General features: G+C 40.2%; 2 protein-coding genes across 2 annotated transcripts; one reads left to right on the forward strand and one right to left on the reverse strand.

Annotated features, from left to right (window-relative positions):
• The first annotated feature begins 6,331 nt into the window (after positions 1-6,331).
• USP7 (ubiquitin specific peptidase 7) lies at positions 6,332-45,986 on the forward strand. Its single transcript, XM_029957758.1, has 30 exons — positions 6,332-6,432; positions 12,027-12,225; positions 13,649-13,787; positions 14,486-14,574; positions 15,284-15,392; positions 20,247-20,377; positions 23,094-23,148; positions 23,679-23,759; positions 23,851-23,941; positions 24,716-24,798; positions 25,769-25,878; positions 26,574-26,730; positions 27,610-27,754; positions 28,284-28,414; positions 29,510-29,644; positions 29,836-29,937; positions 30,637-30,742; positions 31,103-31,195; positions 32,008-32,075; positions 33,226-33,326; positions 34,710-34,863; positions 36,252-36,319; positions 37,401-37,509; positions 37,605-37,682; positions 38,014-38,114; positions 38,741-38,840; positions 39,523-39,642; positions 41,006-41,077; positions 41,640-41,730; positions 44,588-45,986. Exons 1-30 carry the CDS (start codon positions 6,390-6,392, stop codon positions 44,692-44,694), a joined length of 3,168 nt encoding a protein of 1,055 aa, XP_029813618.1. The 5' UTR covers positions 6,332-6,389; the 3' UTR covers positions 44,695-45,986.
• A 4,939-nt stretch (positions 45,987-50,925) lies between these two features.
• On the reverse strand, positions 50,926-54,886 carry LITAFD (LITAF domain containing). Its single transcript, XM_018067662.1, has 4 exons — positions 54,781-54,886; positions 52,920-52,985; positions 51,646-51,805; positions 50,926-51,183 (listed from the first exon to the last, which is right to left on the reverse strand). The coding sequence occupies exons 1-4, from the start codon at positions 54,884-54,886 to the stop codon at positions 51,075-51,077; spliced, it is 441 nt and encodes a 146-aa protein (XP_017923151.1). The 3' UTR covers positions 50,926-51,074.
• Positions 54,887-71,085: the final 16,199 nt, after the last annotated feature.

Raw genomic sequence — 71,085 nt, forward strand, 5'->3', positions numbered from 1 at the left:
CCACACTACAGAAATTGCTTGATACCTCTTCAGATTTTTCATTACAGCAACTTAGGACTGTCTTAGAAAAATGAAACTGTGTAGAACACTTTTCATTAAATTCCTTTTCTCTTGAGTCCCTTTGTGCAATAAGTGGTGTTTCTATTTTAACTTCAGGTAGGGATTAGAGGCCAAATAGTTTCTCTTACTTTGGAAATGCTGAGTTCTTTCAGAGCAAATGTGGGAAAGTTTTTCCTTTGAACACTTCTAGTAGTTCAGAGATTGACTACTGTGACTTAATTACATTCAGATTGTGGAGTTGGGAGGTTGGCTAACTTTGGCGTGTGTGGTTGTTTTGGTTTCATTTTTTTGGTTTGTGTGTCCGTTTTTTTGTTTGTTTGGGTTTTGTTTGGATTTTTTTTAAAACCCTGCCTCCTGGGAGCACTGCCTATTCATCTGGCTTTCCTAGCAGTGGTTTCCAGACTTTGGTGGGAGAAGCAAGTTGCTGGAGCCCACAAGTTTTCCTGTGAGCTGTTACAGTCTCACTGTTTCACTTGAGTGCCTGCAGCACTTACAGACGTGGTCTGGGGAGTCCTTGCTACACAGTTCTGAATTAACTTGTTGCCATCATTTTTTCCAGCTGAAGACAGGTATTTGTTCTTCACATTATTATAACTTTCCCGTTTCCTTTCAAGAATATTCTTGCTTTAAGGTTTTTCTGAATGAGTCCCATCAGTGTCTTCTCTGCACCACCACGGTTGGGTGAGTGCTCCAGAGAGCACAGCATTTACTGCTTGCTTTGGGAATTTCTCAGTTATGTATTTTGATGTGCTACCTAATAGTTACAACAGCAAAGGCCGATTTGGTGGTAAAAGAGATGGTATTTATAATAGCACTTGAAGTCACAGAATGTTTATTCTTTAAGATTTCTAACGATGGTGACTTTTTAATTTTATTTTTTTTTTACTCGTGTGCTGCTTATCCGTGACAGACTGGAATTCTGAATTATGCACTGAAGTTTTGGAGGCTTATTTGATTTATTTAAACTACTGAAGCATTGAAAAATACTTGATTATTAAAAACTTTTGAAGAGATTATAGTTTGTTCCACAATTGAAGAGATGTTTGGGGGGAGTGCTGAGGAGCAGCAGCTCTGCTGGGCTGCCCCAGGGGAGTGTTACAGGTTGGAGTTCTGACACTGAGGTGCAAAGCTGGACCTGGACTGTGTGTTCAGCATACAGTGCATACGATGCTCATGTAATTTGGCTGCTACAGGATGGACTTTTCTCATTTTTCTGAGAGTTTTACGTTCTCTGACTTTATTCTTCCTGCCACCCTATATTTTTGCTCAGTAAGTCCCTTTTCTTAGTGTTTACTGCAAGTTCACTCATCCACTGGAATTCACACACACAGACCCTCATTTGTCATATCTGTACACACTGTACTATTTATCTATTTTTTTTAAGTATTAAAAGACCCTTTAAAACTTCTATGACGGCTTTGATACTGGAATGTCTATTTAGTCCAGCAGCAGAGGAGAAAGTTGTGTGTTTTCAGCTTTCCCCCACTAAAGCAGCACTCTGGATATGAAGTTTGGTTCATATTTTTCAAGCTTCTGCCAGCAGTGAATGACTGACATCCCTTGGGGCTGCTGATGCTGCCCTTGGTGCAGCTCCCCCCTCCTTTTTGGGATTGCTGGGGCACTTCTGGAGGTCTGTGCAAACCGTAGGGACTGTGAAAGCCCTCGGCGCTGGTGATTTCCAGTGTGAGGCGGATGTGTGTGATAACTGTAACCAAGCTTTTAGTACCACTATTACTCCTCTGCTGTGGTCTCTTTAACCTCAAAAGGAAACAAATGTTTCATAACCTGCTCGAGAGAGTGCTTCAGTTTCTCCTCTGTGGCTACCAGCTCCAAAAGTTAATGACAGACATCACAGATAATCTTTCAGACTTTGACTACTTGGTGTGATATGACTCATGACTGAAAGCTAGTAAAGTTCCTTGTCATCGTTGTTAAAATAGTGATAGTTTGTGTCGTAATTAAGTTGCTGCAGAGTCATTCTGTAGCTTTTGCCCACATGTGACTGCAAGCACGTGTTTACTGCTGAGCAACTGTGTCCTGCACCTCAGAGAGATCACATTCTAAGGTGCTCCTGTCTTAAAACAGGATTTAAGTTGTGCTGAAAGGCACACGAACTTGACAAAATCTTTTCTGCTTTCTCATTAATAGGAAAAAAATTATTGCAAACTTTGAGGTTCCTTCCTTGTAGATTTGAATTACTGTGAACAGTAGAAAAACAGAGCAACATATCTTACAGTGACACTGAGTTCATCTTGTAAATAGGCCAAATCCATCTGAACAGGCTTTTTTGAATACAGTCTTTTTAAATAATTGGTATTTTTCTTCTTATTGCCTCATAGTGTGACTATTTGAATATGATAATGTTGAGGTCATAGTCCATAACAAGAAGATTTTTTTTTTTTAAATAGTTTCTGTCAGGTCTGTCACTGCATGACAAATTGAAGTTTCAGAGAATTTAGCAATTTTTTTCCTTCTCTCCTGCCCTGCAGCAATTGCAAGAACCGTTTTGTTTTCAGGCTTTCATCTCAACCCTTCAGTGCCAGGCTGGGTTACTGAGCGATGAGGAGCGTGCACCTGCAGAGTCACTTCCATAGGAGCCAGTCACTGGTCTGTGGAAGGTGACTGACACTTCTTCCCAGCCTCCCAGTCAGTGTTGGGGTGCTCCAGCTCCATTCTGGTTCCATACCTCACTGTTTAGACTTGATTTCATTTCAGCATTCATGATCTTGCAGTAAATAAAGCTTTTTTTTTTTTTTTTTACGAACTCACTAGTGTCTGAAATGTCTCTTCTTGGAAGTTGTCTTAACCTCCAAACTCAGAGGCCCCCTTTAAACTCTTCAAGATGTATTTTTTGTTTATAATGCAGTGGCATGGGCAGAGAGAAAATCATATATGATGTTAAATGTTTCAGAAGAAATTGTAATCACTATTTTTCATTGTAATCACTATTTTTCATGTTGCCTTGCATTCCTTTTTGTAGTGAAAGAATATCTACAATGGGTTAGGTGTTGCATTTTTGAGGAGGTAGAAAACAACTTGAATGCTTTTCACCAAACAGTCTGACAGTGTCTAAAATTTTACTATTGAAAGCTTTATTTATTTCATATTTTGCAGTACTGTATTTAAAGAGTTAAAAACATTCCCTATTCACAAGGTCACTTCATGCTTTGTTGTAATACTTCTTTAATTGATGTGGTTTATGTTAACTTTCAGTTGATTAATAGGCTGCACCTCTAATTTTTTCTAAGGATATGATTAAAACTGGGTATTCTGGTCTGGGAATGGGCAGATGACATGACTGGGGTGATGTTGACACACTGTGGTTTAAGCTGCATTAAAGACAGCAGTGTATTAAGTAGTATGTTTGGTAGGAAGGTTTTCCTGGCCAGTGTGGACAGGTATTTTTTTCTCTTTCTTAACCCTGTAGTGTATCATTTGAATAATTCTGTGGCATTGCCTCTGCTTGAGGCAAAGGAAAACATGTTTCTTAATTAAATCCTAGTATGATTTTACAGTTCTTTCCTATGAGCTCTTAAGGACAGCAGAGGAAAACATAAATTACTGGTTTTAAATGCTGTAGTAGAAAATATATTTTGTCATACTGCTTGCTAGTACATCTGTTGAAAAGGGATTGTGTTTTGTTTGTGTAAAGGATTTGCTGTAGTAGTTGAATTTTATTAGCAGTTAAAAAACTTCCTTTGTTCACAGAAGCCAAAAGCATTGACTGGTGTTATCTGGGTTCCATCTCTGAAAGCTGTATAACAAACTCTATGTCAATATTTGTCAAAAAAAGCAGCAGAGGCATTCATCATGGTTCATTTGTCTTATCACTAAACAGTATCTCTCAGAACCTGCCTGTGCTCAAGTTGATTGCTTTTGCTATGATCTCTTCTGCATTTTCTCTTTCCTCTGCTAACCATTGCCACTTTTGCCACTGTTGCATTGCTGAGGACTGGTCCTGCTTAGACCAGCACCATCCTGTTAAAAGATTAAAAAGTGGCAAAAAAAGAGAGCAGAGTATGGAAATGAACTTGGGCACCTTTCCTTCTTACTCTTCTTTTTGTCACTTTTCCTGCCCTTGAGTTGCAGCAGTTCAGACCTGTTCCCCCAATAATTTTATTGTAGTTAATCTCTCTTTTAACTTGCTGTCCTCCCGTGCTGCAGCGTTGTCAGTGCCAGTCGCTCTGGGTAGGGACTCCTGCAGCCCTATCACACAGGAGGCAATCTCCTGCAAACCTTTCTCTAACCAAATCAAAAGTTTTAAGTCATTCTTGATTTTGCTTTTGTCCTAATTCTGAGAAATAAGAGAGGTGGTGCACATGTTATCCTGGGTGCTGCAGATTGGACACTTCCAAACATCCCTTTGGCTCGTGCCTCGGTGGGATCTGCTGCACCCCAGTAAGCCCCGAAAGCCGTGATGGAGCAGGGAGTTGGTGATCTGCAGAGCTCTAATCCAGGAGTAAGTCTCTAACCTGATCCGTTTCTGATGAGGTGAGGGCAGAGGTTACTGGTTCTGCGGATTTACTACAGGAGTAAACAATCAGAATAGGAGTGCTGGGTGTGAAAGTATCTTCTTGTGTGCTGTGAATTGGAATGAGGCTGCAAAAGCACCTTGTGCTGTAAGGAGAGGAAAGACTGTGAAGCAACTGGTGACTGATCCTACTGCACTTCTCTCATGGCTTATCCAACCCTTGGCACGAACTCCCTGGCTTTTAAAGGTCCTCAGTGGTGATCTCACAGCAATTCCTGCTGTTGTTGGTGTTTGTCCCTTCTGTACAGGAGAAATTCAGTTGCAATCCAGTAGAAGACAAGCGTCCAGGCTGGTTGCCTCCATGCTTCTGGGCAGTTCTTGCAAATAGCCAGGTGTCGTCCCAGTCTCTGGGCATCCCAATCCTAGGCACCCTGGTCCCTGGGCATCCCAATCCTAGGCATCCTGGTCCCTGGGCATCCCAGTCCTAGGCATCCTGGTCCCTGGGCATCCCAATCCTAGGCATCCCGGTCCCTGGGCATCCCAATCCTAGGCACCCTGGTCCCCAGGCAGTCCAATCCTAGGCACCCTGGTCCCTGGGCATCCCAATCCTAGGCATCCTGGTCCCCGGGCGTCCCCTCGAGCGCTGGGGAGCAGAGAGGCCGTGGGAGCTCGGCGGGGCCGGCGGCAGGAGCGGCTCTGTCCAGGGTGCTGACGGGCGAGGAGCACCAGCCCGGCCGTGCCCAGGACTGGGATCGTGCTGTGCCCCTTGGGAACTGTTATCCCTGGTGCACACACAGTCAATAACTTGTGTGTAGTTTTGGGTATAAAACTGTTCTTGGTTACAGCCTTGGGGCTTTTGAGAGGTAGCAGAATATACAAGTTAATAGCAGGACTAGCACGGCAATAAGAAACCCCTCAGACCCTTTAAATTAGAGTGTCTTTTGAGCAGTGCTTTGTCCTTGAGGTGGTTGCAAGGGGTTATATGTTTTACAGTTTGATGATAAAAGCCACTTTATCCAAGAATATATCCACTTCCCTGTAATCATGCTGAAACTATCCATTGGCTTTTGGTGCACAAGTGATGAAAGGAGGTGTTGTTCGGTTGTTGGATGAATCAGGAAGATGTGTGTTCATCAAAGCAATGCATCTTTAAAATAGTGGTGTTTAGTTCATCAAGTTGTCTCATATCTCTTGGTTTAATGGCATTTACATATGTTTTAAATGGTCTTTGTAGCAAAACTTAATAGCAATGATGACTAAAAGCTGGAAAATGTTGTATCTAAAATGTTCCTTAATCTTAAAGGATTTCCTTTCCAATTTTCCCCAAGATATAAATCTTACCATTACATTTGATTAAAGGTTTAGGTTTTTTCTTAAAAAAAACAGTAACACTGAAGAAGTCTTAAAGTAAATTGTTAATTTAGAAAGTCTGCTATTAGAAACTTGTATCTGTGTAAAAATGCAGAATGCCAGAAAAAGTGATTTAAAAAGTTTTTAGTTAATGAGACTTGATTATGAGATGCTGACTGTGAGACTGTTTGAAAACTTAGAAATCAGTTAATGATATTTGTATTCCACATTAATGTGGACTTTCTTCTTCATCCATAAATATTCATCTATCTGAAGAATTGTAGTTAGACACATACCAGTACAATTGCTGTGCTATAATTAAGGTAGATACTGTTCTGTGCAAGTGTGCACCATCGGCATGTCTTGTAAGTGCTACCTGAGACAAAAATGTTAATTTCTGATTATTAATCAGCTGGTTAATTTTTACATATTTTTTCTTGTCTTAGCTGGAGATACAGATGATCCTCCAAGAATTACTCAAAATCCTGTCATTAATGGGAATGTAGCGATGGCTGATGGACATAACAACACTGAAGAAGACATGGAAGATGGTAAGTAAATACTTGATAAAAGCATGGTTTGTTTGGCTTCTTTATTGTTATGATTTTGAGAAGAAAATGATCCATATCTTACCTGTGTTCTCTGAACTGCAGCTCATTAAAAAATGAAACCCTCTGTAGTTGTGGCTGCTGGTTTTCTGTACAGGCATCCTTTTAACACACTGTACAATAGGATTAGACTTCTGAGGGCTTGGGATTTTTTCCTCATACTCATTTTAAAATTGCCCAAAGTGATACTGTCCATTGTTATGTTTTGTGATCCATCCCTTTAAACGTGCTGCAGCTGGGGCTTTGCTGAATAGTGACAGTTACACAATTCCTTCAGGATGTTTGGAATCCTTATCTGTCCTGCTCTCTTGTCAGGTGGCAGCTGTGCTCTGCTTTTGTCTTTGTATGGTAAGTCAGTGGTAACTGTTCCATTGATGAACATATTTTCCCCTCAATTCTGATGCTCTTTTACTTGCAGATGTAAAGGAAGAAATAAGTATTGATGTCCTGTTAATAAAAGGGGAGGTGTGTTTTGGGGGTCTTTTTGTTGGTCCATTAAATGGAAAAAAGGGTGTACAGTCTTTTTCTGTTGCAGAAGATCAGAAAATTATAAGTAGATGTGTCTGGGTTTATTTAAAGAAAGGTAAAAAATTTTTAATTCACTGAAGTCTATTAAGTTTAGTGAGGAAAATGTGCAGTGATACTTCTTTTCTTAGGAGAGGATATGGGCAGGGACTGCTCATTTTGAGGAACTAAATAAAATGGAGTTGGGAGAAGGGGGACAGCATATGAGTGGGATTCGTTCCACTCTGATTTCATGTTCCATGCTGTCTCGTGAGATACATTCAGGAGTGGGCATAAACATTTAGTTAGATTTGTGCAAAAATGTTGAGTGATCTTTTGAGAAAAACCAGTGTTTAAGGTTGAAGGTCAAAAAAGTGCTTACTTTCTTGTATTGAAGACACATAGAATACTGATAGAAAATAGTAATGTTCATGAAGAGAATAGGGTTTAAATTCAGGACAAAAGCATCTCATGGTTGGATTGCCTCTGTATCATTGGCAAAGATAAAGTTTCCTATAATCAGAGTCTCATAATAAAATAAAAATGAGGTCTGCTTTTAACCTATGCATTTTATTTGTGTGATTACCTAATCTCATTCAGAGGGCTTTGATTTATTGCTCAGAGCAACTAGCTGAGAGTGAAACAGGGAATTCTGTTCTTATCAAAAGCTTTTGTAAAAGATGTTAAATGTCTTTGTCAGGCCATGGTATTTGGAGGGTGAATAGAGAAGATCATGTGAGTTAACACTGACTGGCAAGAACAGCTCTGTTTAGTTTATGTTCTTAGTAGTGGTGTTTATAGATAGAAAGCCTGACAGTGTTTGCTCTTGATATAGCCAGTACATAACACACTGGTCAGGTAGTAAAAGAATTTGTCCACTAGTTGGTCTGTGTACACATTAGGCAAAGGGAACTTAGGCTGCACAAACAGCTGATGAAACCCAGGCTATATCAAGGCTGACAGGTAATCAGACACCCAGCTCTTCATTCAGAATAGTGTGGACTTTTTAACCAAAAAACTGCCGTCAAGCAGTTTCTGTCAGCTGCCAACTGACTCCTCTCAGAACTGGGTATGAAGGTAGGGAGAAGTATCTGAAGGTAGTTGACAAAAGGCTTATCAAAGCCTCTCAAGCCTTGGTGGAATTTCAGCCTGGTGAGGAGCTTTGGCCCACTCTGCTGGTTTCTGTGATCCAGCTGGAAGCATTGACACAGATAGAAAGTAGTGCTGTTGCAAAATGTTACAGTTGCAAAAACATTCCTGAAGACTCACGTAAGTGGATGATACCTCTTTTCCAAGTCCTGTAACTCAGATTAGTTGCTTGCTGTTGCATTATTTACACACCAGTGCAGTTACTCTCTTGCTAACCTGGTTTGCAGCATGATGTGTGTGTGTAATGGACAGCTCAGAGATTCAAAAGATAAAAAAAAATGAGAGACAGGGGCTTCTCTGATAAATACGCAGTTTCCCTTTGCTGTTATTCCTAGCAAGGGGCATCAATCTGAGCTGATACAGAATGCATAAAGAGAATTTAGATACCTCTTGAGTGAAATTAGTGAATTTAATGGTTCCTGCGAAAGAGGTGAGCAGGAAGATGAAAGGTTGATGCTTCCAGCTGGATCATAGAAACCAGCTTTCTGATGATTTTCTGAGTTCAAGAAATTTGGAGGTGATTTTTGTTATTCCAGCTTAGCACATAAAGAAACGACTGATAAGACTGGGGGGAAAAAAAGTGCAGCTCTCATCCCCTTTGCTTGGGAACCAGCCACAGGCATTGTGAGGCACAGGGAATGGGGGCAGCACGGACCACCAGCAGGACTTTGAGATAAGGCTGTGTTCTCTCAAGCACTGTGACTAGTACCTGTTGTTGCTCTGTATGATGTCTTAGCAATTAAAAAGAACCAGCTGAAGGAATGTAGTGTGCTTTGTACAGAGAATGCCTTAATGAACCAGGCTTTGTGAGCTGGCATAGCGACTCCTGCAACTAATGTAAAAAATATTAAAAACAAGGTTCTGATCGAATTTTGTTTGCAAGTGCATCAGTATTCAAAACAGCACACAGAATAAATTCTCTTAGAAGTTAAAGTTCAAACAGAAGGTCCCAAACTAAACATAAACTCAGAGCTTTGCAATTACCTCCTAAAGTCTCATTTCTGTGAAGAATTGCAGAGGCTAGGAGGCTTTCAGAAGCATCAGTATTAGCCATGTGCTGGTATTGCATCCGGTATTTGGATCATTATTAAAATATTCATAGAATATTCAGCCAGTTTCCTCATTAATAATTCAGGTTCAGAATATTTTAATAACCTCAGTGCACTTTAAAGGTAGCAAAATTTACTAATAGAATAAAGAAATCTGCTTTTCTAAACGTATAAACATTTAAATAGGTGCTTCCATCTTGAAATGGATCATATTCCGTATTTGGCTCTCTGATTTGCAGGATCTTTGTTGTATCAAGGTGCTGATTGTGGCATTCATCTCATCAATGAAAAAATCTTTTCCATGTAGCAGATACAATCTGTTGCATGTAACTTCTCCAAGCATTGTCAGCTGAGTCTGTTCTGTTTACCTTGTGTTCAGCATCACGTCTTGTATTTGTAGTTCAGGGATTTATAGAAGTCTTACTTGCCAGTCACTACTAAATTATCCTCCTGCCAATTGCAGTCTTTTACTGGAAGCTGGTGGACATGTTTGTGAGGGTGAAAAAGGGTTTTATTTATTGATGTGCTCAGAATAATTGTCACATTTGCTGTGTAAACCGCAGTTTTTAATATAATTCATCTTTTAATCGATTATACTTGCTAAAAAAAATGGGATTTCTGGAAGGAAAGGAAGGTTGTTATTTTTAAAGAAACTTCTGTTTCAGGGTTGACTTGTGTTTTTTTGGAGTAGTTACTAGTGATTGCTCAAATATTTTACAGAGAAGAGTGTTCTTCTCATACACAGGCTTTCCTGAAAAGAAATCAAGAAATACAGGCAAACTTTCTCTGAAGCATCTGCAGATGCTGCGTGGGCTGTGTTTTTTAGCTGACACTGTAGCAGCACTGCTACATCCTTGTGCTGAAGTGCTCTGAAAGCTGCATCAAAGGAGGCAGAAACCAAACTTGGCTCGTTGTTTGGAGGCTTAGACTGAGCCCAGAAGCACTGATCTGACTGTGAGTAGGGAGGAGGACTTGAGCTGGTTTGAGAGACATGTGATGGAAGGCTGATTTTTAAATTGTTAAGCATGTTACAGATTTGTTTTATCCTGCCTGCAGATCAAGTTTTAGAGTGTACAGCTCCTCTGGCTGCAGCTTGCCTGGCTTTTGGTTGTAAGCATCCAGCTCTCTACTCTGTCAACAGGCAATGAGTAGTGAAAATGGGTAGAGAACAGTTTTTCAGTGATAGACTAACAGTTAACTGCACTTACATGTAGGGGAAAAAGGACAAAGGAATCCTTTGAGCTCTTGTGTCACTGAGGAAGCTGACAGTGCAGGGTAACAAGGTCGTTGCAGGTGTGGAGGGGAGAGGAAGCTGGTTTGGGCTGTAGTACTGTCAAGAGACAGTTGGGAGTGCTTATGGCTGTCAGACCATACACAAATTAGATCAATGGGGTGGCTGTTCAGAAGTAGGACAACTGCTTGAAAACTGTTTAGCAAGGGAGAAGAACGAAATCTGTCAAAGTTCCCTGGCAGTTGTGGATAGAACTTGTTAATTTTCCGTGTTGAAATGTATGATCTTTACCCTGTTGCATGTTGTAATGAAGAGTGTTTCATTTTTTAAGTAAGGTATCAACGAGGACTCACCTGTTTATTTAAAAATGGTTCAACACTGTCTCTGGTGCTGAGTGAACTGCTGCTGCCCGTGCACAGAAAGAACACATTTGTTGTGTAGTGTGTGCCTTGTCACAATTTCCTGATCAGATCTCTGGCTGGTGTCATTGTACCTCGGTGCTTTTTGATTTCAGGTGTCACTGCACACGTGACATCAGTTCTGCATCCCCGTGGGTGGTGTGAGAACAGCAGTGAGCAGGGGTGCTGCCTGCTGCCCTCTGTGCTGCTGGAGCCTCCTCACACCCAGTAACAAACCAAACCATGTCACACCAGCGTCAGGCTGGAGCCATGGAAAAGGAGTGTCTAGTGCATCCTTGCACTGCAGAACTGTTGGGATAAGTTGCAGTTGTTCCTTCCCTGTGTGCAGTATGAGGCTTGTCCCAATAAGGAGAGCCCAGCCTTGCAGAGCCCAGCCTTGTGCCTTGCTGAAGCTGTCACAGCCTCCAGCACCCAGTTATAGCTGTGTACAGCAGAAGCACAACAGATCGTGGTATATGAAGAACTGGCTATATGGGAAGAAAGAGAAATTAATTGTGTGTGTCAAAATAAACTTTTTTTTTAAAAAAAGTGTCTTATTTAACTTTTAGACTGCTAAAAATCTCTAAGAGAAATCTCACAGAGAATACAGGACCCTACGCTTGAGCTGTTCTTCAGCAAACTGGTATGAGATTTGAAAAAAAAAATCCAACAGCCAACCTATGGGGGTCATCATTTTGAAAATACACTGTTGCAAGCCAAAAACAACTAAATGATGACTTGGTATCAACAGGGCATTTGAACAGATTGTGAAAGTCCTTTGTGCATGTGGATTCATGCAGGGAGCTGACTTAAACTGTGCTGTGGAGATGCTACTCAAGAAGAGTTAAGAGTGGGCTGTGATTTAGTTGTAAAGCATTTGATGTCTCTGTCTTGCTGCACCCGCTGCTTTAGAAGAAACTTGAGTGGTAACAAATTCTACTGCTGAAGAAGTATTTAAGGAAAGAGTGTACAAAAGGAATGCATCTTTCAGAGCTCTGTTTGCCTGAATTGTGTCGCAGCGTTTTTCAAAATGAAAAAATTGAAACTTAAGTAATAAAGTAGTCCAGTGTCTCTCTGGGATGGGACTGTCTTTGTTGCTTCCAATATCCCGCTACATGAAACATGCTCACATTACATGATTTTTGAAAAAGGCATTTTTAAGTGAAAACATCATTTTTTTCAAATAATTTTGTATATGTGTTACAGATACAAGTTGGCGATCGGAAGCAACATTTCAGTTTACAGTGGAACGCTTCAACAGATTGAGCGAGTCAGTTCTCAGTCCTCCCTGCTTTGTACGGAATTTGCCATGGAAAATCATGGTTATGCCACGACTCTACCCGGACAGACCACACCAAAAAAGTGTAGGATTCTTCCTTCAATGCAATGCTGAATCCGATTCCACGTAAGACCCTTTTCATTACTGCACAAGTCCTCGCTTGACGCTGGTTAATCTGTTGCAAGAAATACAGACATGCACAAAAAATATTTCACCTAGCTTTCTGCAACAGGAAAGAATTCCTGCAAGGGTGTGAGTCCCCTTTCCTCCTCACCTTTCTAAATCTCAAAGCCTAAGAGTAATCCCCTCTTTAGGATGAGCTGAAAGTACCTTGTGTAACTAGAAGTTTGTGGTAGAATTTAGATACATTTCTGTTTAACTGCTGGGGGGAAGTCCTTGACTGACAGTTTTGTTGGCATAGGAAGTGTTCTGAGTTTGTTTCAAATGGAAGTGGTACTGGAGCTCCTCTGACCTTGCCGAGCTATAAATCCTGCCCTGTGAAGTGTGTGAGCAGGTAACTGCTACCACTGGAGGCACAGCAGGGGATGAAAGTGGAGTTCATCCACTTTCATATGAACACATATGTGTTCTTGGAGTCCTGCATGCAAATCAAAATTGGTTATCTTTGAACACTTTTGTAAGTAATACAAAAATTTTAAAAGATAACTACAAATTTCTGGGGCATTCCTGCAGCTTCTCCTGCCAGAGTGCAGACCCCACAGGTGTCCCTTCCAGCAGGGTAACTCCATTCTTGCACCAAATCTCACAAAACTTGTTGTTCAATCTGAATAACAGGTTGCTCTTTTTCATCAGTTTTGTCATTTAGAAGGTGAGTGGTTAGTGCAGGACGTAAAGAAAAAAGTTGGAAGTGTATTAACAAGTCGCAGGAGAAGTGATTCATGTGCAAGCAGTCACAGAAAAAGGATAATGTGATCTCTAAAAGTACCAACCAAGGTGCAGCTGGTGGAGCTAAGCAAGCAGTAATGCCACTGCATGAGGCAGTGACAAGACCTTGTCTGAGCTGACATTCAGACTGATTGTCTTGCACAGGTAGGGTGATTTTGAACAGGAATGGTCATAAAGAAGTGCTGCTGAGACAATTGGTGTTGGGGAGTTTATCTTGTGGAAGGAGGGTAGAACAACCCCCTCCTTTCCTTAGCCAGAGGCAGAGATACCACACTCTGTAGACACCAGGAGCACTTGGAGTTGGCTCATCCATCTGTGTTAAAGCAGATCAGAAGTAGCTCGCCTCTGAGAGCACTCAGCTCTTCAGCCTCTCTTACCTGCAATTGCCTGACAGTACTTTATTAACAATGCTGTTGCCCTAAGAAAAATTTCCATTCCAAGTTCACATTCATAATGTGGCTTCAGAAAGCCCCAGAGGTTCATGCCCTCAATAGCAATTAACCAAGTCTTAACATCTAAAAAGGAAAAAAAAATTGCCGTGTGCGAAAGTGATGTACCAAAAATCCCTAACAAAAAAATTATGCTAATAACTATAATAAGCTTGGGTTTGAATGAGTTTCAAGTGTTTCTTCTGTATTTATAGGTCATGGTCCTGTCATGCACAAGCAGTTCTCAAGATAATAAACTACAAGGATGATGAAAAATCATTCAGTCGTCGTATTAGTCACTTGTTCTTTCATAAGGAGAATGACTGGGGCTTTTCCAACTTCATGGCCTGGAGTGTAAGTAATTGGACATGTACTAATCTATTGCTAGATAGGAGCAGTTTTGTACTTGTACTCCTGCATACTGAGATGCCAATTAAAAAAGGGGTTTTTTTCTAAGGCTGATATTTTTTCTATCACTGCTGTGGATTACTTTTCAATTTTTTAAAAATTCCTGTACTAAATTTTTGTAGAGTGCTTTTACTTATGTTGTAATTTAAATACTCCCTCACTGTTTTCTGCATATCTGTGTTTGTTTCCACTATGTGATAGTCAGTGGCATTCTGAAGCAACATAAATTTGTTTGCATTTCCACATGTTCTCTGTATACGTGTATGGATATTTAATGCCCTAGTCATACCACTAAGGTTTATCTTGAATTGTGACAGCTTTTTAAGCATTTGCAAAGGTTCTGGAGTATTATCCAGAAGAAGCAGAACATTTGATTACCAACTCTTGTACCACTGAAAACTGAAAATTACTGCAAAATCTTAAAAGGTGGGAACAAGTTTCCTGTATTGAGACACTAAAAAAGGATTAAAATATATTAAGCTGAAAAACAGCTACTTTGATGTTTTCTTCAGTTTTTCTTCTTTAATTTATTATTACTGATAGCTCAGTCTTGGAAACTAGAAAGTGATCTCTAACTGGATGCTTCACTACAGTCATGTTGCAAGCTGCACTTTTCATGTTCCTGTGTCATTCCTGTTTTACAGGAAGTTACTGATCCTGAAAAAGGCTTTATAGAAGAGGACAAAGTTACTTTTGAAGTCTATGTTCAAGCAGATGCTCCACATGGAGTGGCGTAAGTATCTTTAATTAAAAACAAATAAGTAAAATTCTTAATTCTAGTATTTTTATGTTACTTGAGATTGTTCAAGTATTTTGTGTTACTGCCATTTGCAGCTCTCATCAGCCATTCTCACTTTGTCACTTCTAATTGATGAATTCACACAGCAATATTTTTATAGTCACATGGAGATTTTTGTATAGCTTAAATTTGTTTGTGTGAGTCAGCATAATGTTATGGAACCTCAACTTCCATCCAGAGTCGATCTCTGGTTTAACACCTCTGCAGTTCTGGCCTCAGCATTTGTGATCTTGGAGCTGATACAGTGGAGTGGCTTTGCTGTCCAACTTGCCTTGGTTTACAGTTGCTGTAAAACTTCTCCATCTGAGTTGTTCTACTTCATGGCACTTGTGATCAAAGTGGTTGTACTGAAGTGGAGACTTGCCCTTAAAAGTACAGCTCTGGGTTCCAGTACACTTGCATAGTACATAGTTTTTCTTCCATATAGGACATATAGCTTTAAAAAGAAAAGCTAACAAAATCACAAAGCATTTAATTGCAAAGACTGTTGTTACTGGCAGTCAGTAGTGAAGTGTAGTTTATTTGAACCTTCAGTAACAGTGAAGAGTAGCTGAGATCTGCCAGCAGCACTAGCTTAGAACAAATGCCCTTTATTATAGTTAATATAGAACTGTCTTGTTTTTAACCACCAACTGTTTCCCAGGTGGGATTCAAAGAAGCACACAGGATATGTTGGCTTAAAGAACCAGGGAGCAACTTGTTACATGAACAGTTTGTTACAGACTTTATTTTTCACAAATCAGCTACGAAAGGTAAGTAACCTGTGAAAGAACACGAGTTTGCTAATTGAAATAGCCAATGTTATAAGTGTTTTAGAACAGAGCAGTGTGTTCCTTTATCCTCTTAGAAGAGCTGGACTTACATGGTGATGCACATCTTGCTGGAGGCTGAGTAGTTTGTGGAACATAAACTTTTGTCTTCTGCTGAAGACCTGAGCTCAGGGGGTGTTTCTTTGACTGCATTGCATGTTAATGTTGGTAGGAATTGCTGGGGGGAGGCAAAGGGGATGACTACATCTTGCAGATGAAAGTTGGAAGTAATTTCCATTTTTTGAAAGAGTTAAAATAGGGAAGTCAGTTATGGCTTCTGAGCCCATAAACAAAGTAAAAAGATGCACATGCACTGCATTTGTTCTGTCTTGTAATTTATATTATGCAGCTGAATTTTCTCTTATCATGGTTGGCTCTTTGTAGTGATGGGAAGCATTGTAGTTTCAGTAGTTTAAACAACTTAATTTTATGTTTGCTGTATTGATATTTTTTATTTACTGTAGATATCATTTCTTTGCAAGAAAGAACTTCTTTAAATATTGTTGTAATAAATATCCAAACCGAGGATAAAATATGCTACATAATATGTCACTTTAAAACAGGGCAATACCCCTAATGGGATTAAAAACAGAAGTGATGACTTGATATTGGAGATGGTTATCTAGACGAGGGGATATACTTGGTAAAAAAAGTAACTCAGCACTATTTAGTTTAGTAGAATGTCCTATTGATCCTAATTCATTGTCTGCCCATTTCTGCATTTACTGTATGTCTCTTAGTGAAAATGAACTGTTCTGCTTAGGCTTTCTCTTGTGTAGAGTAGTTGTTACCTTTGAATTAAACTTTCTTTTCCCTTTTTAATGTACTTGTTTTCCGTTGTCTTCAGTTTCCCACCATCTTATTACTTATATCACTGTGACCTGTAAGTGTCCCAGTTGGCATTTCTTTTTTTCTCTTTTGCAATGTGCTCTTTACTTTGAAAAAGCACATCAAACTCCATTAGACTGTAGCTGAGATCTTACCAATGCCATGGACAAGAAATAAATACCTGACTTGTTTTACATGATGCACCTGTTTCTTTTTGCAGGAGGTGTAATTCACTCGTTCAGCTTTTCATTCATTATAATTCCTGTTCTTTTTGCTCAGCTCATAACTCATAGTGTTTGTGCATTTTATGTTTTTGGACAACTTCACTTTGCTATTCAGAGAAAAAAGTATTTTTGTAATGACTCCATCTAATCCAATTGAGCAGTTTGTTTCAAGACTCTCTTGTAGCAGTAAATCAATATGAAGTGATCTTGTTCTGTGAAGGAGAAAGGCTTTTTGTGATAGAGATTTGTTTCAACTAACTAACCTTTTCAAGCATTGCCCTGCACTTCTCCCCCAGCCCCAAAATAAATAGCAGCTTTTAGGAAGTGTTAATATCTGGATAGTAGCCATATGAGAAAACTTGATTTACTAGCTGGTAGCTGCAGCTTCCTTTATGGAAATGGTCCTGAACATCAGCTGGAATGCCACTGGTACAGGTCAGGAAGAATCAGTAGTTGTCTTGTCTGAAAAAAGTACTTTTCACAACACTTTTGTTTTCACTTTGAGCAAACTCGTTCCTCTAAAAACCGAGTAAAATAAAACATGTAGCATCCTCAGTTTGCTTCTCACCATATCCATAATTTCTGTGAATCCTTCTTACTCAGAAGAGATAAGGACTTCTATTGCTGTTATTTAGAGCTTTGTTCCCAGAGAAGCTGCTGTCAGGAGCAGAGCTGGGGAAGCAAAGAACAATAGCAAAGGCAAACAGGTACCTATGGAAAGGCAGACCCTGGGGAAGTGTGGGGGAGGATTGATGGAGAGGTCCTTTCTTCTTTGCTCTGCCTCCAGACAACAGATGGGAGGTTCTTGGGTATTTGAAGTGAGACCTCCCTTTTAAGCTACCAAGCAGCTTCAGAGGTAGAGAATAAAGCCAAGGAACTCTCTCTTCTGAGCATATCTTTGTCTGTGACCAATAAATATGTGCTTAACTGTAGTCCAGGTAGGCAAGGAGCAGTAGCAACTTCCCAGATGGGTGCAGGTTTGATCTTGAGTTGTCCCAGAACTGTCATCAGTGCCTCCAGCCCATCAGTAATTGTGGCTGCTTCCAGTCCGTTTTGAAACTTTTTGCTGGTTGCCCTGAAAAATTCCCTACAATTCATGAGAACATTGCAGGATATTCATATAACTACACTAAAATTATAAATCTTGGTCCAGTGCATTTCTCCCTGATCTGGCTCTCCTCAGGTTCTCCAGTATATTTCACCTAACCTTGGAATTTCATGCACAGTATTTTCTTCCCTTCCTCAAGGAATTCTTGGCTTTAAGCAATGTGTTCAAGGTTATCTGTAGCATCCTTTCACTATGTAAATATCTAAAATTTTTCTCATATCTATCTGTTGCTTATAGTCCCTGCCTATGCATGTCCCTATTCCTCTTTTGTGTTCATTTCCTGAGGGAGCTTCTCAGATGTTAAATAGGAGATTCTGCTTTTTTAAGTGGATCAGAATGCCTCACTTCTTGATCTTGAGGTCAAGCTTTCAGAATTTGGGAGGATAAGGCAATAAAAATAAGAGTTTGTAGAGGATCACATTTGAAAAGTGGCTTGTTTTAGTGTGGAGAAACACTCCAAACTTAGAGAAATGAGCTTCAATACCACCTGTATGCACAACCAGGATGGAGAACCAAGGAAAGCTGAGTTAAATGCCTGGTTTGGATTGACACATGTAGAATTTCAGAAGAAATTTTTTATTCAATGGCAGCTGGAATGTAGGAATTATAAGTAAATTGTGAATGACTATTTTAATATTACTTGAGAGATATAGGAAAGGAATTAATTGTCCAGATGGCATATGAGGAAAACAAACAAGAACTAGATGTAAAGGATTTGGTTAATTATCAAGGTATTCTGAACTCCAATTTATGCATTTTTGATGGAAGAGTCAAACACAGGTTTAACTTTTAGCCTACTGTAGGTTTAGCATTTTAATATTTATTTATTTAAAACATATCACCGCTGACTGTATTTATATTTTTCATTACTCGATTTTTGTACCTTGTTTCTATTTGTTTAAACATAGCATGTAATATATATTTATTTTTTAAAAAGCATTTATAAGATGTTAAAAAAGTTAATAGGGGTTGATTATAGAGATTTGGAAGATTTAAGATGGTCATTCAAACTTCTGCTTCTACCTTTAGCCAGTGACACCCACTCATAAAAGGGTTCATAAACTGGGGGCAGGGAGGGGTTTTAAGTTAACTCTGTGAGATGCTGACTTGTTTTGATGTTCATATTTCAAAGCAAGAAATTAGTTTTACTTGTAAAATCAAAGGTGTTATTCTAACTATTCATATTTGGAGTTTGCCCAGATCACCGTGTTGAACTGTAACTCTGCATTTGGATGATAAAAATATAGCAATTGAAAATTACTTGCTTGTTTAACTTCTTAGAGTTGTTCTGAAATTCAGTGTTCTGACCTTAGGAAGGAAATTTTCATAATCAGCATGGTCCAGCCTTCCAGTAGGATGTGTGGAGAGGTTGTGGGATCTCCATTGCTGGAGGTGCTCAGAATTCAACTGGATCTGATCCTGAGCAACTCAACCCAGCTTTGAACTTGGCACCTCTGTGGGCAGGAGCAGAGTTCAGAACCCACAGAGTTCTCCTCCAGGGTGGATCACTATAAAGTCTTAAAGCAGTCTTAACTCATTAGAAAAGTTTAAGGATTGTTGAGTTTTGAGAGTTAAAACCCATTGCTGGTTATAAAATTGAAGATGCAGTTTTCTTCAATTTATAAAATTTATAAAAACATAATATGTTGGAGTTGCTGCACCCCTCTGGCATCCAGGCTAAGGCACAAACATAGGGAGAGCCACTGACATCCAGTTCAGCACTTCACTCACAGAAAGGGATCATTCCCTTTTGTTTCACAAGGAAAAGTTCAGGTGGCAGTTTTTCTGTGTTTTAACAGGTTATTTTCTCATATGCTACTTAATATTGGAGTCCTTTTAGTTTCATTTGTTGTTACCTAATCTCCTTCCAGGGTTGTCTGTTTTCTTTTTATGTCTCTGCTTCTTAAATGAGCATCTCCCTGTAAATACCTTTTGTTTGCCCTTCGTTTTCCCTACATATATTGATGTACACTTTTAAAAAAGTAAATCTCATTTCAGTGCCTACTGAACTCTCCTAATCCTTGTTTGGTCTGTTTGTGTAATTTCTTTGTTCTCAATCCTTCCCAGATCATTATAATCAGTGAATTGAATTGTTAAGATGTTTATTTGCTGGACAGTGATGACATTAAGTAGGAATGAATGAATGTATCAGGGAATCTCAAAGCTTCCTCTAACATCTTTCCCCATGTGGACCATTTCTGTTTTCATTCACTTGTTGCCCTTTATGGTTTCATGTGGTTGCTTTTTCACAAAACAAGTTATTTTCAAAAGCCTGCAGTGTTGACCAGTATATCTGTTCCTACTGTGACGATTGCATGGATAAACCAGGCGTGATAACTTGTTTGAAGGTGTTAAATGCTTTAGTGCATTTACTGTTCTAGGGTGGAATAAGGGAACTATTTAGATAAAATAACCATGAATAGAATCTGTTGTTCACATCTTTCTAACCACTGTGCTCTAAAGTCATTCCAGACAATTAACGTTTTTACACTACAGCACAAGACTTTTTTCAGACTGTTTTGAAGTGATGATTAAATTGAGTTCTGTGAAGGAAGTCACTGAAGAGGAAAGAATGCATTAAACAATATGAGCAATAAACTTTTCCTTAGATACTAATTGAACTAAATGCTTTTTCAGGCTGTGTACATGATGCCCACAGAAGGAGATGATTCATCCAAAAGTGTTCCTTTAGCATTGCAAAGAGTGTTTTATGAGCTGCAACATAGTGACAAACCAGTTGGAACTAAAAAGTTAACAAAATCGTTTGGGTAAGTTTCAGAAATCGTGGCTATTTATTGGATTTTTACAGGCTTTATAAAGCTTTTCTTTAAAAAGGCTCTTCTTAAATTGGGTTATTTTTAGAGAGGCACTGAGAAGTCTTAATATAACAGTGTTAATCATTAACTTTTCGTAGTTTACTTGCATAGGTTTTTATTTATAGTCAGTACTAAAGACAACTGATCCAAAAGCCAGATTTTTTGGAAAGAGGAATGGTACACAAACACAGCTGTTAGTAGCAGGGTTATCATTTACCTGTTACCTGAAAATTATGTAATACATTTGGCTTAAGTAAAATTCAGAGTAAATAGTTATTGAAATATTGCAGTTGATGTATTCTTAATGTCTTTTAAAAAAATAATTCTGTTTTAAATGTAGGGAATAGCAGTAATTTTCATTTCCATGTGAGTTCTGCACTGAGGGCTGCTGTAACATGATTTAGAACCGTGTAATGCTGTGTTCTGTTTGGTGATTCAAAGCTTAACAGGAGTATCAGCTGCATGAAGTAAAGGTGTTGGAGCACACAGAGAGTAATTATTTGCATTTCCTCATTCTAGCACCCTCTTTTCCCCCAGAGAACATCCACAAAAGGGCTTGCTTCTTATTTTCTTTTCTGCCCAGTATCCACTTGACTGCCTGGTATTTTTTTCCAGTCTGGTCATATTTCTTGTGAGATGGTGTTAGAGGGTGTAATTGTAAATCTGGAGTATCTAGACATAGGATTATACAATACAGCTACATTAAGGGTGGGTTTTTTGTGTGTTTTACAAGCGTGATGTTTTAGTTGAGCACAAGTTAGGACAGAAAGATTATGATTAGCATAACCTTTACAAGCCTTCTCTTTGCATGTTCTGTAAGCGTGGAGTAGGATTTGATTAAAATCTGTTCTAAAATACTGTACTGTACATTACTTTATTTCACTGTATCAGTAGACTAGTCCTGTAGTAATATTGACAAACACTTTTTTATTTAAAAGCACATGAGGAAGTTTGTATCCACACAACTGCCTGAGTGTTCATCCTGCATCTGCTGCTAACCCTTGTAGTGGTGCTCTGTCCTAATAAAACCTGTGTCTTTGCAGCCTCTACTTTTTACCTTTTGGGGGAAGTTTAAAATGAAATCAGTAACCTCAGTGTTTTGTGTTTATCTGGCCATACTCTCTTCCTGCTAGCACACTGTATATTTAGTTTATCAGTGCTCCTCCTGTCCTGTTACATGGAAAGGACTTGGTGAAAGTGTAAATATTTCATCTTGAATTAAGATCCCAGCTTTGTTATCTTTAGTAGCATGAAGAGACACCTTTCCCGAGGGTGTTTCAGATGCTTAATTTTGTATCTGAGAACAAGGTTTTAAAAATGTGTTCATGCCTGCTTTCATTTTTGGGAAGGAATTTTTGAATGTGTTTCAAGATCTGGGTTTCCCCCTTCCCTCACCCTGGAATCAGGGAGGGGTGTCTGACCTTGTGAGCCCTACCTAGGTGCTGTTTAGAGTATTACTTTTTAGTGGGTGTTGTGAGTTTCTAACTGATTTTGGCTTCTTTCAGTAGAAACTGATGGCATGTCTGAAGGAGCCCTTTTAATCCTAATTTTAGTATGTGACCTTCTTTTTCTTTTGTCCTTTAAACTGGTTAGTGTTTCAAGCCTAGGGAGTCAGGACATTATTTTTCATTTTTAATTATCTAACAGGTCACTTCATTCAGCTTTTTAAACTGTGGACCCCACACAGTTGTTGGCACAATTTTGAGATGAGTGTGCTGCCGTGTGACAGTGGGGGTGAGTCACAGAGAGGAGAGTGGGAGGGAAGATAAAGTCAGTGGTGCTCCTGATCACCCCTGTGCTGGTGACTTCCAGGGTTGAGGTAGAACATCAGGGTGAAGCTGAAACCTTCAGTCAGCAGGGCTTATTTCATATGGTTGGGAGTGGAGACTGCTGCAAGAAGAGTTGTCAGAGACTTAGAAAGCGTTCTTGGGTTGAAGAGCTCACAGGAGGAAGTATTTCATGCTGGAACTAGAAACATGTCATGTTTCTTGTTTCGTTGAAGGCAGTAGTGCTGGGACCCTTTGTTGCACTGTGCCCCTTGGCTCTGAGGCATTTAGAGACTGCTGCTTTCACACGGGTATGTTTGCACATGGGCAGTTCAGAAAGCTGAAGGCCTCCTTGGAGTTACTGTGTGCCCAGGATTAACTGTTTAGATGAGCACAAAGGAGCCAGTCTTTCCTGTAAATCCATTTGCTTCCTTTCATGTGCTGAAATAATCCCAGAACGCTACTTGACTGCACCTGAAGGGCCCTCAGAAGAGAGGCAGCTAGAAACACGCTCTGCAAGCTATTCTGACAGCATTGAATTTGCTCCCAGGTTTTTTCTTCAAGAGTTTTTTTTGGCATGAACTGAGGCCAGGTTGTAGACTGGGTGAATTCCCCTGCCTCTCCAGCTGGCTCTGTCTGCCCTCCCTGTCCCCAGTGCCACAGAGGAGAAGGCAGGTGGGCACAGAACGGCTGCCAGAACGTCTCACAAGTTCACTGCCCCTTCCTCCTGCTGAGGAAATCCCACAGAACCAAAGATCCTGTGCTTCAGCCAGTACCAAGTCTCAGTCTTTACATCTTGCTGTGTGTTACATTCTTGATCTGCAGAGAAATCACAAAAATGTCTTTTGAGCTGTATTGTTTTCTTCCCACTTAGTAATGTTGTGTTTATTTGCCTTACAAAGGTGGGAAACTTTAGACAGCTTCATGCAACATGATGTCCAGGAATTATGTCGAGTGGTATGTTGACACTATTTCTTGCTGATCTGTGATGCATAATGTTGTGTCTCGATACTGTGCATGTATAATAAAATTTACTAACAATCTGAGTAATGGTGGCCTTGATTAATTTAAATTAGGTTTCAAAGGCAGAGGTTTTGCCTTGGTTTATTTCTCTTTAAGAATGGGTTTGCTTATGGCCTTTTCTGGGTGAGGAATTTGTAAAGAATAGGAAAGCTTGAAAGTAACTGGAACATGTACTGATGGTGCTTTTATAGCCGTGGAGAGAAATGCAGTTTTGAAGCCACAAATACATTGTTACATCTGTGGGGTTTTCCAGACTCAAAGGAATGTAGCTTGGGTAGTCCTCAGTGGAATTTTTAGGGGGAAAAGGAGGATTTAAAGGACTAGAAAGGAGATGCCAGTACAGACTAACATTTCATTTTTATATAAGTGATGTAGAGTCTATTCAGTGAAGTAGTCATCTGTATGTGATGAATAAATAAAAAAACTACAAGATCATCTTATGTAAAAACTAATTTTTCTTTCAGCTGCTCGATAATGTGGAAAATAAAATGAAAGGCACGTGTGTAGAAGGCACTATTCCTAAATTGTTCAGAGGGAAGATGGTGGTATGTATTTAATACTTCTTAAAAAGATAATTACATTTACTCTGTTACTTGTATACACTGAAATTCTTTGGTGTTTTGGTTTTGTTTACAGTCTTATATCCAATGCAAGCACGTAGACTATCGATCTGAACGAATAGAAGATTATTATGACATCCAGCTAAGTATAAAGGGAAAGAAAAATAGTAAGTGATACACTGTGATATGCACCAGTTAAATACTTCAACATGTTGGACTTCAGTGCCTTATGATTTCAAATGGTTTTGTTGGTGCACAGCAATTTGAAAATCTTTGCTTTAAGACACCTCATTGAAAATATTTTCTGCAGAACATTATTTTACCCGCGTTACCTTTTTTTCTTTTACCTTATCCCATTTCCCTTCCCTGCTCCTTCCTCCCTAATTCTCTCACTGGTATCTTTTCAAAAAAGTCCACGAACTTCAGGAGTTTTCCTGATGTCATAAAACTGCATACTGTGCCATGGTGACAACAGTGGTGTTGTCACAGTGGGTAATAATTTATATATAAAGATGAACTCGAAGGAAATAGATTCTTATTTAGACCTGACCATAGTAATAAGCAAATAAAAAGAATGAACTCATCAGAACAGCATGACAGTGGTCCCTTATCATCTCTTTACTTGGAGTACAAGGCATGAAAAGGGATGTGTAAGAGTCCAACAAACAGTCATCTTGCTTGCTGCTCAGCAGCTGCAAAGTGAGGAGTTTTGGCAGACAGTTGTGACTCTGATTTTAAAATCTATTGATACCCTTATGTATGCTCCTACAATTTGGTACATTTCTGGACACTCTTAAGCAATATAAAACTTTTAAAAAACAGAAATATTCAAACACAAACTCTCATGTCCTAGTATGTTTTTTGATAATACATTGCAGGCTGGAGTAAACTTACTTTTTTCCTCCTCCTTCTGTGCAATTCCCTGATCTTTTTTCATTTAGTTTTTGAGTCCTTCATTGACTACGTTGCAGTGGAACAGTTGGATGGTGATAACAAATATGATGCAGGAGAACATGGCTTGCAGGTATTTTTTTTTATCTGCTTTTAAATGTTATTTCTTTATCCTTGATAAAATAGGGAAGGAAAATAAACTAGCAAAACAATGTTGCAAAACCCATTCTAGATTGTATCATCTGATTTTGGTAATGTTTCTTCTTAGACAAGCTTTGCATAGCTCTTCTTAGTTTTTGTTGTGTTTCTGAAAATGGAGCACAGATTTTATAGCAATCTAATTAGCAGTGAGTTTTATAGGACCAAGTCATTCAGTTACTGGAATGTTTCACTTTTCTACCAATCTCAAGACTGAAAAGTTCTTCCTCTGAGTAGCCTGTTCTTCATGTGTCAAGTGAAAAAGCATCATAGCTCCAGAAGTAACTTTAGAGACTTGATATTTGTATCATCAGGAAGAACACCAAATGAACCCTGGAATGTTAAACATTTATGTGTATGCACATGTTTCTGAGCTTTTCAGTTGCACTTTGCTTCACCCACTGGAGGAAGCTGAAGTTTCTTTATAATTAATGTTGTTTTACTAAAGCTTATTTCTGCAGCTTTGATACACCAGATGTTGTCAGTAATGTTTTATATATTCTTTTGCTGTTCTTGGGAAAGTACAGCACAGTAGCCAATACTTGTTGGCAGGATACAATGAACATGAAATTCTTAATTGATCAAAAATGAGGGTTTTCCTCCATATTCTCTTTTTAATTATATTTATACATGTGACTTGCTCTTAATGCTGTGAGGTGTCCAAGTGTGCTTGTATAAATGGCCTAAATTTAAATTAACTGAGTTCTTGTAGTAGCTCATGAGAAGGCTGGTGTAGCATTGAGGTAGTTTACTTGCACCCAAGTTTTGAACCATTCTTTGGTGCTGGTGCCCATTGTGTCATCAAGCCTATGAAAATCCTTAAGAAGAGTGTCTGCAGCAAACAAGTATTTTGAGTTGCTAAATATCTTCCAATTTCAACCCTCTATTTCCTTTAAAATGTCTAGGAGGCAGAGAAAGGTGTGAAGTTCCTAACATTGCCCCCAGTATTACACCTACAGCTCATGAGGTTTATGTATGATCCTCAGACTGACCAAAACATCAAGATAAATGATAGGTAAGTTGGTTGGTTCGTTTAGTTTGTGGGTTTTTTGGGTTAGTTGGTAATTTTTTTAATTGTAGAATTTGGACCTGTGAATGTATTTTACCAGAAATAATTTGCCAGAATCCTGTTTGTGTGTGGATAGGCTGCCACAAGAGTAAGTAGGATGAAAGAGGAGTTATCTGCTTTCCCTCCATCTGTTCCCATAGATGGAGGGAGAGCCATTTGCCCCCTCACTGTAAATAGAGGCTGATAATTTCTAAAGGACATACATTGCTGGTTGTAAACTAAATCTGTATTGCAGTGGTTTCAGCCTCACCAAGGTGAGACTGCAGCAGCTGTAAGGCATTTCAAAACAATATTCTAGTCCAGTGGTAGCTGTGCTAGGAAAACTGTATTTGTCAGAAAATAGCATATTTTAAAGCTTTTATCTTGACACAGTGAATCCAAACCAGCCTTATTTCAGTTAAAATGCTCTTACCCTTGTTACTGAGGGCATACTTTTCCAGAGGTGCTTGCAAAGATTATTTTTATTCCATATTAAAACAGTATAAATTCTGCCACCGTATGCAGTATGTCCTGGAGAGAAATAGCATTGTAACAGTAATGTGTTCAATTTTTGCAACTTGCTTTAGGAGTACATACAATGCTTAATAATCTGTGTCTGTCTTAACTACAAATACAATTCCCTTAATTCTTTTCAAAACTAGGTTTGAATTTCCTGAACAGTTGCCACTAGATGAATTTTTGCAAAAAACAGATCCTAAAGATCCTGCAAATTACATCCTCCACGCAGTCCTGGTCCACAGTGGAGATAACCATGGTGGACATTATGTTGTTTACCTAAATCCAAAGGGCGATGGCAAAGTGAGTACTGAAAAGCACCTTAAACACAAGTGTGTGTGTGTGTTGCAAATGTGTACATGGAGTTTTCATAACAGGCAAAGCTTCTGGAATTTTTGCACCCTAAAAGAAAAGTCTGCTGACACACTTCAGTTCTAGCAAAAGACATCTGACTAAGGGAATCCCTTCATTAATGTGTGTATGTGTTAAAGTTCTACTTCAAACTGATTTTATCCAGCAATTTTTTTTTTAAACTGACTTTGCTGAAGCAAATATGAACATTTCAAGTGTTTCTGTGACTCAGAAGTTCAGCATGTTTGCATGTCCCACTGTTACAGGTTTAGGTGACTTGATTGGATCAGACATTTATAGGTCAAGTGCCTCTTCCCTTGAGTTGACTGGTTTTGTGTATACCTGACTATTCACAGTAAAAGTAGAAGTCAGATTTTACTAATTCGTTGCTATTTGTCGTTTGTTCTTAATTGACTTTACTGTTTGAATTTAAAATTTGATGTAAATTTCTCTAAATATACAAATAATTACCAGCTGTCTTGTGCATCTCTGCTTTTTATTTTATTCTAACACAAATAAGGTCAATTTTCTGTTTCATACAGAAATACTTGATATTTGAATAACAGTCTGAAGAAAAGCTTCTGAAATTCAGTGTAAAATGTTCAAATACTTCAGCAAAGGTTTGGTATTTTTGGAATTCCTTTTGCTGAGCAGAAGTAGCAGGTAGCACAAATTACACTGAACTAGATCTTTTTTTACAAGTCACGCTGCTTGAAGAGTAATTTCAGTTACTTCAAAGAGGTGGAAGCCGTGCCAGAAATAGGATTAATTTATCATTCAAGAACACGATTTTATGTGTAAAATTATATTTATGTAAAATTTTCTCTCTAGTGGTGTAAATTTGACGATGATGTTGTATCAAGATGCACGAAGGAGGAAGCGATTGAGCACAACTACGGGGGTCACGACGACGACCTGTCAGTGCGGCACTGCACCAACGCCTACATGCTGGTCTACATCAGGGAGTCCAAACTCAGTAGGTGTCCTCTGGGCTGTGCTCAAAGGTGCATTTTAAACCAGGGATTTAGGGCTGTAATTTACCTCTGAAAATTCCCATGGGATCAACCAGCCTTCCTCTCACATTTGGAAAGTGTGTTCTAATCTAGAGGTGCCCTTTAGCACAGTAAAGCAGGACTTGGGCGTCTGCAAAGTGCTTCAGACGTTGGGTTTTTTACAGGTTGGAAAACTTACTGACCTAACTTCAGTAATTGATTATAAATATGTAGATATATGTGTGCTAAAAAGTGGAGCAGTAGTAAATATTTTTTTTAATTCTGAATGTTTAATTCAGAAGTCCGTGATACATATTTCATGGAAGTAGTGCGTTTTGGCTTGGGATAGAAAAAGCTGCTTTTGCCAAAGTATGATGATTTCAAGCCATGTTTTTAATTACACGATGAAGAAAGCTGGTTTTGACTTCAAGTCAGAGAAAAGTTGAATGTGCATGAAAAAAAAGTGCTGTTTGATGTAAATCTTGAAATGACATAATAAAATCTGCTTTGTAGGTGAAGTTTTGCAGCCTGTCACCGACCATGATATTCCTCAACAACTTGTAGAAAGGCTACAAGAGGAGAAAAGGATAGAAGCTCAGAAGAGGAAGGAGAGGCAGGAAGCTCACCTCTATATGCAAGTGCAGGTCAGCTTTTGAAACAGATTAAGTTGCAACTGCCTTACCATGAAAATTCAGAATGTTGAGCCACCTGAGACAAACCTTGATTTTTCTTTCCTTTTAACTTTTTTTTTTTAATTTGTGCTCTGAAGTAGTGTTTGAAGTGAAATTATTATTTTAGTGCTTGTACGTATATTTACATATGCAAAGTATCCTAATGAATCACACAGTACTGTCTGTTATAGACATTTTTGTTTTCTGTAGGATATATGTGCTTGTCAGTAAAAATAGGAAGTTCAGGTGAAAGGAAAAGGACCAGGTTATTTCAAATGGCTGCCCTGCCACTGCACTTTTATCTCCTTCAGGAATTATTTTCTAAAATTAGAATGTATCTAGCCATAGGCTGCAAGCCTGGACTTCTGCCAAACTGAGCTCATCAAGTAGAAGCAGAAGGAGAGAGTGCTTATATTTGCAATTATCTTTTTGGAAAAGCCAGATGGACTAGATCGTTATGAATTGCCTTAAGGAACCCCGTTTATGGCTCTTTCCAGAGCCCATCTGGCACAGGAGAATAGAACCCATTTGCCTCCATGTTTCTTTGCATCTTCTTTCTGGTGTTCATAAGTAGAGACACTGGTGAAGTTTGGCTCGTTCTGCACTGCATTTGCACTGGAGCTGTTTCCTGTGGGGAGCCTGGCAGCGTTTGTGTTTCTGTTAACAAAGAGTGCAGGAGGGCTCTGGGAAATACAGAAGGTTTAGGCAGCCTCCTTGCCTTACACTATAAAATAATTATGTAGCTTTTTTCTTTTCCCTTTAAGTGCCAGGATTGTTAGAGCACATGCTTCCAAGACTGGGATCTAAGCACAACTGGTTTTTAATTGTCCGGGATTTGTAAGAATTAGTATATTTTAATTACTCGCGCTGATGTGACTATCAATCACAATTTTTTAATTTAATTATAATCTGTGTGCTTGCAAATTGTCTTCATGCAAACACAGATAGTGTTAGCACTAGGCCACCACCCAGGCAGCCAGTGAGGTTGCATAGCAAAGCATCAGGAGAAGGTATTACATGGTGCAGCTGAGCTAATGTGAGTAGTAACCTTTAAATGTCATTTTTCAGATAGTGGCAGAGGATCAGTTCTGTGGTCACCAAGGCAATGATATGTATGATGAAGAAAAAGTGAAATACACTGTTTTCAAAGTATTAAAAAACTCCACACTCACAGAATTTGTTCAAAACCTCTCTCAAACGATGGTAAGTTTTCTGTAGCTGAGCACCTGTATGTACTTATTTTATGACATTATGGTTGCTTCATAGCCCTTGTCTTCTCCAGCAGTCATAATTTAGACCTTAACACAAAAGATCTGTTTGGGTTTAATAGAAGTATCTTAGCCTTTTTTCCTTGCTTTGTTTTAGTTTCCTGACACGTTTTTTATTTATTTTAGGGATTTCCCCAGGATCAAATCAGATTATGGCCAATGCAAGCAAGAAGTAATGGAACAAAAAGACCTGCAATGTTGGATAATGAAGCAGATGGCAATAAAACGGTAAATAGTCACTGATAGAGGACATTTTTTTTCTGTCCATCATTCATGATTTTTAGTTCTCATTAAAAATATCTAAGTTTGGGAAATCAGTTTTTTTCAGGGTATTAACTTTAAAATTAATTTCACTGTATCTGGTAAAGTTTGATACTTAAACAGATTTGAGATTTAGTGGATTAATTTGGATAGGAAGCAGGAATGTGGTGCATGATTTTTCTTCCATGAAAAAAAGTATGATGATGATGATTTTTAATGTTAGATTTAAAACAGAAGTATCTTTTTGAGTCCTCAGTTATTTGAGCAAAAAGTCTGGATTTAATGAAATGTGTTGCTTAAAATATGAAACACTGTGTCTAAATACCACAGAAAACAGTGATTGGTTTCTGCCCTGTCACTGTTGTGTTACTTCTAACATGAAATAATGTTCTTGCCATAATAAAGGTAGCTGTAGGTACATTTTTAAATGAAAGAGGTTTTGTTTTAAATAAAACCAATCATTACTGCTTTGTTTAACTTTTAGTGGTTTTGTATCTGTATTTGTTTCTCTTCATAAACTGCCTTTAACACAACTGTAAAAACCCCAAAACTCTCCCACTCATAGAATGTCATAAACTTCTTGTGTCTGATTAAATGCAGATATCAGTTTGTATTATGTTCTCCAGAGACCTTTTTTTTTTTCTTCTTTCACATCTTTCTACATAGATGATTGAACTCAGTGACAATGAGAATCCTTGGACAATATTTTTGGAAACAGTAGATCCAGAGATGGCTGCTACTGGAGCAACATTACCCAAGTTTGATAAAGATCGTAAGCAGATGGGCTAAACCTTCCCTAAATACAAAATACTTCTGTTTTGGGTATATCTCCAAAAACATTGTACACTCCTTTCTTCAAGGATGTCGTTGATGTAACCATCAAACAGTGCTGAAATTAGTTTTTCTCATGCAGTTTTTCCTTCATTTCTCTTGAAGTGTAAGACAGACTTTGCATGTTTTTACACTCTCACTAAATAAATTTATATATATATATTTATATTTTAAGGGCATTAAATAATTAAATCAAAGACACATACTTATTAGTGTGTAAAGAAAAATATCTAGGTGATCTCCTTCCCCCCTCCCTGCCCCAACCCTTACTTAAAATTAAGTCTTGTTCCTTACTTTGTAGATGATGTGATGTTGTTTCTGAAGATGTATGATCCGAAGACTCGGAGTTTGAATTATTGTGGACATATCTACACCCCTATATCCTGTAAAATACGTGAGTTCTGAAATTCAGATTCTTTGAAATAACCAAAGGCTTTTAAAGACAGTAGGTTGCACGTATTTTTTCTTTTAGTAATGTTTCTATCACAGAAACAGATTGTTATTTAACCCAGATCCTGACAGTTTTCTTCCCCATGCTGTGTCAGTGACACTTTCTGCAGGACTGAGCATGTCACTGCTGGTGGTCAGTTAATTGTTGGTTACAGGTTTGCTGTACTCACCAGATGTTGCTGAACATAAACAGCCCTTTCAGACTTGTTGTAAAGCTTTGTGATTTGATATGGCTTTCCAGTTCAGGGGTTTTCCCTTCTGTTTCAAGGATTTGGGGAAATATACTCCTGCAATAGCTTTTAAAATAATTCCTCTGCAGTCTTTCACTATGGCAGCTTGAGCAGCTGCTGAGACTGGATTGGGTGTCAGCCTTGATTTTCATATGGGTCCACTTAAGGAATTCAGCAAATATCCACTGAGTAAAAATACTTCAGTTTTTCATTTTATTGGCTTGTACATATTTTCTAATTTTTTATTTTAAGATATTAAATTTTTCTCTGGGAAGGAGTGGTGTTATTTCATCTCTTGAATGGTCTTTCACATATATTGTTGTTGTCCAAATGAAGTAGAAGGAAACCTTAAAATATGTTTCTGGGTTGGATGTCAACAAGGGAAGCTTTAACCTGGAAGGCTCTTTCTTAGGCATTGTAAAACCATCTCTCCAGGGTAGCAAAATAGGTTCTCTCCTTTCTGTGGTTGGTCTCATTAGCAGTTACTGCAACGTGTTTCACATTCCTTCTTTTTTTTTCCCAACAGGTGACTTACTTCCAGTTATGTGTGAGAGAGCAGGATTTCCACAAGAAACTAACCTTATCCTCTATGAGGTTTGCATTGACAGACTTTCTCTACTTCTTTGTCTTTTACATGCTATGACTAAAGAAAAAGAAGCTTTATTCATTAAAAAAGTTGCTTGTGATGATTTATAAACCATCAGCACTGTGACCTGTAGCTTTGAAGTCTATAGTGCTGCAAGAGAGTAGCAGATAGTTAACTTCAAAACAGATTTAATATTAAACAGCTGGAAGTGTGAGGCTTTAAAAACCAAAAAAAAATCTCTCCATGAAGACCTACACGAGTAGCTTAGTTGTGCTAAATCTCTGTTGCCATGTAAGAGCAGCTAATGTTGCTGATGTTATTGACCATTGTATTTTCAGTGCCCCCCTTAGGCAGTGAAGCTGAGAAAAAATGCTGCATCTTCTCCTTCCTTCCCTAAGTCAGAAGTCTGCAAACAAAATCCTTACTCCACTAGCTTGTTTCTGCCCAAATACACAAATAGTAAAGCTTCAGAACTGCTGCATTTATTTAGTGCTGAAGATGCAGATCTTGCCAAGGCAAAGTCCTGGCTAGAGTGAGAACAAGGAACTGGGTTTTTATTGGGAATTTTTTTAGCAGTCCTGCTGCTCTCTCTGGTGGTTCCAGGGCAGCACACACACTGCCATCCTAAAGAGCAAACTGTCAGGTGCTCCTGCTCTGGGCAGGGCAGGGTAACAGTTTGATTCCAGTTTGCTTAGACAGGTGCTTTTATCCCACCCTACGAGTATAATTATGTAACATGCATATAGATATTTTATAATACATGCATTTTCATTATGGCTTTGTTGGGATTCTCTTTTTTTTTTTTTTTTTCTGGAAGCTGAATCAGTAGAAAATTAATTTTGGAAAAAATTAATTAAAAAACATTATCAGCATAATGATAAAATAGTTTTGAAAATTAGGACAATTTGAGTGAGATTCCAAAGGTAAAAATGAGCAGCCAGTTTTATCAATAGCAATTAGATCTATCTGTACTCTAGCTAAGATTACATTTAATTTGTGTGTGTGTATATATATATACAGACACATATATATACACACACATTTTTTTCAGTTAAAAGGAGATACAAGTTACCTTACATGAAGATTTCTGCACTATTGTGACCTTTATTTTTGTCTTTTGTTTGTTCTGTGATCAATAATTTTTGTTCTTTATTGCAGGAAGTTAAACCCAATTTAACAGAAAGGATTCAAGACTATGATGTATCTCTTGATAAAGCTCTGGATGAACTCATGGATGGCGACATCATAGTGTTTCAGAAGTATGTATTTTAAGGGGGCAATTATCATTGCAATTAAATCACCTGGTTCATTTTGAAAGCAGAATTTCCTTTAACTAAGCATTTTTAACAAGAGCAAAGTATTATGTTCCAACAGTAGATATGCTCTCAGCAGTTCTCATTTGTTTATTCAAAAGGGAAGTGAAAAAATATTGGTAGTACTTTAATTATCACATGCCATATTATTAAGGAAAAGAAGGTTTCATCCTAGTTTAGGAAACTAACAGCCTGAAATAGGTCCTAATATGACAGAGAATGGGTCAGGAATGCATTTGATTTGTGCAGCTTTTTAGTGGAACCACTGCAACTCGGATACCAAAGAGCCTTCCAGCATTTCAGACCTCGGGCTCAGTACCATGCCCACTGTACAAGGCTCTTGGCTTGGAGCTCCTTTCAGCCTAGAACTGAACTAAACTGCTTTCCCTTTCTCCCTTTTTACTGACACTCACAGTTAGTTCCTTACTGGTGTCCTGGTCTGCGGTGAGGAGATGCTCCCAGTTTGCCTGAGCATATCCAGCTTGTAGGTGTACTGGTGTTTCAGCTGGAGTTTTCTCTGAGGCAAAAGGGGAACTCCTGCATCTTGTACCCATCAAAGGGATCTTTCATAATCTTGTCAGGGCTATAAATCAGCATTTCTATGCTCTCACTGCTGATGGTCACACCCAACTGTGTTGCTGTGTTTCTCTCCATGGGCTGACAGTGGGTGGAAGCCAGCTAGTCTATCTTCAGCACTCTTATCCCAGATTATGTGAGATGAATGTATTTCTCATGTCATGCCATGGAACTCGCATTCCCAGTTGACCCAGTTGGTGTTATGCACCTTTGGCTGGCTGCTGACTCCTGGGTAAGTGCACAGCTTGTACCCTGGTGCTATTTCTCTGCTGAGAAGTTGGGGTACCAGTCAGGAGTGACCCAAACCAGCCTCTGTGCCCACTGCTCTGCTTCTGTGGGCCAAGGAATGCTGTTGTACATCTGGTCTCTGTGCAAAGCAATTGATACAGGGGTATGTGGAAAGCTGTGCAGCATCAATACAGACACACACTGATGTGCCAGGGTGGGAGGGAGGGATGGCTCCTGCTGGAATGGTGCTGTGGAACCACAGGATCCAGGGTATGGCCAGGCTGCCAAGAGGGAGTGCAGCAGGTGAGGGCGATGGGCCTTGCACTGCACAGGGCTCTGGGTCACTGCTGACTGCATTAGTCCTACTGTGTACGAGTGGTGGCTCTCTAAAAAGGTTTCTAAACTTTAGCTCTGTATCTCTCAGCTGTTGCTGACTTACTGTAGAACATGTTTCTAAAAGCCCAAACTGTTTGTGTGCGTAACAGTGTGATATGTAATGGTGTTATCATCTGTTTGCTCTTGTAGGGATGACCCAGAAAATGATAACAGCGAACTACCAACAGCCAAGGAATACTTCCGAGACCTCTACCATCGTGTGGATGTCATTTTCTGTGATAAAACCATCCCCAACGACCCAGGCTTTGTTGTTACTTTATCCAATAGGATGAATTACTTTCAGGCACGTGCCCTGTTTCTCTGCTTTCGTTTCCTTGTTCTTTTGCAATCCTTCACAAGTGCATTATAAAGGTATTATATTACCTTTATATTCTATACATATATATACACACACCTATATATATATATACCTATATATTCTAAAGGTATTATATTACCTTTAGAAAAGAGTAGGTCTGTTCTTGTGCACCATTTGCATTGTGGTCATGAAAAATTTAAGGAAGCCATCAAGGCTTGTGAGAGGAAAATGCTCTAAACTCCCCAGTTTTGTTAATAATGAGTTATTTGATAATAGGATTCTTTCTTGGTAGGGCATTCTGCTCTGTCAGGGAAATCATATTCTAATGAATTTATGCATTTGCTTTTGAAGTGACATGTAAAATTTAGCTATTAGAAGGAAAGTACCTTGGGAATCTACTGATACCTATATTGTGCTTGTATCACCAACAATATTCATTTTGTAGACCAAACTGTATTGCTTTCTTCACACAATGCAGTTTAATGCTCAGTGACACTAACAGATCAAACCTGTGGTGTTCATAAAGAGTGACATGGGGTGTTGAGATGAGGAAAACTGGACATTGAAACTTTAAAAAAATGAAATTAAGTTGGTCTGATCTATTAAGAACCTGAGTAGATTTGACTCCCTACAGTTCTTCTTCAGCTGCTTTTGTCAGTGTCAGAATTATCACTTAAAACCAGACAGTTTATTTTCTGTCACCAGAGGCAGAAACTTTGAGCACCTGCATACACAGGCAAAGTCAGAGATGACTTTTGCTATCCTGTTCTCACTGTCTGCCTTTTGGCCAGTTGTCCTCTCTTATTTTCTTTCCACTTGAAGTATAAGGTCTTTATAGTTTGGTAAGGCAAAAATGGACAGAGAATGCCCATGCCTTCTGTGAGGCAATGCTGTGAAATATGGGAATAATGTGGTGTTATTACTTTAATTCACTCCAAGCAAGCTAACTTCCTTGGAGTGAATTAAAGGAGTGGGAATCTTCAAAGAGCAAGTCTTACTTATTCCCCTAATAATACTATAATTAAAAAAAATGAAAACCAAAACAAACCAACAGCAAAAAGCAACCAAACAACAAATTCAACCAAACAAGCAGAGGAATAGAGTTATTGTTGTGGATTTTGTGGCATTTGGGTGACAGTGATTTATTGTAATAAAACAGTTTCCTCATTTTTTTCATAGTATATCTTATTCTGTGTCAACCGTTCAGAAGCTGACAGCACTAGTTTATTTAGCCTTGGAGGGGTAGACAGTGGGTTTCTCTCAGAATGTCAGTAACATAATGTTCTTGTCTTGGATTGAATTGAGTGTATGATTGTAGAGCAATGTCATAACTGTCTGAAATAATTCAGAACTTACCCCAAATTTGTTTTCAGGTTGCAAAGACAGTCGCGCAAAGACTTAACACGGATCCAATGCTATTACAGTTTTTCAAGTCCCAAGGGTAAGATGAATTCCTTAGTGTTCTGTGTCTAAACTATTCCTTAAAAGATTTAGCCCCAAATATAGGTAGGTAGCAGTTACTTTGTAGCCTTTTCCAGATTTTTAACTGATTCTTTGCCAATAAGATGTCACCATTCTGGAATGTGCAGCAGGTTGCAGAGGCAGTTTGAATATTGCAGTGTCTGGCTCTAGAGCCTCAAAGAGCTGCATGTTTTAGAAGAGTTCCAGTAAGTATCACTGAAAAAAATCATTAATTCAAAGCCTTATGTCATGGGATAAATTACTGAGCTAATTCAAGTGCTGTTTCAGTGAATCCAGACTTCTAGAATGGAGGAGAGCAGAAACAAGTACACATAAAAGCAGTAGTTTTACTGATCTTACAAGTTGAAATGCAGGAGGTACTTCAATGATTTCCCCCCTCTTCCCTCCCTGCAAACGAGGTTTTATGAAGATGACAACAATTTAGCAAGTTCACAGGTGCTCAGAGGGATATTTCTGGTTAAAATCTAGGCACTAGATTTGAGTCTGTGTAAAACTAGCAGAAAACAGTGTATTGGTAGCTATCTGTATGTGCTGCAGGAATAATGCACCCACAAAGCTTACATATTTTTGTATTCATGTAAGTGTAGGTTGCTCTTTAGTTACCTGAGGGTATCTCCCTTCCTCATCAAGGAGACTTGGAATTTGAGTAGCTCTTTGTAGTTTACAGTGCTGTGGTCACTGTGGAATTTGCTGTGTCATGTGGCTCTGCAAATTAGCCTTCCACAGTCTAAAGCATGTGCTGCCATACCAGTAATTCCAGAGGAATGCAGGTCTGCCACCCTGCAGCACTGAGGGTGAGCTTGTAAACATCCAAGAGAGTTGACACACACAGTGAATGGTTTTTCTGTTCCCACAGCTCAGCTGTGTTTAAAAATCACTAAAGCTCTGTATGTTGTGCTGCTTAGGCTGTGGTAGCAATTATGTGAAACTGGAAGCCAGCAATAAAAGTGTTCTTGGTGCTTCCATTTACTGAGCAGTGATGGATTTTGGAGAGATGGATTGGGAAAACACACTCATGTTTTTCCTCTTTCCTTCTGTAGTTATAGGGATGGCCCTGGTAATCCTCTTAGACATAATTATGAAGGTACTTTAAGAGATCTTCTGCAGTTCTTCAAGCCTAGGCAACCGAAAAAACTCTACTATCAACAGGTAAGAGTCTTTTATTTTTACTGGTGTGAGTTAAAAAAAAAATCATTCTGCCCTATTCAAAGTATGCCTAAAGTGTTTTTCTTTTCTTTCTTTAGCTCAAAATGAAAATAACTGATTTTGAAAACAGAAGAAGTTTTAAATGCATATGGCTAAATAGCCAGTTTAGGGAAGAGGTGAGTGAGGCACTTGCTGTTGTTTCTGTGTCAAAAGTGGTATGGCTGTGGTTATGGGTCACACACTGTCCCTGAATAACATAAAATTAGAACAAAGTTGTACCTTATGTAAAAAAACTCTAACCAAACAACAAGAAAAAACCCACAAAGAAAAAAAATTGTGTCTGTTAACAAAAATTTTTGAAGATAACATAGGTGTTATTTTTAGTAATTGTTGTCTTTTACAGGTGAATTTTGGATGAAGTGAAGAATCCAGCCTGTTCTGTGTTTTAATGTGGATTTTTTTCCATTTTCAGATTTTCTAATGATTTTTGTGTTTCAAATTCCCCAGGAAATAACAGTATATCCAGATAAGCATGGGTGTGTGCGGGACCTGTTAGAAGAATGTAAAAAAGTTGTAGAACTCTCTGAAAAAGGTTCAGGGAAATTAAGGTAAAGCTGGAGGATTTTGATTTCTTTTTATGTGATCACGTGGATTTTATGCAGAAAAATATCCATAGAATTTAAAATACTGTAGAAAGTATTATTAACAAATTAAGTCTGATACTGTGTTAAAAATAAAAAGCTTCCAGATTCCCACTGTTAAAAAGAGTTATATATAAATTTATATGAATATAAATTGTATGCAATTATTTATTTTGTATTTCATAAAGTTATGTCCTTGAGAGGCATAAGTTTCATCAATTGCATTTGTTAGCTCACAATTTAATAATTGTTTCCAATTCAAGATTTCATACTATTCATTTCTTGGGAGTTACAGGAGTTAAAAGTGAGGTCATGTAAAGAGAATTTTTTAAGCAATCTATATTAAAAAGCCTTGTTTTGTAATGGCATGTACTGGCTTTTTTGCCATGAGCCAGAAGTAATTTAAGCTCTTGTAGCTTTACTGCTTAATTTTTACTAAAGACTGAATTTAAAGTTTTACAAAGAAAGAAGTAGCATCACTTTACATCCTGACTGCACTAATCTTTCTCAAGGTTTGTGGAAGAAATGTTGCATTGTTTTGGGGTTTTTAATTTTGCTTTTTAAAAATGCTTTTCCTGTTTGTTTATTTTAAGGCTGCTAGAAATTGTAAGTTACAAAATAATTGGTGTCCATCAGGAAGATGAGCTGTTAGAGTGTTTGTCACCTGCCACAAGTCGAACGTTTCGAATAGAGGTAAATAAATTCTCTTAAAGAAACTTTGCAACTTGACTTTGAGAGAGGAAACCCTCTCAAGTGGGAATTCTCTTTTTCTAGATTTCGATTTTCAAATACTGTGATGCCTGCAGCAAGTTAGATTACATGATAATATATATGTATTTTTAAAGGTAGTCCTTCTAAAAGGATCCTTGTTTGTTCATCTGCTTCCCTATAATTATTTCATTCTTAATTTTTTATACATGCTTATTATAACAATATGTGAGGGCCTGGCAATGGCCTGTCCATAGGACATTTAGTATCTTGGCAATAATTCCAAGGTTTGTGATATAAATGTTTATTCTTAGAACCCACTTCCATAGTATAAACTTAAATATTCTAGAAGACTTTGTGTCCTTATCTGTGAAGTTTGAGCTTCCTGAGGCAAATTTTGTTACTTAGTGTGATTTTTTTTCTTTCATCATTCAGATCTATTGACCTGCTTGAAAGATCAGAAATTACAAAAAAAAAAAGTTTCCAATGTAGATTGTAATGAAGACTCTTGTAAAAAGACTGTCAAACAACATGGTTCCTTTAATTGTTTTTAAATAGAATTGTTTTACATCGGTAACAAGACATCAAAAATGCTTTTAGTTACTTAATAAGGTACTTTTGGGGGAAGTTTAGCTGATTGCAGTCCTAATTCTGTGTCTGGATCTAGGAAATTCCTCTGGACCAGGTAGATATAGATAAAGAAAATGAGATGCTAATCACAGTGGCACATTTCCACAAAGAGGTTTTTGGGACATTTGGAATTCCATTCTTGCTGAGGATACACCAGGTACAGTGTGCCTTCCTTTTTCTCCCTGTGGGATTGTACTGATGATGTTTTGTTAAAGTACTGTCAAAGAAATGGATTAGTGTCACAAGTGTATAGGAAAATACCTGTATAGGATGTTCTGCCCTGGCTCTGCCTTTTTATGGTTAAATCATTCACCATCTCAGTTCCCTTTTGCATGTACAGATTGTTCAGTGTTTCAGTGAGCCCGTGCAATATCCAGAAAGCAGGTATTTGGCCTCAGACAAGGACTTTTAATGCTGTTAAATCAGTACTACCTCATTCCCCAACCCCCTGCAGAACCCCCCAACAAACACAGAACCCTATTTCCAATACCACTTTAGTAACTGCAGTGTGAACTTGTTGGCAAAAGTTGAACAGGCCGTGGTTGTTCAGCTTCTTACTGAGACAGGTGATTATGGAAAATGAGGTTATTTTCTTCAGCTCTTTTTCTGAGATGACTTTGCATTTCATAACTTCTGTAATTTGATGTGCTTTATCTTCTAGGGCTGGAAGTTAATACAAGAGTGAAAGCTAATTTGGAAAGCTTAATTTAAATTCTCAGGTTTTTCTGTGGTGCTGCTCCAGTTGAATGTCACACTGATCCTTTTAATATCAAAGTGTATTTCTGGGGGCACTCGACCATTTGCTTCTAAACTTTTTCTGGCTCATGTATATTAGTTTGTATGAAAATTACCTGCCTTTAAAGATTTGCCAATAAGGAATGCATCCACATCTCTCTACCTCATAGAATTTTACTAATTTCCATATTTTTGATCACTGTAGAGTAAACCTTTTATAGTGATTTCTGGTGGAAACCATTTGCACTGCAGTTCTTTGTGTATGACAGGTGATACATATTATTCATCTTTAAGTTGATGGTATCCATTCATCACTTTTTTGGGCAGTTTACACAGACAGTGAGCAGAAACATACTACAAAAAGTAGCAATATGCTTAGCAAGAATATGTTGTGGGTTTGGTTTTTTTTTCCCCCAAAATTCCTGTTTTGCTGCTTATTTTCTGTCTTTGATTTTTAACTTTAACCTGACTTGCACATGTCACTGGCAATGCCTGGTCACTTTATGGGGCAATTTGCATTATGATGAATCAATAAGACTTTTAACTTAAGTTAAAAGTTAAAAAAAGTTAAAAGTTAAGTTTTTAACTTAAAGTTGCTGAATTTATAGCAGGTTGCCTGCTGTTGTTCCATATGGTACTGAATGATGTTGACATTTGTGTAATTTTGTGAATTAACAGAGAGATTAAGGCAAAATATTTCAATGAAGCTCAAAGCAGGAAATATTAGCAGCTTCCCTTGTTTTTCCTAGATTTTTTGACATTAAAAATCTTGTTGTAATTATTAGGGTGAACACTTCAGAGAGGTTATGAAGCGGATTCAGACAATGCTGGACATACAAGAAAAAGAATTTGAAAAGGTAATTTCAAGTTAGGAGAGTTTTTACTGCTGACTGTAGACCCTAAATGAGTTTATTTTAATAAGTATGCAAACCACAGACTTGGGATAAGTGTAGGTTTTGATTGATAGAACGATTGCTTGACTGAAATTATGCTTTTTCTAAGAATAATTAGGTAGGATGGGTAGGGGTAGTGTTTCTGTGCTGCATCAAGAGAGATACTCAGCAAGACATTGAAGCGACCCAGAAAAGTGTAGCTGGTGTGGGACCTCTAGAGGCCACCCCCACTTCACATCCCTGCTCAGAGCAGAACTTGGCTCAAAGTCAGGTTGTGTGCAGGGTTTTACCTCACTGCACTTTGTAAGCTCCCAAGGATGGGAATTCTGCCACGTCCTGGACGCTGTATTTTATAACAGCACCACCATCATTGTGAAGACTTTTTTCTTTTCTTATACGTTGGCCTTTTACAACCCCTAAAGAATATGACTTATAACCAGCTGTGAGTTATACTATGAACTTAGATTTGAAGCTTTATTTTAGTGTGGTGTCCTACCAGTTGTTTTTTTCCCTTTTCTTTTCACAGTTTAAATTTGCCATTGTAATGATGGGCCGACACCAGTATCTCAATGAAGATGAGTATGAAGTGAACTTGAAAGATTTTGAGTCCCAACCTGGTAAGTTTTTAGACAACTTCACTATTCTTTTGACTTGCTGAAGTTGCTCTGCCAGTTGTTAAAAAGTGATTATCCTTAACTCAGGATGCAGAAACTCTTTGTTCATGACCTAGGTTATATGTAGTAACCAATCAAGTATTTATATACACTTGCATGCACAGGGAGCAGTGTTAATTGTATATGTTAGTCTGAGGATATGTACTTTATAGGCATATAAGTAACTAAATAATCTGTTTCCTTGAGAGTTAAAAGATTGCATTTGAGTGACCAAATGGGTCAAATATCAGTATATCACACTTGACAGAAGTGAATTACAGTGTCACTTGCACCTTATCGTTATTGTCCATCTGCTCCCTTGAACATTTGATCCTTATGGAATGATACTTGTTCATTCTTGATATCTTGATATCTGCAATGAATCTGAAAAATCTTAACAAGAACATTACATATGTTATGAATAAGATGCTGGTTTGATTTTCTTTTCCTAAGAGATGATTCCCCAAGCTACAAATGCAGCTCTGTTCTACGTTTGTCTCTGGATGGTCTGCCATCTTGTTTGCTTGACTGATATTTAAAGATCTGTTCTCTGAGGAATTTACACATGGGAGAAACCAGATTAATCCTTCAGGAATTCCACCACAGTAGTCTTTTCATAGAATCATAGAATGGTTTGGGCTGGAAGGCACCTTAAAAGACAATCTCATTCCAACTCCCTCCCTGGGCAGGGATGCCACCCACTAGACCAAGTTGCTCCAAGCCCCGTCCAGCCTGGCCTTGAACTCTTCCAAGGGTGGGGCATCCACAGCTTCTCTGGCAACCTGTGCCAGTGTCTCACCACTCTCTGAGTACAGAATTTCTTCCTAACATCTAATCTAAATCTCTTCTTTTCCTCTTTTGAGTGTTACAATTGGGAATGGCCCCTTTGAATCCACAGTCGGGGATCCATTGAAAACCTTTAATTCATGGGGTTTTTTTGCCCTAGCTTAGCTGAGTGTTCCTCTTTGTGAGCTGCTCTGTCTAGTAGGAACAAGTTTGAGGACAACTTGCTCTCTGCAGTTCTATTTTTCTGACAATTAGGAACTCTGGTTTTTGTTAGTAGGTTTTGCTAGGGTCAGGCTTCCTCCTATTTTTTCCAGCTGTGCTCTGGATTTATGTGACACTTGTAAAGAAATCCTGTAACTGTCCATTTATGTCAAAACCTGCAGAGGGTTAGACCTGTAGTATTACTGAGTACTTTGCAGGAACCCAGCATAAAGTCCTCTTGTTGTCTGTGTTGCACAGCTGGGTTTATGGCTGTGAGGGGATTTGCCAAAACTGTGAGTGCCTCCACTCACAGCTGCACAAGTTGTGTGAGCCCAGGAGTGTGTCACTGGAGGGACCTCTCTCTCTGCACTACTTGTGAGGAGTCTCTGGAAGATGAACTTTGAGGTGGACATTTCTCCATGGACACATAAACTCTCTCTGGTGTGCCCAGAGCAAGCAGAGTCCTGGTTGTTTTCTGGGAGTCATTTCTTTTGGATCTGGGAGGGAAAGGCAATAGTCTGAAACAAACTGTCAGACTTTGTGAGCAAGGAAGAACCACTATTGCCAAAACAACACAAAAAACTAACCAGGGCAAAAGTACAGAACATGTCAGAAAGGGGAAAAGGGAAAACTTGAACCATTTGTAGGAATTGTAGGGAATATAAGAATAAAAGGTTTTAGAGGTCATGAGAAGTTACCCCTTTGATATAATACACTTTGGTAGAATTAATTTGTACAAATACCAAATTCTAACACATGGTGGACTGATGGAACCAAAGGTCTGGCATTTCTCAATCTGACATAGCTGATGTCAATGGTGTCTCTCTGCTTTTGCCAAGGTGCACTATAGAAATGATTGTGCTGGCACTAGCCATGTAGGACTTAATTTTTTCCTGTAAAAACATTCGAGTAAGATTGGCAATTCTCTTTTTATTTGACATTGACCGTTACGTTAAGCAAAAAACCAAATAATTTTGATTGAGGAAAATCGATCCCAAAAAGCAGATGCAGGCAATGAACAAGGTCAAGGGTTTTATGCTTTAGTGGTTGCAGTTGATGGCTTTGAATGTAAGAGTGTGCTTTTCTTGCTGGAGGACTCTTTAGTTTCTGCCTTTATCATTTCACTTCAAAGACCATGTGATGCTCTGAATTGAGGACATCTTAGAAAAGTATTTCTTCCATTTGCAAGAAGGGTGTGGACTGTGGCTTTTCATGAAAATTAGCAGTAGAAAAAATCATATTAGGTTGAACAAGTGAAACAGTCTGTATGTTTTCTTTGCAATCTAAATATGACTACAGTTTCTTCTCAGAAAATAAAGAGGAGGGTCAGTTACACGTTTTGTTCATTAACATTATTTCCATTTTACATGAATTTAACAAATATTCCCACTTTAACCAGGTGATAGGATTAGCTTAAAATAGCAGAGATAACTTACAATAGAGTGAATGCTGTAGGTTGCCACATTTTGATGATGGAAACCTCCCTGTTTGAAACAGGCTCAGCACTTGGGTGAAAGCTGGTACTCGATATGCCTGTGGCCATAGGTTTTAACAGTAGTTTTCTTGCTTTAGCACACAGTTCACTGCTGTAAACACCTGTAAGTGACTGAAGAAGGGACAAAACAGCTGCCTGATCCAGAAACAACTGTAAAATGTATTGTTGGTCAGGAAAGTGCCCTGTTGGCTGTGGACTGCAGGGCTGTTCTGCAGCCTCCTTCCCTCCCCTGTGATTCCCAGCAAACTGTGAACAGGGCACACAGAAGTAGTTTGTGTAACAGAAATGTTCCAGTGTAGTCTTAAAACTTCAATAATGTTTTTCTCTTTTCTTTTCTAGGCAACATGTCTCATCCAAGGCCATGGCTAGGGCTTGACCATTTCAATAAAGCCCCAAAGAGAAGTCGCTACACTTACCTTGAAAAAGCTATTAAAATCCATAACTGACTTACTTAACCAGATTGTCAAGGCAAGGGACAAAAATAAGTGTGTGTGTGCACCTTTTTAACAACTGTAGAACTTTGGTACACGTGCACTATATCTGAAGTCTTCAGCAAGAGGATTTGCTGCTGATGTTAATTTTATTTTGTTGAGGCTGTTCAGTTTGGCTTCTCTGTATCTATTGACTGCCCTTTTTGAGCAAAATGAAGGTGTTTTTATAAAAGCTTGGATGCCAATGAGAGTTATTTTATGGTAAACGTAATGCAAGGCAATTGTCAGCATAATGAGGGAAGAGTTTAGTAGAACAGTTGACATTGGCAAAATTATTTGTCTGTAGTACGTTTATAGATGGCATAAGCTGACTGGCTGCCCTTCCCAGTGTGGTGTTCACCATCACTGCAGCTAGTAAGTCTTATGTTTAGACTCACATCAGATTTATTTCCTTCAGTTATACTTTAAATGACATTTTTGTGCATTTGTAAATGCAAAAAAAAAAAACAAACTCACATCATCAATAAATAGCAATCTCTACTTCATTGTGTACATTGTTGGCACTTATTTGGGATTTTTGTCTCCTCCAGCTTCATAGAATCTTTTTTAATAAACTAGTTTTCATTTAATTTAGTCAATACTTTGCATCCCATTTTGCCAAGTGGATGCCCTGAGTCCTAAAAAAAAGAGATATTTGGGTCTTTTGATGAAATTTTCAAACCATTGATAAATACTGTTGCAATTTATTATGCCATCTTCTGGCAAATAGAATGACACTCAAAAGTTGGCAAAAGCAAGTGAAAAGATTATAAATATCATTAATTTAGTTACCATGGGAAGAGATGGGGAAAACACAAGAACTAGCCTTTTAGCACAGAGGGCATGCTCACTAGTGTTTAGTAAGCTGTTGACTTTGTATAAAAAAGGAGGAAAAAAAAACAGAAAAAAGAAGAAAAAAAAACAGAAAAAAGAAATTGTATATTTAATGAATGAACATGTACAATTTAACACTTGGAGGTTAATTTTATTGGGTGAGTCTGCAAGTGAATTTCACTGATGTTGATATTCATTGTGTGTAGTTTTATTTCAGTCCCCAGACTGCTTCCTTTTCTTTTGGAGCTAATGCCAGCCGCGTGTCTAGTTTTGAGTGCAGTAAAGATAGAATCAGCAATTCACACTTAATTTTACATTCTTTTCCAGTATTTTATTTTGTTTCTGTAGCCGCAGTGTACAACTCCTCTTCCTGTATATTGCCTTTTTTTGCTGGAAAATGTTGTATGTTGAATAAAATTTTCTATAAAATTTTTTTCGATGAGTGATGACATGGACATTGAAGAAGATTTCTCCTCTCCTTGGAAATAGAGTTTTGGGAAACGTTTTCGTTCGTGAGATTTTTGCTAAAGGTGTGGTTTTTTTCCTTAAGTGTTGACAATTGTATAATCCTCATTGGTTGTTTTGGGGAAACTTTGTGGGGTTTTCTGTCTAATAGTTTTGGGTTTTGGAGGTTTTTTTTGTGTTTTGGTTTTTTTACCTCCTAACTAGTCACATTTGAGCTTAACAAATAAAAGGTTTTCCAGGAAGGAGCCATGTACAAATGACAAATGGAAAAATTATTTTACTAGTTCATTTGTAAAGCTTGTAGTAGAGTCTTCGTGGTAGACTGGACTCTGCCTGCCTGTACAAAATTTTGTGGTCCAGATTCTCAAGTCTAATATTATAAATGGTGTAAAGTGAAATCTGGAGTCTCTAAAGGTAAGGTCTCTTCATAGAGTAATAGGTTCCCTCCGTAATGTGTTCCCTGTATTCATAACCAAAACAGAAAGTGCAAGTTTTAGCTATGTTTGGTTTTCTTTTTAGTTTGTATCTTGCAGTGCTTTTAACTGTTTCTTATTTCCAGTCAAAGCAAACTAGTTGTTTACTTTTTTTTGTCTCTGAGTGTGTAAGTTAGGGATAGAGGGAAGTGCTTGACTGGCATGCCTTAAGTGGGGGAAGTTTTCCTTTGGTTTGTATTTCCATCAAGCTGGTGAGAATTACAGCGTCCAAGTGGTGGTTTTACTGGTACTTGGATTGTCTCTACAGACTTTCACTATATGTCAGGATTTGTTTTCAGACTATTTCTGTGAAATCAGAGGCTCTGGTCAGCAGTAGTAAGCCCTAATTATATTTTGTGAATTTAGTGTTATGGTAGACTGATATAAAATTGAGCTTGTATATGAATGTCACTACGTTTTCACATTAATTTATGGGATGTTGGCAGCTTTTAGGGAATATCCTAAGAAACCACAATCCTTCCTATTTCAGAAGAAAATGCCGCTAACAAAGTAGATTTTGGGTGCCTTTTGGTTTTTAGATGACTAGACTTTATGTGCTGCAGTATTTGTGCTACTCCCACACTAGTTTGAAGAAGTCCATACTTGGAGGCATTCCATATGCAGTTTTCAGTAACTGAAGGATTTTATGAAAAAAAAAAAAAAATTTTTTTTGGAGCACAAGTAAACTTGTTATTCAAATGTGGAAACACACCTATGAAGAGAAGAGGAAGACAGGAGGTTTTCTCAGGTGCAGTATGTTTGTTTAGTTCATTCTAAAAAATTTACAAGAACACAGTCTTCAAAATTGCCATGCTTTCCATTTCCTTATTCAGATTTTGGATCTATCTGGATAATAGACAGTGAATGCATTAAATCCAGCTAATGGTAATATAAGTGTTAAGCAATAAGGATGTAATTTCATGGTACAAAGCATCAGAGCAACACGATGTTAACGGCCCATCCGAATCCTCCCTCTGCCAATAGCAAGCGTTGTTCCTGTAGATTTACATAGTGCCTTTTATCCTAAAGGAGTCCAAAGCATTCTGTGAAATCTGAGCAAATCACACCGGTGACATAGCTGCTGCCTAGAGAGTGACAGCCAGCTCCAGCACCCTTTGTACCACAAGGGACAAGTCAGTGCTGCCGCAGGAGGCGTCGGAGGGCCCGGCCGATGAGCAGAGCGCGAGTGCCTCCCGCATAATGGATCTACCTCAGCCGCTGCCCCTCCGGAGCTGTGCCAGCATCCTGCCCGGCATCCTGCCCGGCATCCTGCCTGCATCCCGCCTGGCATCCCACCCAACATCCCGCCCGGCATCCCCCCGGAGCTCGGAGCAGCCCGAGGCGCCGTGCTGGCTGCAGGCGGCCGTGCCCAGAGCTAAGCTACGCCGTGGTTTTGCTATTTAATATCCTCTGTGAGAAAATCGTTTTCTGTAGGAACTTGTATATATTGTAAATAAAATAGCCCGGGGTAAAACACTGCATCGGTGTCTCGTGCCTTCATTTTGGAAAAGGGTTGGGAGTGGCAGTGGATGGGTCGCTCAGAAGTCAAGGTGATTTTGGCTAGATCAAATAGGTAAGTTTTGCAAAATTCAGACAACTTGTGTGTCAGGAATGACATTCATAGTGTAGGAAGAGCTGGCCAGAAGGTAAATGCTGACTTGCACATCAATTTCCAAGTTTTGAACCCTCCTTTTTTCTCAAAGGAACGAAAACATTTGGATTTTGAGGTGGAGAGTGTTGATGTTTGGTGTGTGAGCAGTGAGGTGTCATTTACTCTTGGCTTTTAAACCCACCTGGTCTTTAGGGTCAGAAAAAGGGAAAGTGTTCACATCTGATATGTCCAAATCTGGCTTCAAATCTGTGTTCAACTTAATTTCTGTTCCAGGTAATGCTGTGTACCAAGCACAGCAGCAAATTAAATTTGCTAACCTCCAGGCTGTGCCTGGAAGCCTTTATTTTTTTATTAAATATTTGTGTAAACTATTGTACCTGTAAATAGTGGTGTAAAAATGTCCTAACTACTGTTAAATACCTCCTGCACATCTTAAATCATATATATATATATAATTTCTTTGTATATTCATGTAGGTTTGGGGTTTGCACCCTTCCTGGTAAATGTTACCAACTTGATGTGTTATTTACCACTACTTAATGGCAAAGCTTGCTGTTCACAGCCAGATTTTAAAATGGAGAAGAATCTTAACATCTTAAAAAAATGTGTGAAATGGTACAAAACCTGTTGGGCTGACATCTGCATGGCTGCCTGTGGGGGTGATGGTTGTGGAAATATTTTCCATCAGGTCAGAGGAGGTTGGGTGACCAGAGGAGGGAGAGTTACTGACCCTTGGTACCAAGTGAAGGCCTGGGTTGAGGAGGCTGGGGGGTGCTGGGTCTGGGTGTCGTGTAGGACAGGGAAAGTAGTTGTTTAACAGTTTTTACTTATATTGATACAAGTGTGCTTTTTTTGTGTCTCAGTCTGCAGACTGGAGTTGTATACTTGCTGGAGTTCTGTACTTGTTGAAGCAAAAAGCAGTGCACATACCCCCCCTAGTTTAGCTAAAACGTGGGACCGGCTCAGTAGGAGCGGTTTGTCCATTCTGAGATGGGTTTGTCCATTCTGAGATGTGGGATTCTGAGATGGGTTTGTCCATTCTGAGATGTGGGGCCAGCTCAGTACAGGTGGTTTGCAGTGCAGACAGTGCTGGGTGGTTTAGGATTGACGGGGCTGGTGGGCAGTGCCATTCCAGGAGCTCATTTCTATGGCCACCTTCACACCCACAGCATCCAACACCCCCGTTCAGACCTACCCTCGCTGTGTGGAAGTGCCAGGTGATGGAGGAGAGGAGACAGTGGTACCCCTGCCCAGTGTCCCCTGTCCCTGCCCAGTGCCACTGTCTCTGCCTGGTGTCCTCCTGCCTGTGTCCCTGTCTCTGTCCCCTGTTCCTGCCCAGTGTCCCCTGTCCCTCCCCACTGTCCCTGTCCCTGCCCTGGTATCCCTGATCCTGCCTGCTGTCCCCTGACCTTGCCCCAGTGTCCCTGTCTCTGCCCAGTGTACCTGTCCCTGCCTGATGTCCCTGACCCTCCCCATTGTCCCCTGTCACTGCCTGATGTTCCCTGACCCTGTCCAGTGTCCCTGACCCTGCCCAGCTTTCCTGTCTCTGCCTGGTGTTCCCTGACCCTACCCGGTATCCCCTTCCTCTGCCCCAGTCCCTGACCTTTCCTGGTGCCCCTGACCCTCTCCAGTGTCCCTGACCCTGCTGGGTGTCCCCTGTCCCCCCCTGCCCTTGCTGGCCAGGGGTTGGTGTTGGAGGTGCCCCCAGCCCCCTGCACGGAGGGGCCACTGAAGGACTGACCTCCCGAACAGCTGCTGAGGGACGTGCCTGGTTCGTGGCTGAAGCTGAAAAAACAGCCCAAACACGGCATTTGATCCAACACCGTCCTGTTAAGTTTTGGCTGAGGAAGTTTGGACACTAAAAAGTGCCCCATATTGCAGGCCCTGTGCCCAGAGCAGGGCAGGGGAGCAGCCCAGGGACACTGCCGCTCATCTCGCCAACATAAAAGCATTTATGATGTTAAAACATTGAAATATGCGGGCGTTTCTTCTCTTCTGTTTGTTTTTCCAGCAAGCAATAAGCAGCAGCAGCTGCTGCTGCAGTCAGTGTTGAGCAGGGTCTGGGCACCTCTTTATGTGTAATTAGAGATATTTAATTTCACAAGATAGGTGACTTTAAATGAGAACTGTAAAAGTTCTCTGTAAAGTCTAAGGTCTCTATTAAGTCCCGGTTTGGGAGATGATGCATTGCTGTGGGAATGCAGAGAGGTAGAATGAGGGCCTTGTGTTGTGGTTGTGGTGATTCTTTTCAAGCTGTGCTTGCTGATTTTTCTTCTTTATGTGTTTGCCTTTTGTATCTTGATTTGTTAATGTAAAAGGGGTGTCCCAGTGTGACCTGCTCTGGGTGCAGCGGGTCATGGAAGCAATGCAGACGGGAGATGTTTTGCCAGCATTGTTAACAATAACAGGTTTATTTTCTTACCTCGTCTATAACAGAGCAAAGACAGTCTCATAACTTAGCATTTTGTTAATAAATAATCAGCTACAGTGTCCCACCCACAGCCCTGCAGGGGTGGGTCCCGTAGGAAGAAGAGCAGAGAGAAATGAAATCCCGACCAGTCAGTTCCAGTGCACAGAAGGTGAGTGCTTCTCCAAAAGGTGCATGTCCAAACCTCTCGGGTACTGGTGGGTTGGCAGGTCCAGAGGAGTCTGTGTCCAGCTGGGTTGGAGATCTGAGAGAAGGAGCAGTAGTGCTGAAGTACTCAAGAGCTGGTAACTTCACAGCTCAGGGCAGCGAATCAAATAGAGCATAAGTTCAAGTGACACTGTAAATTAGTCTTCAAGGGTTTTGTTTTAAAGTCAGTCCCACCATGTGATGGTAAACTGGAGTTTACCAGGTGGATTCACCAGCAGGGGAGCTGCAGAACCTAAACATACCCCTCTGTATGTTTTCTAGCAGTAGTTTTATGAGTAGAATCTTTTGCCATTGGGAAATGGACACTTTACATCATCTGGTTGCATAAACTTTGTCTCTACAGTCTTTTGTATCTATAAATGTGAAACTGGCAGTAAGGGCAGTAATGGTCTGCGTCCTTGAAGATCTTCACAAACAAAGGTACGAAGCAGCATCCAAAACAGCACCTACAGCCAAAGGGGAGATGGACAGAGATGATTCACTGGCTTTTCTTTCTGCTGCCCACAGCTGTGCTTTTTCTCTGCCTTATTCTGTCTGTCTTTTCACTGCACAAATCCACTTCTCTACCAAGTCTATTAATGTTTAAAGTATCTTCCAAAAATTAATCTTCTTCGCCGCTGACATCTTATGCATTAATCTGATTCTGAGCCCGATCCTAAATTGCAGTAGGGAAGTAGGCAATGCTGTAATAATTTTTGCTTGTCTTTTGAAAAGTAATAACATACTGGGTTAAATTTAGCAGGTTTGCATCCTCTGTAGCCATGATGATTGTATCTAGAATGGACAGAATGTCTTCTTATCAAGTAGAGAAGGGCAAACTGTCTATATAAGCACTAGCTAGAACTTTTATTTTTAATTACTCTTTTTTTAGCCTTCTGCCACTCTGCAAAATGTACATGAAAGCTTACCCAACCATGCACAGGCTGGTGCACAGGAGGAAGGACAGCTTGCCCAGTCTGTAGGTGACCTGGGTGGTGATGTGCTGGCGGCAGGAAGGACATATTGTGGATGTTGGTTTGCTTGAGAAGATCCCTGCTACGATGATCGGGGGCTGAGACACCAAGTAAACTTGAGTTCAAGGGGAAATGGGAAGCAGCAAAATTAGAAGCACAAGAAATACTTTCCAAGATACAGAATCTCAGTTGGAGAATGTAGGTTCTTAACATGGCTTAATGCAGCACCTGTGTTACCATTAATTGCAGGTTTATTCATAAGAATCACTGTACTGCTTGTTCTGTGTATCCCAAAGATACACAGCCAGTGTTTACCTGGATAAGGACATATCCAGGGAATGGCCCATGGGATAATCCCCACAGTCAGGCAGCCTCCACCCCCACCCACTGATGGATGTACTCTGGCACTGAGAGTTTATCTTCTGATATTTAAAATAATAGGAAAATGCATGTTTTCTCTGAAGAAGAGATTTGAAGGATATAGAGGAACTTTCTGGATCAACTTTTCAGTAATTACAAGAAATTCATCAAAGCAGCTTCTAACATACAAATGCCATCAGGCATTTGTGCTGTCCCCAGTTAATAAAGTCTCTGGCTCATGTTTTCTCAGTTTGAACCTGACTGTTGGACTCCCTGAAGGGCATGGCACTTGTAGGTACACGAAGGATATTTTTTCAGAAATGTTTTCAGTAAAAAAATACTGGTTTAATGATCCTAAACAAGTTTAGGGTACAACTTCACACTGTAGCCTGAGGCAAAACTTGAGGAGTGGGGAAGGTATCATCTGTTGGATAGATAGGATATAGCATGGCTGAGTTTAATTGCCTTCTGATCTTAGGGATTTTTAAAAATGTATTACATCTTCTTTCCTCCTGTATGAGATGTTATTGACTATTCTTTGAAGCCTTTCCTAAGCACCTCCTTTGAGCTTCTCCACTTCCATAAAGGTGAGTAGAATAGAAACACTGGACTTAAAATGATTTGTTCTGAAAGTCCTGGCTTCTAGCTGGTTTTAAAAAAAAATGGGTACTTCTATAGATGGGCTAATGCTGGAAAACCAAGTCTGAGTCTCTCAGTTTATCTTCCAACATTTCTAGGGAAATTTTCAAGATTGTGATTGGCTCAGAAAACTCCCACTTTCTCTGTTGACTTTAGAACTGGAACTGTTTCCCTTCTGTTAGCATGGAGAAGCACAGGCATTGTCAGAAACACAGCCCCCTGGCACTTACCTGGCTGCTCGATGGTGGTGGTTTCTCGGTAGGAGTAAGGTGGGGGAGAAGGGAACTCGTAACCCCCTGTGCAAAGAAAAGCAGGGCAATATGTGAGTGCAAACCTTTTCAGTAATTACAAGAAATTCATCACAGCAGCTTCTAACAGACAAATGCCATCAGGCAATTGGTGCTGTCTCCTACCTTTAACTTCAGGGATAACTACCCTTGCTATTAGTATTTAGAACCTTTTTCTGGTTTGAGCTTTATCTGCCCTGAGCTTCCAGCCCAGTAATTGCACTGTACTCTTTTTTTCTAGGAAAAAGTCCTTTTGTTTTTTAGGAAGAGGGAAGTTGGTGACTAAGAGACCTCAAGTTTTTTTTAGGTCTTTTACTAATCTTACAAGTTAAGAATGCAGTCAGCCTACCTGAGGTGGAATAAATGAAATTCAAAATAAATTCATGTGAAAAGGTTTGCAGCCAGATAGCGTGGAGGTGGTATCAAACTATCTGGTATCAAACTAATCTGGGCTGGAGCAGGAGGGCAGTCTGATGAGAAGTCCTGTTTGGTCAAGCCCACAGGGACACAAAGTGAGATACAAAACTGGAATTTTCCAGACTGAGACAAAATGCAATGGCAAACTTGAAAAATAGTTAGCAATGTTTCCTTGAATGCCTTTCCAGGAGTGGTAGAGATTTACAGTGGCATTGGGGTTTCATGGTGGTGGCGAGGTGTTCAGTTTTTGGCTTTGAGGGAGTTTTTTGTTTGGGTTTTTTTTTTTAAATGGGGTGTTATTTGTGGAGAAAAAAAATTGTAAAAAACTAAGAACTAAATAATTTCCTTCTGATCTAGGAAAGGAATGTGCTTAGTGCAAGTGAGTTACCACTCAGTGTGTTTTTGTGAAGGACCTGCTTCCTGCACAAGGACAGGACACTGCAGCTCAGCATTAGATGTGTGGGGTGCCTGTCCCTTGCTTGAGTAGCTCACAAGTGAGACTTTTTCTCCCCAACTTCTAATCTCTTCTGAGTTTAGAAAGAGGCTAGTCAAAAAATATTTACAGAGAGCTGGTCAGAGTAAAATTCTCTGAAAATTAGTCCCCTCTAGAGGCCCAGTACTGACACATCCAGCCTTATTAGTCACCACCTGACCTCCCACTCTGTTTTTTTTCTCCAGTCCTGCCCGGTAAACGTCAATTCCCTCAAGAGCAGGAAGGTAACAAAGGTACAATCACAATATATCTGTGTGTCTTTCAATGAGGCAGAAGACAAAGGAGCGTTGTGAGATACTTGTGTAGGTGTGAAAGCGCTGCCTGGTTTCAGAGAGAAAAGCCAACCCAGCAGAGCAGCAGCTGTTGGCACCCACTCGAAGTCTTTGAGCTGAATTGTCAGCCCTTCAGTCGTGGGGAGGGGATGTTCGCCCCTGCAGAGCCTGGGGCAGAACTGACTCAACCAGGGAGGGCAGCTCTGGTCAGCAGGAGTGCTTGGGAAAAGGCCAGTCCTCTGGAAAAGTAGGTGACAGTTTAAGCAAGACACAGCCCATCCACGTACAAAGTTTGCTGGCTGAACATCTGCTCGTTCATAAGATGAAATTATTGTAGAGATACAACTGCAATTCCTTTCCCAATAAAGCATGTGCAGTTTGAAAAATTATTAACTAGATGGACAAAAATATTTATTGCCATTTTAAATGATGCTTTTATTAGGAGATCCCACCAGCCTGCCTACCCCAACCCTGGGGTTTATATTCTGGCACAGAAGCTTTCTAAACCCATCATGTCCTGGCAAGGCTGGGTCCTGTATGATCCAGCTCAGGATCCAACCATCAGTTTGCCACACAACCCCCATCAGATGCTCTTTCCAACCCCCTGGTGAAGCCTCCTTACCCTCCTGGCTGCAGAACTCTGGTGCAGAGGGTTCTTGCCTGTAGGAATCCTGGTGAGGTTCATACATAATCATAGGAATTTCCACACGTCCCTTCTCACTGGGCATGTCTGCAGTTCACCTGCCAAAAGTAGGGCAAAATAAAATCTGCAGTATGTGACTCTCAGTGCCCTGTGTTTGCCAAGGCCTGCCCCTGTAGTTCCTAGTTCTCACACTCAGGTTTTACTTGGAGGCAAATTAGCAGTTCTCATATTCTGCTTTTTTTGTAGGCTGAAGTGCAGTCAGTTCCTGATACACTTCACGATGAGGAAGATGCAAAGGAAGAGCAGAAAATAGCATCTTTACGTATTTCTTTGTGTTGGAAAGTTAGAAATATTCCCCCAGAAAACACACTATTCACAGTGTGTAAACTTGTGACTGAAAGTGTTACCTTTGCAGAAAAGTGAACCTCTTTTTTTTTTTCTCCTGTGCATTATCAAAATAATCAAGGAGGGGAAGAGCACACTTAGGAGCACTTGTGAAAAACCTTCACGTGTCACTAAGTCAGTGCAATCAGTGGCAATTCGGATCAGTCGTTCTTTGGGTTATTGTGCAACCTTATCACCATCGTTATCGTGCCCAGTTTTGTTCTGTGAAACTATTGTCTCATCGGTAGGTGACAGGCTTTTGTTGGGAAATGTCATTGTTACCTCTGACTGCACTGCCTGAGGCTCTGAACAAGATCAGGCCACAAAATGTGTGTTTTGCAGGTGTTAGCAGGAGCTGTTCCTCACAGGAAAGAAGAGTGGGAAGAAGAGGACACAGATGTGTGTTTGTATTACTGTAAATGGAAAGGTGTTAATTATTCCTAGCTGATTTCCTACTAACATTAACTGCAAGAGCCCTTTGCAGAAGAAAGTTTCAGCCTCTTGCACAGGTCAGCAAGGAAGGGCAGTTTCAGGGGGAAATATGTATGGGAAGGACAAAAGACCAGAGATCAGTAGTGCTGAAATAACATCAGTCCTTTAGGGAGGTAGAAAATGAGGAATTAGAAAATATTACTAGGGAAGAAGTGCTGTAATTTTCACAAATCTGGATGAATGGGAAGTGACATGGAAAATGGCAGCAGATTGGATAATAAAGGGAATAGGTAGGATGGTGTGGAGAAAAAAAAATCAGAAATACAGCATTGGCCACATTAAGGCCAAAAATACTGGGAAAATTGCTAATATATGGATTGGAGAGGAGGGATGGAGAAAGGTGCATCTCACTATGCTTATTATAAAAGAGGTGAAACAGGTGATTGGGAATGTCAGAAGTATTAACAGGCCTTTGTAGAAGGTTCATGAGGATCCCACTGAGAAGGAAAAAGAGTCAAGAGAACTTGGGTAGGATGAAGCTGTGAGATCCAAGGGGGAGTAATCACATACAGAGGAGGAAGACACTGTGTCAGTAGTAACTGAGGAGTGTGATGATAGACAATGTTGCATTAGCCAGTGTTGACCAAGAGCTGTTCCCCTGGGACAAGGATTAGAGGATAAAATTACAGGGAGTCTCCAAGTTTTTGTCTTATTGCTGTCTTGGTACTGAAGCACCACACACTAAATACTGGGTGGTGTCAGTTTGGGTGACACTTCTGCAGAATTCATCTCCCTCACTGTGAAACAGGAAGAAGAGGAAAGGGCTTTTGAATTCCATCCAGGCCCAGGCAGAAGGGCTGCATGAGGCACAGAGTAGGAGGGAACAACGCAGTGAGAGCATGTCAAGTTAACTGCTGAGTGCAAGCAAACACTGAGTAATCCTGGCTCCACCCAGTGAGGTATGAGGATAATATCACCAGCTAAATGTGTCGGACAAGAGATGCAGAAGTGAATCAGCAGCAGAGCCGGGAATAGTGTGGGAGTCCCACTGGGTGCCAGGTTTGTGTTTGATCTGTTGGAGCCACCAGCACAGAAGCTCTGGGCCATGGGCTGTGGACAGAGTTGGTGCCCTGAATTTGCTCACTTCCAGTGTCTTGTTAAGTGCTTCTTATAGGGCTGCCAGTAGCTCTGTGTGTTGGGATGGAGGACCTGCCCCATTCCACGGGAGCTGGGAGAGCTGAATGGGCAGCTGGACCTCGGCTTCTGCAGGAGCATCTTCAACCTGCTTGGGGGAAAGGTTAGACACCCTCTGGGGCTGATTGCTGGAAGTCCAGAGGTCCAGGAAAAGCATTTTCTAGGGTGTGTTATAGACCCTTTAATTTGGCACATTTGGTTACTCTCAGTTTTTGGTTGCAGCCATGTCTATGATGCCTGAGAGCTCTTTGGGGCTGTGACCTCCAAACCTGTAAGTGTTGTTGCCACAGATTAGAGACTTTCCTCTCTTTCAGATGTGATCATCTTCTGGAGAGGAAGATATGGGAGACAACCCATATCTTGCACTGTTGGTAGCTCTGTAGGAAGAAGTCATAAGGAGAAATACCAGGCAGCAGTTCCTGAAGAGTAGGAAAATGCCCTATAAACTTCCCTACAGAATCCAGTAACATCCAGAAGGCTCACATTTAATAGCTTGAGAAGTGATGTGAGTTGTCTTTGCAGTCACACTGAGCAAACAGAGCTCTCTGCAAGGGCAGGGCAGACCTTGTGTTCTCCTGAAGTGGGGCCTTGGTTTATCTGAAGCTGATTGACTCAAACTACTGCAAACTGCTCGATTTGCAGGCAGAAATCTATAGTGCCAAGAGCACCAAAACAATTCAGTGCCTGCCTTCTCTCCTCTGAAGTTTTAGTCTCTTCTACACATGGATATAACTGGCTTGCACTGGAAAATAAAACTCACTTTAAGTCCTGTGGAAATTAGTATTTTACAAAAAAGAAGTCAATCACACCCCGAGGCATGTACACAAAGAGCCAATTCGGGGAAAGTAAGGTGGAAATGACAAAGCCTTTATGTTCCAGGAAGGACAAATCCTAGGGAAGAATGGACAAGCAGTTTCCATCACCTTTCTCTGGGTTTGCTCCAGAATCTTGTGTTCTGGTGTGAAGAGCAGCCTCATGCAGGCAAGCAAAGCTGATGAGCTGCGAAATTCCACTGCAGAGCCTCACTCTCCAGCTCTCACCTCTGCATTCCCCTCCTCAATGGCTAAATGATCCCACTGATGGGATTAGCTCCAAGTGCCTGCAGAGAGGCACAGGCACTGTCATCTCTGCTTGTAAAGGGGGTTCAGCTGAAAAATCAAAATTCTGGGCAGTGCTAATCCTTCTCCTTTCAGATTCATATCTGGCTGTCAAGGATGGCATCCAGGATCTTAGGCAGGACAGCAAGCAGTGACTTTGTAAGAAAAGCGTTTAGTCTCCATTCCAGCTCCAGCTGAGATCAGTCTGGGATTTGCCATTCAGCAAGAGTGGGTTCAGAGACAGAAAAAAGGGAACATGGCATTTGGGAGGAAACATTAATTGATTCAGGTATTTGAAGAAAGTAGCGTAATACGTTCAAAAGTTTTGTAGTTTGGAAGATTAACATTAAAACATTATAGTAAGGGATCTTTACATTTTATGGAGGTAGAGCAGTTTTCACCAGTGACCTCTTGGCTTGTAGGATGCTGGTCCAAAGGCTTTCAGTTTGCTGTAACGTGTTCTTGTTCTCCTGCCATCACTAGCTTAATGTTTTCCTGGGCATTTGGCCCTTCCAGCTGGGTTTATGAGACAATTTAAATTTCTGATGTTTTAAAGAGTGGTCATAAAATGCCACTGCTGGCATACAATTGTGTCTGTGGCTTGAATAATATCAAATGCCTGTTTTACTTGGTTGAAGCAGTTAATTCTAGTTTTTGGCTAGCAATGAAACCCTGAATTCCTCAGCGGAGAGATCTTTTCCCTTTAGTCCTGAGTTGGTCATTTAAAGTAAAATTGACAATGTGCCAAGGCTTTTTAGATGTTCAAGAAGGAATAGCTCCAGCTCTAATACTGACAAGCATAGCTGAGGAGCAGCATTCAGGTATTTGTCTATTCTTATTTTTAAAATAGAAGCTAAAAGAGATGACTGCTGGCAGCAAATTGGAAATTGGACATTAAAAACTTTTCAGTGTGCCTGAAGCAGACAACCTCTTCAAGGAGACGAAGGATGCTCTGCCAATTCCCCATTCCTTACTCCTGAATTTAATTTTCAATGCTACAGTTATTCTGGATTTTAAGTCTGGATCAGCCTCTTCAAGTGGAGAGGATGTAGCTGTGTGGGATTCAATGGAATAGGCACCATATTTCTCATTGCAAACTCTTCACCTGGTTCCCTTGGCTTGTCTGTTGACTGCATGGGCTCACTACCCAACAGGTAAGGTCAATTCTGGAAGTGGTCAGTGAAAGAAGGGGGTTGTTGATCTGTTGAAGTCATCAGAATGCTTTTGTCATTGAGCCAGGGAGCAGGGCAGAACACATCAAGTCACTGGGTAGCCACTGCTTCTCCTGCTTTCATGTAGAAAGGGAGATATTTATGTATAATTTATGTATAATCCAAGTCTTTATGGCTTACATGGAAATTTAGAGTAAAATGAGTTCAACCACTGTTCACAAAATCATGAGGAAGCATATACTGAAGAGAGAAATATTAGTGAACTAAGCTCTGCTGAGAAAGAAAGAGCTCTTTGCTTTCTCCTCCTTGGAGGCAACCTTCTCTCCTTCTTGCATGCACATCAGCAGCCTGGCCCTGCCTCCCTGGGCTCACAAGGCTGCTGGACAGGCAGGGACTCCCTGGATTTTCCAGTCCTGTCCCACATCAGATGTTTGTGTTGGGTTAATCCTTCGTGAAGGGAGCTCTGGTCTATAATTCAGTACATTTACTGCTCCTGTTGCTCTCACCTGAAAGCAATTCAAAGTACTGTAAACTCTCACAAACCTCCTGGTCTAAAATTACTGATGGTAGTTTGTTCCTGTGTGTTATTGTGCCAGCATCAAGCTTTTACAGAACAACCTTCTCCCCTCAAGAGAGCCCAGAGAGCACTCCTGTCCCTCTGCAGCCTTTCTTTCACAGGGCTAAGCAAGGTTTTGAGTCCTTCTCATTTCTGTGCAGTGACTTCATCCTCCTTTTCTCTGAGTGGCCAAGGAGCTCTGTCCTCAGCCTATAGAGTGGTAAGAATGTCATCTTGTGTTTAGTGAAATGCTGCCTGTGGAATAATCCAGTAGCACTGCTTCCCTTTCCACAGGCACATCGTGCTGAGGTTTGTATTATGCTGTCATTAACCAGCAGTGGGTCTTTCTCCTCCAATGTCATTCTGTACTAATGAACTCCCAGCTTGGAGCTGAAATTCCTGATATGCTTTTCTAAGTGCACTGCTTTGTAACTTTATAATACATACAAATACTGTCACAGCAGGTCTCTAACTTTCCTCATTCTGAATAATAGATTTTCCACTTCCATAATTTGTTTTTTCAGTCATACATTTTATTAGCCACTCCTATATTTCTGTCAAGGTTATTAGTTAAAATACCAAATAAGATCCACCACTGATTTCTGTGCTGATTTCTGACCTTTGATGCAAACCGGGTGTATTGCTTAAATCTTGTTCCTTAATTTACTGTTTGAGGTATAATCTCTTGTTCCCTTCAGATGACCAACTTCACTTGCATTTAAAGGGCACTTACTCTGAAGGGTGAGCACAGCTGAGCCCTGGGATTGCATTAGAACTTGTCCCTCCCTAATTGCCATTCCAAAAATAGAGTACTAACCACTAAAGGGAAGTATTGTCCGGTGGTTTGTGCATTAACCTGGACTGGGGGGAAAAAAAAGGTGGGCTCAGTTCCTGTTCTGCAACAGTGACGATGAGCAAATTAATTAGTCTTGGTTTTGCTCAGCTTTGTTGTGCATGGAAATCCTGTGTCAGGGAGGCACCGTGTCCATTCTGCACTGACATGGTCACATTTGGTTGTGCCTTAAAACCTGAGCACAGAAGGTGGGAAATGCCCAGTTTAGATTCAGCCTTTTTTCCTCTATTGACACAATTTTGTCTTTCACATTCCCTCTTAGCTGTCAGAATTGAGGGCAGCCTTACACAATTGTTTCCAGCACTTCACTATTACCTTAAAATTTGATGTTTGATATCTTTTCATATGATTCCTGTATAGATAAACATTCCTGTACAAACAGCATTGAATCACAGGTAGCCAGCATTTCATTCATAGCCTTTAAAAAATAATGTCCATAACTTGTCCTTCAATGAAAAACTGATGGAACAGCTCAAGTAACATCTCATACAGCATCTGGAGCTGGTTTAGCAACTCTTACAAAGTTATTATGAATAAATATCCATTTGAAGAGAGCAGGTGTCTGCCCTGCTTTTATGTGCGAGCTAAGCCCTTTCCTATAGTGAAAACAGTTTCATTAGTTTGACTTTCCATTCTTATTACTGTTCTCATTTCCACCTTATCAGAAAGCTCCTTTTCCTCTTTTCCACCTCTGAACTGTTCTAGGAGAAAGATAAAACACCCTGAGAAAAATCTTTGCCTCCAGATTTTAGGAACGTGAGAGAGGCTTGCAGATTTTGAGAGCCTGACAATTTAATCATAATAAGTTAACATTTACAACAGGGAGCCACAGCTGTCACACTCCTCGAGCCCACTGCCTGTTCTAGCCCTTGCCACCTCCCTTTCTTTACTTCCTGAGGAGTAAACACAGTATTGATCCCAGGTGACTTGAAAGCTCTTACCTTTATGTAGCTCTGGTGAATCTGAGGAGGAAAAAAGCTTCAAAAGTTGATCCCTTCCTCCATGTCTTTGCACTGTGGCTGTGCCTGGGGAAGGAACACACACCTGACCAGTGACATGACCTGCTGTCATGCCCCAGTGGCGTATCCAGCTGCAGATGGGAGTCAGTTGGTAGGCACTGTATAATTACCCCAGTTCTGCCTCAGTCCCAGCCTACTGCTCACACCTGCTCTGCCACCAAAGGAATGCTGTGCAACAGGCTTGCACCAGAGGTTGTTTTTGTTGTTGGTTTTTGTCTTTTTTTTTCCCCCTGATATCCCAGAAATTTTCCTTTGTGTTAACCTGGAAGCTGATGAAGACAATTAGAAGTGGCACAGGAATAACTTGAGGGCAATGAGAGAAGAGTGTATGTGCTCACCCATTGTGCTTCTCTGCCAACCATCACAGAGAATGATGAAAAGCCATGGGTACAGTTGTATCTGGGGCTCTGTTATTTTATTATTGAGATCAGTAATCACATTAACTCTCTGATAAATTAAGAGTGCTTAGGTCAGCAAAGATTATCTGTGCAGGGTGGTAACCATTGATATTTTAGCTGGGATCTTCTTGGTTTGTGGCTGAATTGGACTTTTTGTTAAATAGATGCTTTGTCTCTGTGGTGGGTTGCCCTTGGCCAGCTGCCAGACACCCACCCAGACACTCTTACTCTCCTCCTCAACAGGATGGAGGGTGAAAATAATACAGGAATTTTCTTTGGATGAAATAAATACAGGCAGATTTCTTACTAGTTACCATCCCAGGCAAACCAGACTTGGGGAAAATTAATTGAATTTATTGACAATATTTGGATGGTGAGACACAAAGAGAAAAACACCTCCCCCAGATGTCATATATTCAGCACCTCCAAGTATAATGGTGGGCACGTGGTCCTCTTAGTAAGGATTGTTCTTGCTTCATCTGCATCTACTGCAAAAGTGTTTCACACAAAGACCTTCCTCCACAACAGGAGCCCATCCACAGGACAGAGCATGATGCATTGGGTTTGCCTGGGAGACTCATCACCAGTCCAAAATATGCTGTTTGCTCCTGGGCAAACAAAGTCTTAGTCAAGAAAGGGCTGCAGCAGCACAGGAAGCCCCTGACCTTGGGAGGTCAGGATTGCACAACAATTAGCAAAGTAATATTGTACAGCTGAGAAACTGCCACTGGGGAAAGGAAGGTGAGAGGGAACAGCTGTGCACTCCAAGTTTTCGTGCCCCTTTCATCACCACAACTTGGAAACTCTTGAAATAGAGACTTTTGTTGTTAGTGGATGAGTTTATCATCAATTTTGATGTTACTGGATGCTGTTAATGGTGACAGCAAATCACCTGCCTCTCGTCCAGACCTGAAGGACCAGGTACAGAGCACTGGCTCAGATTTTCCTCACTGCCAAGAGTGGAGGCTCAGCACTTTGTACACTACACACATGCATCATCAAAGTAGTTGTGGACTCCCCTGACAAGAGTCACATCTCCAGGCTAAACTAAAAATGTGGAAGGATGGCTGACATAACTGTGGCTGATCCCATTTTTGCCTTTCAAATCATTGCTCTTTCACAGGTTTCCTGTGTGATATTGGGCAAGTTATTCACTCCTCCATGTTCTCTCCATGTAAAGAAAAATAATAGGCTGGTCATAATAATCTTAATAGAGATGATAAAATGCTGCTTTATTGAAACTGAAAGGATTTGTGGAGAGACATTATTTTGACAACATTTTCTCAGGAAAGTCACAGCATGTTCATATGGTAACATACCATTCCTTGAGGAGATGCTTTAATGTCTAGTGAAAATACTCTACTGAAGAAAGAAAAGAGAGAAGTGTCAAAACAGTAATATCTGCAGGGAAAAAAATGGAGTCGAGGATAGTCCTTTTGTATTTCTAGTATTTGCTTTTATATATGGTAGCTAATACCTGTTAAATGGTGCTTGTGAGACAGTCCCCCTGATCTGAACCTCAGCAAGGGGTTTGTGAACATGTGTGTGTCTGTGAGGAGAGAAGCCATGGATACCAAGACAAGGATGAGCTTCTCCCAGTTTTCAAGTGAACTGCCCATAGTGTGTGAGACTGGGGAAGAGGAATGGCTCCCAGGTCATGTGCCACAGGGGGGGTCTGTGTGGGATTGCCTGCCTGCCCTTCCTGCTCCGTCCCTGCTCTGTGGGGAACCACGTGGATACCTGGCACAGGCTGGATTTTCTTTCATCCACTGAAAAATTTGATAAGGTAAGTTAAAGATAGATTTTATGATGGCTGTGGGTTGTGTATCAAATTCGTATTTCTTTGTGTCAGAAGGCTATATTTTTCTCCTGAAATATTATTTTTTCTGAACGAGGGCACAGAGTTTAGACTCACCTACAGTTCCCCTCTTTGATGCTGACATATAAAATGTTAATTTAGTAATTATGTATCATTTTTGTTATGGAGGTGGTAATCACTAGCCCTGAAATCTTTCACTCCTTGCTTTTCAGTCACTGTAACACTGCAATCAAAGACACAACCCTTAAGCAGGAAATCAATCTGTGGGAGAATGGGCCCATTTCTTTGGGGATGGGAGTCTGTTTTTTTTTCTTGAAGAGCAGAGGAAAAGAAGTGAGTGCATACAAAAAGTAGTCAAGAAATTCTTCCTGTAATATAGGGTGGCTTAAGTGCTTAAATATTTAGAACAGATTGAATATACTTAACGTGCTGCCAAGTTGACACTTATGAAAGAACCCGACGTTGTTGAAGCTCTGAGGGCTCTTTCCAGGAGCTCTGTTTCACCTGCTCCAGGTGGCACTGGGCATGCACATGTTCTGGCATCCTCAGCCTTTATTGCAGGTGAGATGAGGGGATGCAAAGATCCCCTTGTCTCCTGCCATACCCTGCTGTGGTCACCTGCCAGCCTCCCTGTGACTCCTCAGCCTGTGGGGGAAGTGAGTGGTTCTAAACTCGGGTTTACATGCGTATCACTGGCTTTCTTTTGCAATCTTAATTACACTGTTTGCTCCAGGACAAACAGTGCGATCCTTAGCAAAGAGAAAGATTTTATCAGTCCCCCTGAATCATTATATCAACCCCCTGAACATCATCTGTGCTATCAGAGGCAAACAAGGGTGCAATAATCATTATGTATTAGTAGATCAAGCTGTTTGCTTTTCCTATCATCACAAAAAATATCCTCTTGTTGCATGTAGGAGCTGTTCACAGTTATTGGTGGCTTCTCTCCTATTTTTGCTTACAGTCCCTCATAAGATGGGAAAACTGGATTCAGGATTTTTACTCATGTTTTTTTTTCTGCACGTAGTTGATAGCCCTAGTTCTGGCTGTGGATGTTGTAACCATGGAGTTAAGATCAGAAGGGTCATTGTGTAAACTCTCCCCTGGGGATTTCTGCACAGCTGTTGGTGGAGCCAGAGCAGTGCTGGATGTTGAGCCCTACCTGGACCCCTATGTAAGGCAGTAGCCTGGAGGTTTGGAGCCTGGCCCAGGACAGGACAGAGCACCCAGAGAGCCCCTGCTAGGGCAGGGCAGGTTTCTCCCTGACCAGCCTTGTTCACCCCCATGTGAGGGTGGAATGGAGCACAGAGGAGATTTTTGTGTCTCTCCATTGACTTTAGGGGGGGCCTCATCCAACTGGCTCGTGCTGTGCTCCTTACTGAAATTGGATGTGTTTTTCCCTTTGCTCCTTTTTAAATAGTTCATGTGTTCTTTGAAGCGTGATTGTCTCGTTCTTGCTGTTTTGTGTTCAGCTCTAGCCCAGCTGACTGAAACCTCCCCTAAAGCATGACAAAAATAAAGTTGAATTGAGATCTTAGTACAGATAACTCGTATTTTGATATAGCTTCTCTCCTACTTGAAAACTAACGTTGAATAAAGGTCCTTTCTTAATAAAGCTTGGAGAAAAATCTGAACCATTCTCCAGTTATAAAAAGCAGAGACCTTGTGCACACAATTGCCCTATTTATTCCCTAAACAAATCCCCAGCAGGTATTTGTTTGCAGTCAGTGGTATCTGGAGCTGGAAGTGTTTTGTAATGCAAGAAATGTCATTGTCTGTGAATATCCCTGCTATTGTCTGACATAAACACTGTCTATCATAAATACAGTGCAGGTAGAAAGAATTCTTTTCCCAATTAAAATGCCAGTTTAGTATAGCTGAACACAGCTCCTATTGACTGGGAACTTGCCTCTCCTGTTTGGTATCTGAATGCAACATATTTCTTAGAGCACTGATTACACAAGGGGGATAAGAGTGACTCAAACATGAAACACCATTCTTTTCAGATAAGATCTAGAGATGAGTTGCTTTAATGTGCAAAGTAAATATTTGAGTGACACGTGGCACACGGCTCAGAGCAGAAACCACTTCTATGCAATGGTTTCCACATGAAAAATTACCTTCAATATGACAAATTATACACAGCCTTTCCCTGCTAATTTCCTTATTGAAATGAGATGTAGCAGCATATCATGCAGGAATATGAAAAATGATTGTAACTAATCTAATCTGAGACCCCAGCCTGCTATAGCTGGATTGTGTGCCAAGCCACAGTGGGGACCATTCCTTAGTTTTGTTAGTAGAAAAAAAGTCATGGTTTTTAGTTTCCTTTTTTTTCCTTTTAATATCACAGTTCTGAAAGCTCTGAGCCTGATGTCAGGAACATGGCTGTAGTATTCATTTCACTGATGATATAAGGCAGAAAAAGTTGAACAGTTTAAATCAAAGTTAATCACTGAATCAAAGGAAAATGAGTGAATGTTTGCCCTGGTTTTCAAGGAATTAAAGATATTTTATTGTTTGCTTTTTTTATTTTGGATGTTGGAAAAGGTCCACCATCCTAACTTGCTGTTTGATACTCATATTTTAAAAACAACACATGGAAAAGGTCAATGAGAACATTTCAAAACTGATGCATATTTGATATTCAAGGTATGTTGTTACATTTCTGCTGGTTCTGACCACCTTGGCTGTTAATGTTTTCCAGTGGGAAACCCAGTCCTGTTGCCTGAGAAATTCTCAACATTCACAGCAGATTCCACTTGCCTGCAAATCTATCCCTGCTACCAACAGAAACACTTGTGTTTCCAACCTGGGCCAGTTTGGTTTGCACCAGGTAGGACTCCAGGGAGTCAGCTGGAGTCACTGAGCTCTCCATGCCTGGCAGTGACGGACCACAGCGGGAAACACTGCACAGAGAAACCCTGCTACAGGGGTGAAATCGCATCTGCTGGTTATTATCACACCTCAGCCACTGCCAGAGCCAGAACCTTGAGGGATTAGACTCACAGACTTGGGAAAAAATAGAGAATTGTGAGATTTCACTCGGGGAGGCCACAGCCCACGCGGTGCCGACACCAGTGATTGCACACTCGGGCTGGGCTTGGCATGTCCGAGGCTTGTAACATTTTCTGCTGGATTTAAAGGCCTTTCTGACTTTTCTAGACAATGGGAATCAGCAGGATTGCTATCTACAGGATGCACAGCAACACCACCTTATAGATCATCACACTGATCTTGGAAGGAAGAGGAGTGGACCATCAGCCCTGAGGGTCATTTGGGAAGTTCATTATCCACAGCAAAGTAATTAACTTCAGTGGTGAGGGCTGAGATGCTGGAAAGAACTGATCACTGGAGCTGGCTTGCAAGCCAGGGATGTTTCTGATGTAAGAAACAGTATGTGGTCAGATGCTTGAATTATTGTCTAATTACACACTTTGGGGCAGGCAGAATAAGTATCTCAGTATTTCAGTTGCACCTAGAACTCTATTTTATTTTAAAGTGGACAACATGGAAAGGAGATTGAACATAGTTTAAAGAGGCCAAAACATCTGTTCCTTTGCAAAGACTGTGCTGACTTTGCAAGGACTAGTTGCAGGTGCAATCAAAATATTTTAGAGGTTGCTTGCCCCCAGGGAACCCTGTCACACACAGAGCAGTTGGTGCACACCTGTCTGGTATCACGAGGGAAAAGGACAAATACAGACTCCCATTGCCTGATCCCTCTCATGAGAGGGGCTTCAGGTCTCTGCAGCCACGAAAATTCCAAAGGTAAGGGAGGTGCCTGTCTGGGGGAGATTCCCAGAGGCCTTTGAGTCCCCTAATTACAGTGGCAGTAATTAACCTTAGTCCCAGCGTGGGGTCCTGCACTTGGAAAATGCACCCTTTTGGTAATTTTGATCATTTATAGCTTATGAGAGTAGCTTATGGGGGGGGGGGTTGGTTGTGTTTTTTTTTATTTTTTAGCACTGTGTTTCATAAGTTTAGTTTTAGATGGTCCTGTGAGAAGCAGGGAGTTGGATTTGATGATCCTTATAGGTCCCTTCCAATCTGAGATATTCTATAATTCTAGTGGTTTGAGCTTCTGGAAGCAAACAGAATGATCTGAAAATGTTTTTTTTTTTTCTTCTTTTTCTTTCCAAGAGAATTAACTTTAAATCTTGAACTCCTGGATCTTCCTTCAATTTCTTAACTTGAAAGAAATGGTATGTTAGAGCATCAGATCTACAAGAAAAAAGATGGAGAGAGCTCAGCACAGCTGCTATTAGTTGTGGTAGGGTTTTGGCTGAACTACTGACATAATCAAAGATACAAATCCCAACCAGTTAACTCGTGGAAATTGAGCATTCTCCAAATGTTTATGCTGAGATTTGCATGGAAGATTACTTCAACTGCTGGGTAAGTAGAGAATGACATTGTATAAGAGAATGTATATTCCTTTTTTACAGTTGATCATGTCTTTTTTTAGCCCTTTCCCTTGACTGAGCTTCCAGAGCAGCATTCCCTGTACCTCTACTGGGCATGAAGGACAAAACAGCTTCTCTGTTTGGCTGGTGTGTTGATGAAGATGGTGATGGTCAAAGAGCAATTTATGCAATTAGTTGCAAAGTGTGACAGCAGAGTTGTATGAGATTGTGACTGTGATATGCAGGAAGCAAAACCACAGAGTCAAAAGCTAAAACCCAGATTAGCGTTGCATTAATCAGTAGAACAAAAAGTGTGTTAAAATGGAAAAAACACCGAAATTGTGCAGATACCAAAGCACCTGGGGTGTAGGACATGGATGCCAACCCAACAAACCCCACATTGGCTCTGGCCTGGGTTACAGGCTGCTGCCACCTGCAGCCTGCTCTGCTCCAGAGCTCCCGGGCTCAGGACTGACACAACGGATCAAAAATTTGCTTCTAAGGAATTTTACGGAATAATTAATAAAATCACAGAATAATTAACAAAATTACAGGATTAAAAACCCAAACAAAAGTAATAAAACCCCCCCACAAAAACACAGAGCCATCTACTTAGGTCTTTTACCACCCATTCCATCAACAACATAAGGAGAAACAGTATTGCCTATTAATGGTCACTTACAAGGTCTTTAATGCAGTGTTTAATCTCTTATATGAAGATTGCAGTTTAAAAGACATGAATCCTTTCCATCACCGAGTTCAAAGATCTGTGTGGGGACAGGATGAGGGGGATTTCTTTTGTAGCTGAAGTCGGGGCCTGAACTACAGTACTCTGTAGTCCTGTTTCTTACAATTTAGGCACCTTTAAAGGTATTTTTGGACTTTCTTCCAGTGCCCTCTCATATCTGAATGACCCTGTTGTTGAGCCTTAAGCAGCAGCTGAGGTATCAATTAAAATGATTAAATTGAATTAAATTAAACTAGACTAATTAAAACAGTCCCTTTCTACTTTATATGCAATGCTTTTCTTGATGGAAACAAAAGACATGACAGGTCACTGTAGAGGAAGTTTGTCCTCTCCCTGAAACAATTCTTTGAAACGTGTCCAACAATGTTCAAATGTTTATCAGTTTGTGCCTGAAACTATGTCAAGAGGGACTTGTAGAGAGTTAAAGGTGTGCAAAAGCAGTACAGGAGATCAAGAAGGGAATTATCCTGAAATCAGCTGTAAGATGTTAAGGTACTTACTATACTGTAGAACTTGTTTAATACTCTCCTGTCAGGCTGTGAAAACACATCCTTAGGTTGGTCCTTCACTTGGATGGCAAACTGTTCTGGCTTACTGAGTGAGCAATGAAGCATCCCTTTACTTGGTGATAGTAAAATAATTGAAAACTAACCCCCCAGAGAGCAGAAATTTGACAAGGTGAAGAACTGACCAGGCTGGTTTGTCCAATAAGTGCAGGAACCAGCCTGTCTGTGTGAGTCTGTGCATTTGTGTAGAAAGAAAAAGAGAATACAAAAGAATAAGTCAAAGAAAGAGTTACTGTGCCCTAAACTCCTTGGGGTTTTTTTTTGTGAAGGTCCTTAAAATGTTGAGTCCAGCAGATGGAGATAATGCCAGCAGAGCACACCCAGAATTATTTGGTTTGCATGAGTGTTGTCAGGAGGCACTATGGGAGAGAAGATGATGACTTTGTGCCAGCACAGGGTGTCTTGAACACAAGCTGAGTATTTCAGTACTGCAGTTTAGCGTAGCTTTTAAGCCTCTGAAGCTCTGTAATGCCATTTTTAAGTGGTTTTGAGTATGTTAGTCTGAAAAAGAAGATACAGAGAACTCCTTCAGCATGAAACTCTGACGTGAGTCAGCTGCATTTTACCGGGCACTGTTTTTAGGAGGATTTCATTGCTGTACACGAGGTGTTCTATTTGCTTCTCAGATATTTGGGCAGACAAGATGCCTGGTGATTATGCACTGAAGGATCAAGAGACACACTGGTGCTTCAAACCAAATGATTTCACTTTCAGAGCATAAGGAACTGATGCAAGTGACAGGTCAGAGAGTGGATTAATTTGAACACAGCATGCTTCTCTCAAGCAGCCCTGCTTGGAGGGGAAGTGTTTCTTCTCAAAACATAATAATTAAACAAAAGTAAGTTAGATTATGTACCTCTGGAAACGTTTTGCACTGCTCTGTCTCTCATTAACTCTTGCAAAATTACTGGTCAGAGAAATATATTAACATCTGTTTCTTGGTGCCTCTATCAATTAGGAAGGTAACAAAGACTTTATGCAAGAAATTAAAAGATGATAAAGCCTTTCATGGCTGAACCTAGTCTTTTTCCCTGACCCACTTGTCCCTGGCATGCAATTCATTTTATTTCTCAGGCAATGGCCAAATGAGTGATTACTAGATCAGCCAGTGGCATTGCTGTGAAATATAGAGCAGAGCAAATGAAAGTATTTCTCTTGCTCTGCTGTTGGTTGAGTGCTGCTCTTAGTTCCTTATGGAAAAAAAGCCAACAGTTTCCTGGAGCAGTCAGACAGTCCAGTGCATTGAGAAGCTCAGAAATACTAATTTTATTTTTTTTTTTTGTCTGTCAGCTATGACACTTTCCCATCTGCCCTTGCAATCTGTCTCTGGATTGTTGTAATGGCATTAATCAGCAGAATTGACAAACCCCAAATTACATGAGTGACAGCAGAGAAAGACCCAGAGTTGCCTCATCAGTGCTTTTGTAGGGGCTGAGCAGTCACGTTCTGCCTGAGCCCATCAGGCTGCTGCTCTGCTCTGAAATACTTCTGGGTCTGCTCTGAAATACTTCTGGGTCTGCTCTGAAATACTTCTGGGTATTTCAACAGCCCTGTGAGGGAGGAGACACCCAAGCAATTCAGAGTTTGAGTTCAGATTTGGATCCTCCCTCTCATTGTGTCCTAAGGAGGGACTGTGACTG

The sequence above is a fragment of the Manacus vitellinus genome, unplaced genomic scaffold, assembly GCF_001715985.3.
Source record: "Manacus vitellinus isolate BGI_N305 unplaced genomic scaffold, ASM171598v3 scaffold_12_pilon, whole genome shotgun sequence".
NCBI lineage: Eukaryota > Metazoa > Chordata > Aves > Passeriformes > Pipridae > Manacus > Manacus vitellinus.

What these genes read in the sequence shown, in the direction of transcription:
- USP7 (XM_029957758.1), top strand. Translation starts at nt 6,390, where the DNA reads ATGGCTGATGGACATAACAACACTGAAGAAGACATGGAAGATG. An exon ending in TCCAGGAATTATGTCGAGTG is followed by an intron (nt 23,149 to 23,678) that starts GTATGTTGACAC and finishes TTTTTCTTTCAG; the next exon opens with CTGCTCGATAATGTGGAAAA. An exon ending in AAAACCTCTCTCAAACGATG is followed by an intron (nt 29,645 to 29,835) that starts GTAAGTTTTCTG and finishes TATTTATTTTAG; the next exon opens with GGATTTCCCCAGGATCAAAT.
- LITAFD (XM_018067662.1), bottom strand. Translation starts at nt 54,886, where the DNA reads ATGCCCAGTGAGAAGGGACGTGTGGAAATTCCTATGATTATGTATGAA. An exon ending in CACCACCATCGAGCAGCCAG is followed by an intron (nt 51,806 to 52,919) that starts GTAAGTGCCAGG and finishes CTTGAACTCAAG; the next exon opens with TTTACTTGGTGTCTCAGCCC. An exon ending in ACCAGCCTGTGCATGGTTGG is followed by an intron (nt 51,184 to 51,645) that starts GTAAGCTTTCAT and finishes CTTTGGCTGTAG; the next exon opens with GTGCTGTTTTGGATGCTGCT.